Source organism: Prionailurus viverrinus, chromosome B1, assembly GCF_022837055.1.
Source record: "Prionailurus viverrinus isolate Anna chromosome B1, UM_Priviv_1.0, whole genome shotgun sequence".
Lineage (NCBI taxonomy): Eukaryota > Metazoa > Chordata > Mammalia > Carnivora > Felidae > Prionailurus > Prionailurus viverrinus.
Window position 1 is genome coordinate 144,940,152 of NC_062564.1, and position 58,548 is coordinate 144,998,699.

The 58,548-nt window shown below is 38.6% G+C and overlaps 1 protein-coding gene across 2 annotated transcripts; it reads left to right on the forward strand.

Annotated features, from left to right (window-relative positions):
• The first annotated feature begins 14,094 nt into the window (after positions 1–14,094).
• G3BP2 (G3BP stress granule assembly factor 2) lies at positions 14,095–48,889 on the forward strand. Of its 2 annotated transcripts, XM_047856080.1 has the most exons (12): positions 14,095–14,276; positions 31,053–31,171; positions 33,342–33,423; positions 34,476–34,649; positions 35,775–35,865; positions 36,790–36,892; positions 37,446–37,626; positions 38,608–38,706; positions 43,054–43,156; positions 44,361–44,489; positions 45,046–45,164; positions 45,891–48,889. In XM_047856080.1, exons 2-12 carry the CDS (start codon positions 31,077–31,079, stop codon positions 46,161–46,163), a joined length of 1,449 nt encoding a protein of 482 aa, XP_047712036.1. In that variant the 5' UTR covers positions 14,095–14,276; positions 31,053–31,076; the 3' UTR covers positions 46,164–48,889. The 2 variants fall into 2 exon arrangements, with proteins under 2 accessions (XP_047712036.1, XP_047712037.1); XM_047856081.1 differs by lacking the exon at positions 38,608–38,706 and having other exon boundaries at positions 14,097–14,276.
• Positions 48,890–58,548: the final 9,659 nt, after the last annotated feature.

The following is a 58,548-nucleotide window of genomic DNA, read 5'->3' on the forward strand; positions in this document are numbered from 1 at the left end:
TTTTATTTGCTTATGATTTTTCCTCCTACTTAAACTTCTTATTTTTCTCTTTCACATCTAATAATCAGTACTATAGACCAACCTCCTTCTTCACCTAAGAATGTCTCAGTGTAAGACCAAACATCTACTAAGGAGATACCTACAAGTGTTGGAAAGTGCCATATAATTTACTCCTAGCTTCCTTGGCAATTTCTTCTCTCCTTGCACATTCAAAGAAGCTAGTGGAATGCTTGCTAAACATGGCAAAGTACTTTGCACAGAAATTTGTTCTCTGTGGAATTTCTTTTTATGGGCCAACAAGGTTTGCCCTTCACAATAAAAGCACAAGGAAGATCTTTGTGAAGATCAGGCCTTCCCTAATACATTTGAATGTTCAGGTCTCTTGGGGAGTCTCTGAAAGCGGGGAAGGAAAGCTGCAGGTTTTATGCTGTGCTCTCTTCCCCAAAATAAGCCTCAATGAGTAACTAGGATATGAGGTCAGTATCCTGGCTTGAGGCCAATGAGATCAGAAGCATTGATAACAGAGGTTCTGTGGCATTTAAAATACACACAAGAAATGTAATAACCAATAAATAAATGTGCTCACTTCACTAGATACTACTTCCTCGTGCCCCTAAAATAGCAATGATGTTTAGGCCTTAGATCAGAAATCTCCAAAAATGATTTGTTTGAAAAATATATCCCTAAGCAAACTGTCAGGCAGCAATCAATTACTTCTGCAGGTTTCTATGACCTAAGCGTTAACTCCAGCTTCCTTTGTGATTCCCTTAAGCTCCCACATTTTACAAGAAAGGTCATCAGACCCCTGGCAGTCCCCAGGGGGAACAAAAAAAAAAAGACTGCTTTTAAATGCTTAAAAACTGTACAATTTTCTCAGTTTGCAGAGAAAAAGAGGAAATATGGAGTTGGTTCATGGAAATTAAGCCCAGCTTTTCCAAGATGTATGTCTTACTATCTTTGCCCATCACAGAAATACACATCCTGTGCTGAAAGTTTGCACAATTATTTTTTCTAGGATTTATATACAGTGGAAAACCTAAAGGAAAAAAAAATTAAATGCCATTTACCCCCACCCCTTCCCTTCTAAGATGTCTTGCCTGGCCTTGAACTTCATGTTGTAGTTATTTATACCAAACTGTTGTACCTCCTAGGACATGTCCCATCACCTTTGCTGTTGCTGTTTCCTCCCTCCTGGGACAGCTCTTGTCAGCCATTGCACTTTCTTTCGTGACTCTTTCTCACTTGGCCTTCCAGACTCTGCTCAGGTGTCATGTCCTGTAGGAATTCGAACTGCTGGTCTGACTTCATTGCCCCTTTTCTCTGTTCTCACTTCACCCTGTGCAGATCTCTGTCTTAAACCTTACTCTGTTACAGTGACATTAGCATTCTTCTTTGCATGCATCTCTCCCACGCTACATTCCTCGAAGGCAAGTTATTAATAAAAGTGATAAATTGTATGACCTTTCTTCTAGTTTTCTTTCAAAAAATCATAATATTAGCTCATTTCCAAACTTTAGGTTTAGTTAAATAATCCTTATGGGAAACATATGCTGCTTTGTGAAATGCACGTTATCATTATTTTGTCTAGTATTAAATAGAAACCGTTTAGATGAACATTCTGTCTAACTTTAAGGGTGCTTAAATACACTGTTGATGCTAACCAAATATGGACTGGAATACCCATTTTTTAAAAAAATGTCTCATTCCCTGCTTTTTCTGTGTGTGTGTGTGTCCGTCCCTTAACTCCTCTATTAACCCTTTATTCACTGCTACACTAGATTTTCTTCCTTATTTCCAAAGAACAGGTCCTTGTTTACGATGTTCACTGTCACTTTATAGATGTGGGCTTCCAAGACTACCCCTAAAAGAGACAGTTTATTTCCCCTTTCAGAAACACGTCTGAAGGCCATGTACCTGGCACCCAGAGAAGGGCAATGTCTGGGCCATGACCACGTGGCCTAACTGTAACCATGATGGCTTTATGTTCTATGAGATTGGAACGACAATGGTGCTTTTTCACAGAAGAGGAAACAGACTCAGAGGGCTTTATAACTTGCTCAGCATCATACAAGTTTTATTTTATTTTATTTTTATTTTTTTATTTTTATTTTTTTATTTTTTTTAACGTTTATTTATTTTTGAGACAGAGAGAGACAGAGCATGAATGCGGGAGGGTCAGAGAGAGAGGGAGACACAGAATCCGAAACAGGCTCCAGGCTCTGAGCTGTCAGCACAGAGCCCGACGTGGGGCTTGAACTCACGAACCGTGAGATCATGACCTGAGCCGAAGTCGGACGCTTAACCGACTGAGCCACCCAGGCACCCCCATACAAGTTTTAAATGTAGAGCTGAGATAAAAACCAGATACTACCAGACGGCAGAATTTATGCTTTAAAAAATGTTTTTTAATGTTTGTTTATATATTTTTGAGAGAGAGCGTGAGCAGGGGAGGGTCAGAGAGAGAGAGAGAGAGAGGGAGACACAGAATCCCAAGCAGGATCCACGCTGCCAGTGCAGAGCTCCACACAGGGCTCAAACCCACAACCTGTGGAATCATGACCTGAGCCAAAGAAATCAAGAGTCAGAAGCTTAACCAACTCAGCCACCCAGATGCCCCCAAAATAAATAAATATTTTTTTAAAATACAGTACAATACTGGGGCACCTGGGTGGCTCAGTCGGTTAAGCGGCCGACTTCAGCTCAGGTCATGATCTCGAGATCCATGAGTTCGAGCCCCACGTCGGGCTCTGTGCCGCAAGCTCAGAGCCTGGAGCCTGTTTCGGATTCTGTGTCTCCCTCTCTCTGACCCTCCCCCGTTCATGCTCTGTCTCTCTCTGTCTCAAAAATAAATAAACGTTAAAAAAAAAAATCTGAAAAAAAAGAAAAAAGTATTATAAAAAAAATACAGTACAATACCATAAAAGTATTTCCTCTTCTTTATGATTTTTTAATAACATTTTCTTTTCCCTGGTTTAGTTGATTGTAAGAATATAGTATAGAATTCATATGACATATAACATCCATGTTAATCTACTGTGCATATTATTGGTAAGGCTTCCAGTCAACAGTAGGCTATTAGTAGTTAAGTTTTCAGGGAGTCAAAAGTTATATACAGATTTTTTTTTTAATTAAAAAAAATTTTTTTTAACGTTTATTTATTTTTGAGACAGAGAGAGACAGAGCATGAACGGGAGAGGGTCAGAGAGAGAGGGAGACACAGAATCTGAAACAGGCTCCAGGCTCTGAGCTGTCAGCACAGAGCCCGATGCGGTGCTCAAACCCACAGACCATGAGATCATGACCTGAGCTGAGGTCGGCCGCTTAACCGACTGAGCCACCCAGGCGCCCCTATATACAGATTTTTTTTTAATGTTTTTATTTATTTTTGAGAGACAGAGAGAGTGCAAGCAGGGAGGGGCAGAGAGTTGGGGGGGGGGGACTGATCTGATGCAGGCTCCCTGCTGAGAGCACAGAGCCCCATGTGGGGCTCAACTCATGAACCATGAAATTATGCCCTGAGCCAAAACCAAGAGTTGGGCTCTTAACCGACTGTGCCAACCAGGCGCCCCATTTACGCAGATTTTTGACTACACGTGGGTCAGCACCCCAATCCCCATGTTGTTCAAGGGGCAACTCTACACAAATACATACAAAATGTTTATGGTTTCACGAACATCCTCTATCTCCACCCCTGAAAAATGTGCAGAGAACTCAGGGTTAAAAACTGGTTTAAAACATTCAAGGAAATACAGTTACTTAAATAGATCTGGAAACTCTTTTTAAGAATTCTTATGAATGCTTTTGTATCTTTTCCCAGCTCTGCTTATAGAAAAGCCCTCAGGCCCTCTTACAACTCTTTTACTTAAGGACCTGAAAGTTCCTTGGGTTTTCTATAGCCTTGGTTGCTTAGGGAAAAAACCTCTCCTTCCAACATTATTGCCCCTATGAACACACTTTATCTGGGACTGCTTTCTTGTGCACAAAAGGTCTTTGGTCACTAACTTTCAGTTGTCTTTCCCTTTTCAGGTCACCACAAGAACTTGGGTAATTGGGGGCCATGGGTCTGGTGTTAGTGATCAGGCCTGTTCCGCTGCAAGGGCTCACTCAGCGAGTCTGAGTCAACAAGGCATAGGTCGGAGTGGCAATCTGAAAGAAGGAAGGTAGAGATGTTTTTAAAAACCAGGCTTCTGGCCTGACCAGAAGGATAGGACAGATGTTGATTCTGAGGAGGAGTCTTGCCTTAGTCATAAACCTCAGAAGCTGAGGGAAGGTTTAGAGAAGTATTCCACTGCCATAGCCAGAATCCAGAGAATTAGGTGGCCTAAGTGGTTATACCTGGAAACATGTGGGTAGAAAATAAGGGCTGAGACTGATCCTTTGTGTGTTGCACTCGACTGCTCAAGGTAGAAGAAAGCCAAAATGCTTTTACCGTGTATCAGCTGTATAATTTCTTATGACGATCTTTCCCCAGTTGGAAGAAGTTTCGCAACTGCTCTCCTGTCTTTTAAGTTTTCGGTCTGCTGATGAATGCTTGTATTTTTTATACAGTTGGGTTTTTTACTAGCTGGAATAGTTTCTTTTTTTTTTTTTTGTCTTTAGATTTTATTTATTTTGTTTTTAACTAATCTCTAGGAGCATCTGGGTGGCTCAGTCGCTTGAGTGTCTGACTTTGGCTCAGGTCACGATCTCACGGTTTGTGAGTTCAAGCCCCACATCAGGCTGTCTGCTGGTAGAATGGAACCCGCCGCGTCAGTCCTCTGTTCCCTTCTCTGTCTATCCCTTCTCCTCTCGTGCTCTCTTTCTCAAAAATAAATAAACATTTTTAAAATATTTAAAATAAATAAACAAATAAATAAATACATGAAATAATCTCTACACCCAACGTGGGGCTCAGACTTAACAACCCCGAGGTCAAGAGTCACATGCTCCACCGACTGAGCCAGACAGGCACCCCACTACTTGGAATAATTTTATGGCCTGGTTACAAGAAGAGACTTGAGTGTTTTACTAGAGTGAAACAAATTTGCTTTTAAAGGTACCATATGCTTTTCCCGCTCCTGGATTTGACTATTTAAGACAGAGACTCAGGCCATGGTTTCTCTGTACTATCAAACCATACTTGACCCAAGAGGAGAATGGAGAGTGTAAGGATGGAAGGTGGTAGACCTAGGCTAATGTCTATTTATAACTTTATGTAGCATTGTATTTCAGTCCCCAGATACTGAAGGTCTGTCTCCGTTTCGTTAACAGGAATCAGACCTATATACCCTGTATGCCAGAAACTGTGCCAGGCACTGTCACTAACCCTCCCAACAACCCTAAAGTTGGCTGTTGATCCATGAAGAAATTAAAGGTCAAAGAAGTGAACTAACCTGACCAGTGTCAAAAAACTAGTTAGTGAAGGGGCACCTGACTGGCTCAGTCAAAGAAGCATGTGACTCTTGATCTCCGGGTTGTGAGTTCAAGCCCCACACTAGGTGTAAAGATTACTTTAAAAAAAACAAAAACTAATCAGTGAGGAAAATAGGATTTCATCCCTTTTTTCCTACTCCTATGTTTAAGTGGAGAATTGTTCCCCTGCTTTGGCTTCTCCCAGTACGACTTCCCTTCTCTCCCACACAAGGAAGTCTGGCTCAGGGACACTGGTTGACACCAAGTTAATCCATTGGAGACTGATTAACGACCCACCAGAATACTATTTCACAAAGGGAGATATGCCTTTTCAATTAATAGGTTATCTGCTGACCAGGGCCCCTCCTCTGGGTTTAGAGTGCTTGGTGAGCATTCAGTCCAAGAGGAGAGAATTGGATGACCTCAAGGCATCTCATATCCAGACAATAAAGCACACTTTGTAGCCAATTAGTGACAAGAATATTTGTGGCTGCCAAACATAATCTACCCTGAGCAGTAAGAGATCAACACTGGTGAAATTTTGCCCCTTTTGAAAATCATCATTTTCTGGACTCCAGGCAACTCAGGGCAGATGACTCCTCTTTCTATTGACATTATCTTTAGTTGTTGTACTTCCCAGGATTACTGTATCTCTTAGATCACTCAGCCTGAGGTGATTTTAGCTGTCATCGTAACTTCAGAAGCATTGGATAGAGAATCCATTAGAATTTACAAACCATTATTCAGATGGTTTACTTTTGTAATCCCATAAACCTAATTCTTTGGGTTGATTTTTTTTTTAAGGTTATTTATTTATTTTTGGAATCTCTACACCCAATGAGAGGCTCGAACCCACGACCTTGAGATCAAGAGCCCCACTCTTTTTCAACTGAGCTGGCCAGGCACCCCTCTTTGGGTTGATTTTTGATGAGGTTTTTGTCTCTACATTCTGAAGAAGTGACATGCTTCAGGTTTGCAGCCTTTATTCTCCCAATCTCTGGTAGCATTTAGAATCTCCTCTGCTTGAAGACTAATAGATATGATCAAAACCAGTTAGGTAGCTAACACCCACACATATAGCAGGAAGTCATGTCGTTACATTTTATACTTAACAAATGGGCAAGCCACGCAAATGCTTTATGCACTTTTCTGGATATGTGAGGTGTTGTAACACAATGATCAAATGGAGAGGAAGACTATCTCTGTAGACCTTAACCTGTCCCAGGTTTACAAAGATAATGGATGGAAAGATTTCAGGGGAAATTAACATTTGATTCTTTCTTCAGGCCATAATAGCCTTTCTCCTTTTCTGCTCTAAAAGGAATAGATTCATCCTACTCTGGGGAGCAGGTTTCTCTTTGCATCAAAAAGCTTTGCAAGGGAGCCAGCTGCACCAAGAGAACCCTGAAATTCCTGCGTAACATGTTTTCAATCAGGAAGGCTTGCTCCAAGGCTGCGGAGGTTCATAGAAGTAGGATGAGGTATAGTGTCAGGAACCCTGGGGGATTCTGGGGTCTCTTTCTAAATTGGCCACTTTTGCCCTTGTGCAGCTTGCCTACTCTGTGGATTGCTTGTGGAACTGAAATGAATTGTGTTTGAAAGTGTTTTGAAAACTGTAAAATGCTACGCAAATGTAAGTTTTACTTCCAAGCAAATCAACGAGAAGTCGGTGAAGAAAGGATCAGTTGAGAGCAATGGGTGCATATGCTATTTTAAGCACCAAACATTAAGTGCCCATGTTTATTGAGCATTTACCCATGTGCCGGGCACGGCACCCATCTAATTAGCCCATCTAATCTTCACAGTGCTCTAATAAGGTAAATAAATATTATTGTTCCCATTTTACAGATGAGAAACCCTGAAGCACAGAAAAGTGAAGCATCCTGCCTAAAGTAATATACGTAGGTAATACACCTAATAAGTGATGAGGTGAAGTGAGCACACAAATCCAGGCAGCCTGGTTGCAAAGCCCAGACCACGTTGCTGGCAGCATGATCCTTACTGAATTGGTAGCCAGTCCAAGACATTTGGTATGCCAGTCTCAAAAGGTTAAATGTTATGTAAGTGTTGGAAGGCTAAAATCGCGATGAGTAACAATACTTTCCAAGAAAAACAAGTATCCTTTCAGGATTTGGATTTGACCCCTAATGCCTAGTCTTCGTATTTTGGGGTCCTATGTAAACCCTACCTCTGTGGGGATGTGTAGCCTTTAAACATGCATGAAAAGTCATCCCTTACATACCTACTTCATCAGCAAAATGGTGATAATGGGGTTGGTTGGTCTTTTAAGATCCAGTTCGGTTGAAAATGGTCACATAAGAAGGTTCAAAGGAAAAGCACGGTAAATTAAAATGACAGACAAGTATTTTATGCTGAAGTCTGTAATAAAAACAGGAATCAGTTACTCTAATTCTAGTAATTTTACTTTTTTTAGAAATTCACCTGCTAATAATGATTGGATCTGATTCTCTTTCCTTCTTTTTTTTTTAAAGATTATATTTTAAAATAATCTGTGCACCCAACGTGGAGCCCAAATTTGTAATCCTGAGATCAAGAATCTCAGGCTCAACCTACCGCGCCAGCCAGTTGTCCCCCTGCTTTTTTTTTTTTTTTTTTTTTTTTTTTTTTTTTGGATAGGAAAAAATGTATCAGAGTCATCCCATATGTCTGGCAGCATCTTTTCTTCACCAACGTCAATTGATAGATTTTTGTCTGATTTCTTCTTTTTATTTTTTAGAGAGAATGAGAGAGAGCATGAGTGGGGGAGGGGCAGAGGGAGGAAAGAGAGAGAGAGAGAGAGAGATAAAGAATCTCAAGCAGGCCTCATACTCAGTGCAGAGCCTGACACAGGGCTAAATCCCACAACCTTGGGATGATGACCTGAGCCGAAATCAAGAGATGGGAGGCTCAACAGACTTGAGTCACCCAAGTGCCCCTAATTTCTTCTTTATTCATTTCTTTTGTTTTACCATCTACATCTTTTGTTATACCACCTGTATTTCTGGTCAGATGATATAAATTATTTATGGATATGTTATGAGAGGGAAGGGAGAGCTGAGAGGATGAAAAATTAATACCATCCCGTAGGTACTAAGGCAATGCCTTCACTGTTTACTGATGTTTTTTTATTGTGAAATTAACATATGACTATAGAAGAGTAGGAGGTACAGAAAAACATTAAGCTGACCAAAAGCATGCAACATGTTCCTACTTAATAGCAAATTGAGTACCATATTTTTTATTTAAGATTGCATCACAAATGTTTGGCTTAAGATTGAAACATAAATATGTAACATAAAAATACATTTTTGAGTACTGAAACTTACAGTTTAGACATAGATTTGTCAGGAATATGTGAATTATTTAACCATTCACTTCTGGATATTTAAGATGCCTCTTTTTTCTTAATTTATTTTTTAAATTTATTTTTAAGATGCCTCCAGTTTTTAAATGATGAAAACAAATAATATCACAATGATATTTTTCAAGATTTTATTTTTAAGTAATCTCTACCTACACACAGTGTAGGTCTTGAACTCATAACCTCGACATCAAGAGTTGCATGCAACACCAACTGAGCCAGCCAGGTGCCCCCACTATGAACTTCTTGGTGCATATCCTAAGAGGGATAAATACATAGAAATGGAATTATTGGCTTAAAAAGTGCAAACATTTTAAAGGTTTTGATATGTCTTGCCAAATTGCTTTTTTAAAAGGTTGAATTAATATTTACTTGCAACAAAAATATACAAAGGGGCTTGGTTTTGCATATTAGCTGTTTTCACTTACAAATATTTACACTTATTTATGATTTGCCATTGTTTTATTTTAACAGCTCTTTATATGTGCTTAACACTATGTACTTTTTTTCTATAAATTGGACATCCTTTGCATTTTTGTCGATTAGGTTTTCATGTTGATTTCTTACCAAGTTTGTTAGTCCTTTGACTCAAATTTGTGACAGAAGTGTGCAGGTACATAGCTTGTATTTATTTTGGTTATATTCTCATAATTTTCTTTATAATTGATTCTATTGCCTCTAAGCTTAAAAAGTCATTCCTCACCTATGTAATCACTGGAAAACAAAACATGAAGCAGACCCATGTACTAACATAAAAGGATGCCTAAGTTATACTATCAAGATAAAAAGTAGTGTCCTGCAAAACAGTGTTTAATTATGATCCCATTTCTCTCCATCTTTCTCTCCCTCTATTTTTCTTTAAAGATTTTTTTAAGGGGGCACCTGGGTGGCTCAGCTGGTCGAGTGTCCGACTTGGGCTCAGGTCATGATTTCCTGGTTGGTGAGTTCAAGCCCCACATCAGGCTCTCTGCTGTCAGCACAGAGCCTGCCTCTCTTTCTGCCCCTCCCCCGTGCGCGTGTGTGCGCACGCGCTCTCTCAAAAATAAATGAAAACATTTTTTAAAAAGGCAAAAACACCACAAATACTAGGAGTCCAGGAGAAAGACTGTTGTGTCCTCCCTCTGCTCTCAAATGGTCACTTAGTCAATTCATGGAAGCTCTTACGGGGGCACTTTTACTCAGCCGGTGCCAGGTGCTAGATTAGAGAGGCAAACATGAGTTCTTCCCCCATGGAACTTACAGGGTGCATGTATACAAGAGGGGAAATATCAGATATTGAATTATAAATTGAAATATCCAATGTTGTGAAGAAGTGCAAAATGCTGTTCAGTATCCCTGTGCAGTATCACTTAACAGTACCCTCTACTGTCATTTTCTCCCTACTGCCTTTCTGTCTCCCTTTTTTCTGTGTCTCTCTCCCTTTTTCTATTTTTCTTTCCTCTTCTTGTTCTCTGTCTTTTCTTTCCCTCTCTTCTTCTCTTCCTCTCTCCCAGTTCCCTGAAGACACTATGTTTCAATTATTTTTGCCTCATTCTGAGCCTAGTGCTCTGCTTGATACATTGACAATCAACGGTGGCTGCTGAATGAATGAATCCCAGGAGTCTTAAAGGGTGGACTCCTGCAGGACAACCTGTAGATTACCATTGTATTTCTATTTATTAAAAAAAAATAAATCTAGAGAATCTAAGAACTATAGAATATATAAAGTATACAAAATAACGATAGAACACAGCTGAGATAAACTTGTAGACTGTTTAAGCGGGTGTTAGGTTAATTGAAATTCTAAGGATAGTTTGTGTAAGGGAAAATCCTACCTAACTCACCTTTAGGATGCTTAAGTGAGTTATTTCAGTAAGAGTACTTTGGGAGAAATCAGTAGATGCAATTTACTTTGCTTTTTCACAGATGTTTTTTGTTTTTAAGTAGACTTCCCGCCCAGTGCGGAGCCCAACAGAGGGCTTGAACTCATGACCTTGAGATCAAGACCTGAGCTGAGATTAAGAGTCAGATACTTAACCAAGTGAGCCACCCAGGCACCCCTTTCACAAACTTGATAAAGGTTCGAATCCAAGGTCCACCCTGTGACAGGATATATGGCTGATGTGTCAAAGGAAGAGTAGAGTGTGTAAGAGAAAAAGTGGCAAGAAAAGAGGCAGAAGTAACATAAGGACTAAATCAGGTAGACCTTGTAGGCCAGACAGGACGTGAAGTTTTATTGGGTTGCCTTTGGAAGGAAAATTTTGAAAATGTCATCTGATTGACAGCTATAAAGGATCTGGTTGTTGTGCCTGTGAGACTAGACTGTAGTAGGATAAGAATGGAAGCCCCAAGACCAAGTTGGAAGGCTGTTTCAGTAGGCAGTAGTGGCCTGGACTATAATAGCAGTAATAGGGATGAGAAGTGTTTAATCCAGATTAAATATTGAAGGTAGAGGGAATAAGTTTATTGATGATTGGGCTGTGTGGTGTGAGAGAGTCAAGGGTGACAAACATTTTTGGTCGGAGCCACTGAATGAATGCAATTCATACTGGTCTCCCTGCCTTATAGTCTATTCAGGGAGGGGGTGTTTCATGGAGGTTGTATTTAAAGGGCAGGGACATTAGGAGGCTACTGCAGTCATTCTGGAAAGATGAAAGGGGCCTGAACCCGAGCAGAGGCTATAAGTATGGAGAGGCATTCAAAGGGCACAGACTTGAGAGATCCTTAGAAGTTAAAATCACCATTTAGAAAATGGTTTAGGGTTTTTTACCAAAATTAAAGATAGCTGAATATTTACCCTAGAGCAGGGGGTGCCTGGAGCCTGTTTTTGGATAGCCCTAGAGCTCAGCATGTTTCTTACATATTTAAAGGATTAAAAAAGGGGGTGGGGTGGGATATGTAACAGACCATTTTTGGCCCCTAAAACTTAAAATATTTACTATCTGGCCCTTTACAGTATAAGTTTCCCAGCCCATGCTTTAGTTCAGTGGTTTTTATTTTTATTTATTTATTTTTTTTAAGTATACAGTCTATTAGTTTTTTTTTTTTTTAATGTTTATTTATTTTGAGAGACAGAGAATGAGCAGGGGAAGAGCGGAGAGAAAGACACAATCCGAAATAGGCTCCAGGCTCCAAGCTGTCAGCACAGAGCCCGACATGGGGCTCGAACTCCCAAACCGTGAGATCATGACCTGAGCCGAAGCCGGACGCTCAAGCCGACTGAGCCACCCAGGCGTCCCAGTTCAGTGGTTTTTAAAGTGTGGTTACTACACAGCAACAGCATCACCTGGGAGCTTGTTAGAAATGTAAATTCTCGGGGCGCCTGGGTGGCGCAGTCGGTTAAGCGTCCGACTTCAGCCAGGTCACGATCTCGCGGTCCGTGAGTTCGAGCCCCACGTCAGGCTCTGGGCTGATGGCTCGGAGCCTGGAGCCTGTTTCCGATTCTGTGTCTCCCTCTCTCTCTGCCCCTCCCCCGTTCATGCTCTGTCTCTCTCTGTCCCAAAAATAAATAAACGTTGAAAAAAAAAAAAAAAAAATTTAAAAGAAATGTAAATTCTCAGGCCTCAACACAAACTTGTTGAATCAAAAATCCTGGGCTTGGGGGCTCAGCAATCTTTGTTTTAACAAGCTCTCCAGGTGATTCTGATGTATGTTAATTTTTGAGAACCATTCCCCTAGGGAAACCTTTGTACCTGTGCATCAGGATACATTATCTTGAAGAGTAATAGTGGTTATGCATAAGAACCCCAAACTGGAAACAATCGAAATGTCAATCAGCAGTACAGGAGATAAGTGTAAATCATGGCAGTTAATACAGTGAGCGTATTCCATAGCTTGTGATTAAGGGCTTGGAGTGTGATGGCAGACTGTTTGAATCCCAGCTCCAACAGTAGCTGTGTGACCTTAATTTGATCTCTCTAAACTTCAGCTTCCTCATTTGTAAAATGGACATAAAAATAATAACTACTCTATAGGGTTATTGTTACGCCTAAACAATTACAAAAAGGAATTTGAAGAGTGCTTGGTACAGAAGTATTAGATTTAAAGGGTAATCTGCATGTAATATATTATGCTTTAAAGGAACAAAAAAAAAAGTAAAAGTTCATTTCACAAATGTTACAATCTGCTCAAATATTTTTCATGTAACAAAATGATTAGGCAAACTAAGGTAAAAACAATGTAGTTTTTGGAGATTCAGATGTTGGCACTGCCTCCGGAAATCTCAGTTTGCACATGTGGAAAATACTTTAAAATTGCTCTTAAAGGATTAAGAAAACTAATGAAAGTTCTATGCCCGCTTACGTTTGGTACATGGGCGCGTAATAAATGTATTCTTTCCTTTTCTATTTGCCATTTCATTTCTTTTGCCATTTCCTCAGCTCTTCCTTCCAAAATTCTTCTGCTGTCTCCATAGTCTTTGAGAAACATCGCCAGAACCAAGGTGCAAAGTGGCTTCCTTGACTATAAGGAGATTTGGCTTTCCCCATGAATCAAGGTCACTAGAGTCAGTGTCTAGTGTTGTCCCAGCTACACCCTGGGGCCAAGTCTGGGCCTAGATCTAGGACAGGGCTGTAATCCTGCTATCTCCTGAGATTTCAGCCTTTTTAGAGGCCTTAGTATGTAACACCCTTATTATGTATTCAGCAACACCTAAATACATAACAGGCACACAAAGAAATAGATTATTTTCCACTCTGTGCAGGCCACAGCATATTTTTCTATATCCCTGGGCCTAACACCTAGTAGGCCCCAGAACGTATTTTGCTTTGGGTTGTTAGGCTGAATTTGACCTTCTCGGTGAAGTTTTAAATCTCCATTTCCTAGGATGGGTTAATAATGTAGGTGAATTTAGGGTACAAATAGCTGAAACCACTGGCTGCATTTTATGTCTAGAGCAGCAACCTGCAGACACCTAGTTAAAAGAGAAAATTACTAAATCCCTTCTCTTTTAACATTAATAATCAAAAGGGACTAGAAATATCGGTCTCCAAAAAACGGCGCAAAAGACACAGCGCAGCAGCCAACCGGGTTCGTGTTCGGGTGCGATTCAGAAGGGCGGCGAGGCCAGAGCCTTAGGGCAGTAGAAAGGCAGCCTCCTTGTGACGTCAAATCAGCGGACTCTCGCCCCGGCTTCAGGCCGGTTCCGGTTCCCCGGCTTTCTGGGCGCGAGAGTACGTGAGCGCGGCGGCGTTCTGCGCGTGCTCCGCAGAGAAACGCGAGAAGGTTGGGTCCTGCTCGCGAAGGAGATGCGTGATTGGCTGAAGTCGTGCTGGGGGGTTCCCCAGCCCTTTCGGCAGGGGTAAAACAATAAGAGGGGGCGGTGGCAAAGGGGGCGGGACGTCCGTGTTCCTTGTCGCTCGCCGCAGCGCCTGGCGCCCGGGAAGAGGTGGTTGTAAGGGAAGCGAGCTCGCGACTCTCCGGCTTCCGAGGCTTCAGGTTTATCGGAGGGAGGGGGTGGCGAGCGAGAAGAAGCCACTGCAGCCGGTCCTCGGCGACTCTCCTGTTGACCTCCGCGCGACGTACCCGCCGCCGCTGTTGGTTGGAGGTGTGTACGGGGGCCGGGAAGGGAGGTTGGTGTGGTGGTCGGAAGGGGACATTCCCTTCGCTGGCCGCGGCTCGAGGCAACCGTCCTGTGCGTGAGCCCCAGTGTCGGAGGTGGAGAGAGACATTGTTCTTGCAGGCTGCCTACGCTGCCGTGTGTGCGTGGAAGAAGCCGAGCCTTTCCTCGCAGGTGAGGGATAGGAGGCCGCGTGAGAAGGGAGGTGACTGGCGTGCGTTGTGTGGACGGAGGGCTCCGCGGGCACAGGTGGGGCCCGGATTTGTTGGAGATGAGGTGGCGAGCTGGGAAAGGGGACGCAGCAGCTCCCAAAGGCGCGCTGGTGGAGGCTCAATTCGGGACGTGGAGGAGTGGGCTTTCTGGAGAGGATGTTTTAGGGTGGGGAGCCCACCAGCCTTGTCTTCGAGTCGTTTGCGTCTCTTATTCCCGGTTTCAGGGGAACGGGGAGGCCGTCGCCGCCCCGCCCGTGGGGGAGGGGAAAAGAGGCTGTGTCGGCGGAGGCAGAAGCGACGCAGATGCGAAAGTAGCGGCCTGCGGGCACCATTTCTGTGCACCGAAACAGAATCCGGGTTTGAAAGCAGCCGCCGCTTTGCTTACCCAGTATCTAGTGTTCCGCGGTCTTTGACTCTCCCCTCACCCCGCACCTTGGGTTTATCCCCAACGTGTTCAGAAACCCGGTTTGTGTGTGTGTGTGTGTGTGTGTGTGTGTGTGTGTGTGTAACGTGCACCTTCTTCCTACTCTTTTTATGCAGACAATCCTTTATTGATCCAGGAGTAGAAAAGGTGTTTGAGTGCTTTGAGGAATGGGTTTCTTCCTCTTCCCCCACTTTTGGGCGGGGGGCGGGAAGGATAGTCTAGGAGAGAAACATAAGCTTCCCTATATTGTGTTGATTTTTGTTAGTTGAATCTGACTGAATTTTATCTGCGTCTTTAAAAGCGGATTTCTTAAGATGGCTCTGTGCCGATTTGGAGCGAATATAGATTTGCATCTACAGTTTTCCGCATAGATCAATTCCCCCCCCCCCCCCAACGCATACCTAATTTCTTAACAGATTTTTTTTTTTTCCGACGGTAGGTGCTTTTTCTCCCTTTAAAAAAACAACAAAACTCGTGCACGGAAGCTGGAACGATAGTAAAGTTGACCCCCCCAATATAATTGTTATGGTTTCAAATTGGGTTAAAATACTGGTTTTTAGGTTCAAGGCTCCACACACCGTGTTAGTCCTCCAAATGTGAGCATTTCCTGTACCTGGATCTCTGAACCATAAACCGCAATTAGGGAACCCTGTATGTTAGAGGGAAAGAAGATGGGAATTCCTTGTCTAGCTCCATATTTGGCAGTTAATATAGCCTTAGACATGTGAACAAAGTTTCTAAGTAAACATTTAGCCCTTTTAGTATCCAATGTTATTTTGATGTCCAAAATTCTTGGTCTTAAAAGATAGATGGTATGATTAGTTTGAATTTAGAACTGGATTACGTGTAGTTTCTTTGGTGATAGTACCTCCAGTTTTCTTAAATTTTTAGGAGTAGTCATGTGTGTCCCTATGTGATAACAATCTCTAGAGGCTGTTTAATTCTGAAAGGCTATTGGGATTGTAGTGAGGATAAGGACCTCAAATGGATTGCTTATTAAGAACTGTTATGGTTCAGGTTTTTTAATATTTGGGGTTGAAATATTAGTGGTGAAGAAGTGTTAAGAGTGAAGAGAATCAGAATACTTGTGGGGTTCTTAGGGATCAGAAGTAGAAGAAAGAAGAAAATAAGTCTTAATTTGGTAGCCTAAATGAGTGTTCAGTAGTAGCTGAGCAGCCAATTCTTGAGTTTCAGTAATATTGGCACTGTTGGTAGCAGGAAATAATTGCCCATATTTTACTTATGAGAAATCAAAAATGAAAATTTTGATAGCAGTTGTTGAAAATCTGTAAATAACTAATTGTGTGTTTAGATTCTTAACAGTTTCCTTATTGTGAAGAATTATTCCTATTGATTCCCCATTATCAGAATCGAAGATTCCTGGGGCGCCTGAGTGGCCCAGTTGGTTAAACATCCAACTCTTTGATTTCTGCTCAGGTCATGACAACAGGAGCCTGCTTGGGATTCTCTCTCCCTCTCTCCCTGCCTCTCCCCCCTCAAACACACACTCTCTCAAACAAACAAAAAAAGCTTTTAAAAAAATACAAACTTTTTTTAAGGATTGAAAGTTCATTCTTAGGTTTCTTAAAGACTTTTCCCCCACATTTTACACTGAGTTGATATGGAGGCAGGGAATGACCCCCCCCCCTTTATTTTAAATTGTTTTTTAATGCTTATTTGTTTTTGAGAGAGAGACAGACAGACAGAGGATCCAAAACAGGCTCCAGGCTCTGAGCTGTCAGCACAGAGCCCGATGTGGGGCTCGAACTCAGGACTTGTGAGATCATGACCTGAGCCAAAGTCAGATGCTTAACCTACTGAGCCACCCAGGCACCCCACGAGTGATCCTTTCTAAAGGCTGGGTTTGATAGGTACAACTTGAAGGTTGCTTCTGAATTTAAATTCAGTAGAATTTCATCATCAAACATGGCTTGGTTACATTACTCTGTAGTGATGGACACTTGATTAAGAGCTGCTAAGACAAATTGATTCTTCGCCCAGAACTCTGGACTGGCTTCAGAAGGAGTAGAATCAGTTTCTTGATGGCTGTGCCTCAGCTTATTCACATCTTTTAATTTCTAGGTATTTTACCTTATTTTGGTAAAGCATTGTGGATATTTTGGGATGACTCCTGGGTTTTTTGTCTTTTGTTACTGTCTTCTGTTTCTTAGCTCCTTCCAACAGTACCAAATAAGCTAACAGTTTGACTTAAAAAGAATTTTTTTTATATTTTCTCATTTGTAGCTGTTCTTTTTCATTTACCGTTTTTTTTTTTGTTGTTGTTGTTGTTGTTGATGTTTGAGGGGAGAGGTACAGAGAGAATCCCAAGAGGACTCTGCTCTCTGCTCTGTCTGATGCCGGGCTTGATCTCACCAATCCATGAGAATCATGACTGGAGCTGAAACCAAGAGTCAGATGCTTAACCGACTGAGCCACCCAGGCACACCCCCCCCCCCCGCCTTTTTTTTAAATTTGTTTTTAGTGTTTATTATTTTTGAGAGAGAGAGACAATGCGTGAGTGGGGGAGGTGCAGAGACAGCATAATACTTGGTCACTTTCAAGAGTTTCTGAATTTTAGGTTTTGCCTCCTTACTTTTGGGGCCTGAGGACAGGCTGAATCTACAACTACCTTTTATTTATTTCTGCCACTGGTACTTGATCTTGTTTGTGATGCTTTCATTTTATGGTCTGCTACAACAAATTGAAGGTTTCTGCTCTAAAGAGGTGTTCATTGCTGGGGCGACTGACTGGCTCAGTCAGTAGAACTTGCCACTCTTTCAATTTTTTTTTTTTAAGTTTATTTATTTTTGAGAGAGAGAGAGAGAGCATGAGTTGGGGAAGGAGAGAGAAATCCCAAGCAGGCTCCCCACTGTCAGCGCAGAGCCCGGTGCAGGGTTCGAACTCATGAACGGTGAGATCATGAGATCGATCATGACCTGAGCCCAGTCAAGAGTCGGATGCCTAACTGAGCCACCCAGGCGCCCCTAGAACATGCCACTCTTGATTTTAGGGTTGTGAGTTCCAGCCCCCCGTTGGATGTAGAGATTACTTAAAAGTTTTAAAAAAAATCTTTAAAAAAAAGGAGATTCATTGCTGTTTTGGTAAAGTCACCTGGAGTTTCAGAAGTTCCAGTTTTAATATGTGATTAAGTGTTGAGAATGGGAATAGTCCATGGCTCAGTGACAAAGGGGTTAGGCCTGACTACTGGGGAAAGGTAGTTCAGTACCCAGTAGAGATTAGCTATGTTCTAGCATCGACATAGCCTTTGGTAGCATAGTGTCTTTCTGGTAAAGAATTGCATACTGTTACTAGAGATCTTATTACTTTTATAGGAATCAAGATACAGTACATATAACTTTACAGTAGGCTGAAAAAATATTTTTTGTAGGTTAAAAAAATTTTTGTAATTGTCATTTTCTTTGAGTTTCCTGATTATTTTTTAAATAAGATGACATAGCTCAACTTCTTAGCAGTTTTCATTTGCGTTATTTTTTTCTCCAAGCATTGAAATAGCCACCAAATGTGACATGGAATTTCATGTCTGTAATTTGCAGTGAGTGAAATCTCCCCGCCAGAACTTGGGCAGTTACCACTTTTTATAAATTGTGGTCAGGACACTCCGGGCTCCTCAAAGAGTGAAGTTTTGATTGTGTGTTTTGATGTTTATATACTGTGGTGGTTGCTGGCAGGTGTTTGAAGCTAATAGTTATAGTTAGATGTTATGATTATATGTAGATCTATCACCGTGTGGATAATGGAGACGTTGCTTTAATAAGAATGGAGATGCCATTTCAGAGATCCCTGAGATTAAAGAGAACTGTTGGAATACAAAATTATTTTGCTTGGGGCCTTTTTTTTTTTTTTTTTTTAAGTTATGTATTTTAAGAGAGAATTGTGAGTGGGGAAAGAGCAGAAAGAAAGGGAGAGAGAATCCCAAGCGGGGCTCCATCCTAGCCCTATAAACCGTGAGATTGAGACCTGAGGCTAAATCAAGAGTCAGACACTTAAAGGACTGAGCCATACAGTGTCTCCCTTGTCTTTTCTATTGTAATCTGCTCTGATAACTATTTTGCTATAGTAGATCTGAAAAATTAATTTCATTTTCTTGTCCAGGTGCATGCATAGCCTTTACATTGTTGAAATCAGGCCTTGTAAGTTTTGAATTGTGTTCAGTGTGTTTTCTTTGGTGGTTTTATTGTCTTTGAAAGTATTTTAATGACTGCACATGAATCGATGTTTTTTATATTATAGTTGGGGTTCAGTTTATTCTATCAGGTAAGCATAGCAAATGTTTTATAAGTCACCTTTTGGAAACCTTGATGTTAGAGGGTGCTGCTTAGGATCCTAGGCAGTAAGTTCTTTACTAGTCTTTCAGTGTGTAGCTGCTCTATTTTATTTTATTTTATTTTATTTTTTAAGTTTTAATGTTTATTTTTGAGAGAGACAGAACGAGCGGGGAAGGGGACAGAGAGACACAGAATCCAAAGCGGTCTCCAGGCTCCAAATTTACAGCATAGAGCCGGACGCGGGGCTTGAACCCATGAATCCCGGGATCATGACCCGAGCCACCCAGGCATCCCTAGTTGCTCAATTTTAATTCCAACATGGTATTAGTCTGTTTCTTCCATTTCCATCTACTGAAGCCTATCTTCAATTAGTTGGTGATATTTAAGCACACTTAAACTTCATAAATTGTCACTAATGTAGGCATAATGTCAGAGATTGCCTTTTTGTTTTACTAGTAGTGGTAAGTGTATTCACACACTTTTGGCCTTTATTCTAGAGCCGTGTTTTCTTTTTTCTTTCTTTTTTTTCTTAAGCTTATTTTTTTAGTACTCTCTACACCCAGTGTGGGGCTCAAACTTATGACCCCAAGATGAAGATGTTGCTTGCTCTACTGACTGAGCCAGCAAGGCACCCCACGAGTCCTATTTTGTAACCAGTAACATGTATCTGTTAGAAAGTTATCAGAAACTAAGTGAAAATTTTAATGTCTTAATTTAATGTCTTACTAGTGGTGTTAAGAATGGGTATGTAGCTTGCATTCTTTTTCTTGTAGACTCATAACCCATTTGTATGTATGTTTTTATCATTCTTTTTTCCAAAGATGGAGTTTGTAACATTATTCTACAATTTGGTTATTACTTTTGCAGATGGTCTTTCTTGCCCACATTTATACTTTCCTATCCGCCCCTATTTTACTTTTTTTTTTTAAGCTTATTTATTTTTGAGAGAGAGTGGGGAGGGACAGAGAGAGAGGGAGAGACCACCCAGGCATCCCTCTCCTATTTTACTTTAAATCAGTGCATAATTTTGTATTTTATAGCTTTCCATTTAATTGTTTTTTTGTTTTTGAGAGAGAGACAGAGCGTGGGCAGGGCAGGGGCAGAGAGACAGGGAGACGCAGAATCAGAAGCAGCCTCCATCCAGGCTCTGGGCTGTCAGCACAGAGCTCGATGAGGGACTCAAACTCACAAACCATGAGAATGGTCTGGGCTGAAGTCAGATGCTTAACCGAGTGAGCCATTTAGGTGCCTCCATTTACCTCTTGATGGAATTTAGACTGCTTGCTTTATTTATTTATTTATTTATTTATTTATTTATTTTTTAAGTTTAAAAAGTCTTATTTTGAGAGAAAGAAAAAAATGAGAGCGGGGGAGGGGCAGAGAGAGAGGGAGACAGAGAATATCAAACAGGCTCTGCTCTGCCAGTGCAGAGCCAGATGTGAGGTTTGAATTCCTGAACTGCTGCAAGATCATGACCTGAGCTAAAATCCCGATGCTTAACTGACTGAGGCACCCAGGCGCCCCTAGCCTGCTTGATTTTCTTTAGTGGCAATGAACAGCATTAAATATACATCTTTGTTCAGTTGTGTATTTCTTTGTAATGTGTCTTAGAAATGGCATTAGTGGTTATATATGTTCATTTTTAATTGATTAAAACTGCAAAATTACATCTCCTAAAGGTTGTAAAAATGTTTATTTTCACTAACACTGTGTAAGAGCCCATTTTCCCCACACCCCTTAACAGTACTGGATATTACCAATCATTTTCATTTTTGTTAATTTTATAGGTGGAAGATACCAACTTTGAATAAATTGCCCTTTTTTTTGAACTGTGGAATGTTCTCAATTTCAGAATATCGTGGTTCCCCTACATTGTGTTGAGGGATTTTCCGTGAAAGTTCGTGAAATAATTGACATAATGAAGCATAATTGTATTGCCAAATTTAAAATTTGAGGAGTAATTTACCAACAGTAGAGACTATTCTTCATGTGCAGTTTAATGACTTTAGACAGACATATAGTTATGAAACCACTACCATGGTCAAGATCCAAGATATTCCCTTCACCAGAAGTTATCTCCTGTTTCTTTATAGTCCTTTGTATCTTCAGTCTCTGATAGGTTTAACCCTGTAGTTTTGCATTTTGCAGAATGTCCTGTCAATAGAATTCTGTAATACTAACTTGTTTAGCTTTCAATAATGGTTTTTTTTTTTTTTAAGTTATGAGAAATCTGTTTTTTTCTGGATACAAGTCCTTTATCATTTCAGACTGTGGTTTGTCTTTATTTTCTAAGTGATGATTCTAAATGAGAAGTTTTACATTTTGATGGAGGTCCAATTTGTCAGGTTTTTTTAATAATTCTTTTTGTGTCTTACCTACTTTATTTAACCTAAGGTTACAAAAGTTTTCTTTTTAAAAATAGTATATATTTTTATTTTTTTATTTTATTTTTTTAATTTTTTAACGTTTATTTATTTTTGAGACAGAGTATGAATGGGGGAGGGTCAGAGAGAGAGGGAGACACAGAATCTGAAACAGGCTCCAGGCTCTGAGCTGTCAGCACAGAATCTGATGTGGGGCTTGAGCTCACAGACTGCGAGATCATGACCTGAGCCGAAGTCAGACACCTAACTGACTGAGCCACCCAGGCGCCCCAAAAATAGTATATATTTTAAAATGTTTATTATTTTAGAGAGCATGCATGTTTGGGGCGAGTGGAGGGGCAGAGAGGGGGGACAGAGGATCCAAAGCAGGCTCTGTGCTGACAGCAGAGAGCCTGATGCGGGGGCTCGAACTCATGATCTGTGAGATCATGACCTGGGCCAAAGTTGGACACTCAACTGACTGAGCCACCCAGGCACCCCTAAAAGTTTTCTTCTAGAAGCCTAAAGTTTTAGGTTTTACGTTTAGGTCTGTGGTCCATCAAGATGATTTTTTTTTTTTTTTTTCCGACATTTATTTATTTTTGGGACAGAGAGAGACAGAGCATGAATGGGGGAGGGGCAGAGAGAGAGGGAGACACAGAATCGGAAACAGGCTCCAGGCTCTGAGCCATCAGCCCAGAGCCCGACGCGGGGCTCGAACTCACGGACCGCGAGATCGTGACCTGGCTGAAGTTGGACGCTTAACCGACTGCGCCACCCAGGCGCCCCCAAGATGATTTTTATATGCAGGTGAGAAAGTATGAGGCAGACTTCCTTTTGTTCATTTATGTTTTTAAAGTTTATTTATATTGAGAGAGAGCACACGAGCACATGAAAGGGCAGAGAGAGAGGGACAGAGAGAGAATCCCAATTAGGCTCTACACTGTTAGCATGGAGCCCGATAAGGGACTCAGTCTCACAAATTGTGAAATCATGACCATGACCTGAGCTGAAGTCCAACCCTTAACCAACTGAGCCACCAAGTGCCCCCCTTTTGTTTTTAATGTGTGGATGTCAGATTGTCCCCAAATCTTTTTGTTGAAAAGATAAAATTACTTTGGTACCTTTGAAAGGACTATATTGTGTGGGTCTCTTGTAATGCTAATTTTGGGGGGGTAGGATTTCTAAAATTACTTAAAGTTCTAAAATTAGAGTTTTAAGTTCTGATTTTAAAGTTTAAAAGTTCTTAAAAGTATTTGTGCCCAAACTGCTATGCTGTATTTGATTGTTGACCTTTTAATATCAAAACACTCTAACTTCATTATTACAGGAGTAGCATGCGTTCATGTAGGTGACTGTACACCTGTACATTTACGTATAAATACGCACAGGAGCATAGGTGGTTGGTTAACTTTAAAGATAGCTTAAAATTGCATGCTTAATGATTTTGTTTAATCTATTCGCTGACATTTGTCTATAGTTTTATTCATTAGCTATTGAAATATCTTTGTATTTTAGTAGGTTGCTGCTCTTTTTTTAAGAGGTCTTTAGTATCAGAACAGATGCTTTTAAACAGATACTTTAGTATCAGAACAGATACTTTAATAGTATTATGAGCACAGTTATGGTGGATGCTACAAAGATGTCTCTTGAGCATCTCCTGGAAGCATGACACTGCCAGGCTTATGCTTAGCATTAGCACAGAGGACTGTTCCAAATAGGGGGGAGTGCCTATACACATGTACACACATTATTAGGATTAAATGCGTTAATAAGAGCTAAAGAAGAGATACATAATACTAAGGGAAAGAAATGGTTAATCCTGCCTGATGGACCTAGCTCAGAAAGCTAGAGGGAGATTGGAATGAGATCTTGAGCAGGTTTTTGAAGAATGAAAAGGGGAAAGATTCGGTGGTATGAGGTTTCGAGGAGATAGTCATCCCCTAAAAATTGTTTTCTCTTTTAGCTTTGGCTTAGAATATTCACTTCATTTTCTGCATGTCCAATTTCTTCCTGTTCCAGTTTCCAAGTGGTATATTCTTTGTGGTAGGGCTGTAGCATTTATCACATAATTGTGTTTAGGACTTCTGTCTCCCACTGGACTGTAATTTCTTTGGAGCAGCAGATGAAGTCCTTCATGTTCACCATTGTTTTTCCTTGCATAATTTCTGACACATGTAGAGTGGACATTCAATAAACATTGAAAGAATGCGTGTTGTCTCACCTATTCACCCAGCATATGTTGAATGAAGTAAGACAATGGCCTAAAGAATGAAAATTGCAGATTCAGGGAATGATGGGGAGTGGCATAGTGTTCTTCAAACACAGAATTTGTTACAGAGGTGAGAAATGTGATGGGAGATAAATTTGAAAAGTTGGTCAGGACCATGAATTTCAGGCTGGATTTTTGTGTAATGCCTTATGCTTCAAACTGAATGCAGATGTTTGTATTTAAAGTATGCTGCACGTGATAAGCTTGGAAGACTTGAAGATGTAAACAATGTGAATTCAGTGGGAGCAGAAAGGATGAGACAAATTGCAAGACTTTTGAGTCGTTAGGATTTCACCGTTTGAAGCTTAAAGAAGGAAAATCATTTAAGACTGAGCATTTGAGCCAAGAAGATGGTGCCATTAACAGAAATAAAGTTTTTTGTGTATCTGGGGAGGGTTGCATATATTGACTAACCTGTGAAGTCACATGTGAGTATTCAGCAGGGGGTTAAAAATGTAAAATTTGAGTTTATGGTAGAGACCAGCTATCCTTTTAGGTAGATATGAGAGCTAAAGCCCTTAGATTATGAAACTGCCAGGTTAGAAGACAGAACTTTGAGAACTTCTGCATTTTGATGAGAAGGAAAGTTGCCTTATCATAGAAATCTAAAAGCATTAGGAGTAGGCTATCAACAATGGTAATGCAGATAAGAGGAAGACTGAGGAAGGTCATTGGAGTTTTCAGAATTGTGACTTTCTGGAGAATTATATTTAAGGGAGAGCCCAGATTATACTATTTGAGAGTAGAGGAGAGATGAGGAAGACTAATGCACAGTTAGTAATTTAGGGAACAATATGATTAATAAAAAGTACTTTGAGAATCCAGAGGAAAGACAGTTATAGTCTTTTGAATCAGGAAAGGTTTTCAGGGGGACAATACCTGGGCCCAAATAAATGCATGGGGTTTCAGTCATTAAAGATAGGGAGGGATGGAGTGAGTATTGGAGTAGGAATCTTGTTTAGTAGACTTCTAGAATCGTAGTGTTGGAGCAACCTAAATGTTGTTAGACATAGACTGTTTTACTAGATTTCTGCTAAATTGTGCAGAATTGCGTCTCTGAGATAAATACCTACATTGACTGGCTATTTATGAAGTAGCTCTATTCTGGTTATTCTTGGATTATTTGAACCTAACTCTACCTTCCTGTAATGTGCATTTACTCTTTATCCAGTACTTGTACAAAGTAGAATAGAATTGTCAGCTCATTTTAGACATTATATTGTAGCCTGAGATTGTGTGCTTTAGAGGCAGCTCCATTATACCAGTTAGTGATTTACCCAACCTTTAACCAAAAAGTGAGCAAACAAATCTTAAGTACTTAACTAGAAGCTGAAGTATTAATCAAGGAAGGAACCAAAAGGTATCAAAATAGCCAGAGGAACCAGTTCCTTTGATTTTTTTTTTTTTTAACTTACTTGAATTTGAAGTATTGTAAGATGAAGCCCAATGTGACTTTCTTCTCTTGTGTATATGTGTTAATTTTCTTTCCTCCACTCCTCTCTCACTGGTATTAAGAGATTCAGAAAAGATAGTGCCAGTTGATACAGAGCAATTTCCCATGAGAGCTGGAGTAGCTATGCTTCAGGAATTAGTCTAGGCAAATGGAGAAGAAACATTTTAAGAAACAAGAATGAATAAAAGGATGTTGATGAAGATACACGGGGATTAAGTGGGGTAAAGTTGGAAAGTAGAATGATCTCTGAAGTAGTTGAGGCTCTGTAAATTATATCTCGGAGGCCACATATAATCATGTTGGTATTTGGATGAATAGATAGGACTGATTATTTTTAATTGACATGGAAAAGTGAATTTATATGTGCATCCCAGTGTGACACAAATCTCCACATTTTCAAATGTTCATAAGAAAAAGTGGGGTTTAATACATAGAATTTTACTTTATCCAAAAAGATGTTAGATGATAATTGCTCTTAATCTTTGAAGGTGCTAGAGGCTAACAACCACATGAAGATTCCCTTTTACAGAAGAATCCTTTAATCTCGGCTATCTTTGTTGAACTGTATCGTCTTTTAGGTTTGACCAGAGATCACATCTCAATTTATAAATTAGAAAATTGAGATCCGAAAAGCTAACTCTTTCATGGTCTTAGATAGTTAAAATCTTTCTTAGTCCCATGTTCAGAGGTTTCTTTTTGATCATTTAAAAAAAAAAAAAAAAAAATGGAAGGACCCAAATCCCAGAAATTGCTTACCTATGAGTTGAATACTTTGCTGTGAATAATAAGAATTGCACAGTTGTTCTTGTAATCACATTTATTCTGAATGTGTAATTTGGTTCTTTTGTTTTTCCTCTTGACTAGATTGTGATATACATTGGCTGTGCATGAATTATAAATGCAAACTTAAGGGGTGCCTGGGTGGCTCAGTGGGTTAAATTTCTGACTCTTGATTATCAGCTCAGGTCATAATCTCAGTTTGTGAGATTAACTTTACCACAGCCCAAGGAGCCTGCTTGGGACCCTCTTCCCTCTCCCTCCTCCCCGCCTTGCTCACGCATGCACTTGCTCTCTGTTTCTCTCTCTCTCTCAAAATAAACATTAAAAAAGTATATATAATTTTCACATTAATTTTACTAGATAAGTACTTCACACTTATTCAAAATAAAAATACTGTGTAGCTTTAGCTTTGTTACTTTAAATATATAGCAAATGAGAGTTCTTTTATGCATTAGGGTTTGTTAATCCTTATTGGAAGTTTTAGGTTTTGGAGGAAACTAATGGCACCTGAAATGACAGTATCTGATTCTGCTTTGTGAATTTTTTCTTTTTTTTCTCTCTCTCTCTCTCTCTCTTTTTTTTTTTTTTTTATGAGTTGGTTTATTTGTAAGTGGTACAGAATTCAAGGGAGAACAAAAGACTGAAGAACAGACTGGCAGGATTCTAGGTTGGGTTTGCTCTGACCTCAGAGTAAGGTAGAAATAGCTGAGTAACAAGAAATAAAGAGATGAGCCCCCACTGTATGTTGTTTCTTTTTTTCTTTTTTTTTCCAAAGTTTATTCTTGAATGTACGGAAGGCTCCAACACAACACTTCTTTCTACCTATTGGTGGCAACAGATTTTATGGCAGAGAATGCAGATGTTTTAAACAGCAGTAAGGATCACCATCTCCTGATGGAGACAGAAGGAACTGCTTACTTTTTGCTAGATTTCTCCATTCCTCCTGTGGCCATCCCCCATGGCCTTCACTTCCCCCATGGCCTTCACTTTACCTCTTCTAGCTGCTTCAGGGGCTTCTTCTTGCCACTGCCCTATCCCTAGACCCTGCCACTGGAAGCAGTGAATTAACTTTTTTTCCTTTTTTTGGATTCACTATTTTTGAAAGCAAGTAAGATGCTATTTAAAAATTTAAACAGATTTGTTGTTTACTATTTCAAGACAGTTGTAAAAGGAGAGAGCATAGGGGCGCCTGGGTGGTGCAGTCGGTTAAGCGTCCGACTTCAGCCAGGTCACGATCTCGCGGTCCGTGAGTTCGAGCCCCGCGTCGGGCTCTGGGCTGATGGCTCAGAGCCTGGAGCCTGTTTCCGATTCTGTGTCTCCCTCTCTCTCTGCCCCTCCCCCATTCATGCTCTGCCTCTCTCTGTCCCAAAAATAAATAAACGTTGAAAAAAAAATTTTTTTTTTAAAAAAAGGAGAGAGCATTATGTGAAAACTGAATTGGGAGTCATTGGAATTATATAATTTTTTCATTTTTGAGAGAGACACAGCACAAGTGGGGGGTGGGGTGGGCAGAGAGAGAGGGAGACACAGAATCTGAAGCAGGCTCCAGTCTCTGAGCTGTCAGTACAGAACTTGACGCAGGGCTCGAACCCACAAACTGCTAGATCATGACCTGAGCCAAAGTCAGACACTTAACCGACCGAGCCACACAGGAGCTACAAAGCTACAGTCTTCCTATAGGCTCTGCTATGGTTGATAACCTGATTTTTATTTAAAAACATTATCACAGTTGTAATGATTATGGCAGCTTATTTTTGGCTGTAAAATTTTTTGTTTAAAGGAAACCTACATTGAGATTTATTTGTTAAGCAGGAATTTAAACTCATCCCAGTTGCCCTGTAGGTACACATAGATACTGTGAATTTTTTCCAGTACTTTTAAGTGTAGTAGGAAAGGATGTTTAATTATAAATATATATTTAAACAAGTAATATTTAACTTTTTACTTTTTTTCTCTTTTCTGATTCTTAATGTTATAATTTTGACTGTCCTGGGGGCTATAATCATGTAAGTAATTTTTTTTTTTAAGTTTCATGTATTTTGAGAGAGAGAAGGGGAGGGGAAAGGAGGGAAGGGCAGAGAGAGAGAGGGAGCGAGAGAATCTCAAGCAGTCTCCACACTCATCGCAGAGCCCTACTGGGAGTTCAATCTCAAGACTGCAACATCATGACCTGAACTGGTTCAAGAGTCAAATGCTCAACTGACTGAACCACCCAGGCACCTTGTAAGGCATTTACTTTAAGTGATTGTATTTCTGGGCACCTGGGTGTTTCAGTCAGTTAAGTGTTCAACCTTGGCTCAACCCGGGTCACCATCTAATGGTTTGTGAGTTTGAGTCCTACCTTGGGCTCTGTGCTCTCAGCACAGAGCCTGCTTCAGATCCTCTGTCTCCCTTTCTCTCTCCCTCTCTCTCTTTCTCTCTGTCAGAAATAAACATGAAAAAAGTAAATGATTGTGTTTCTATTTTTATTTTCTATTTGTTTTCTTTTTAATTTTTTAAGCCCCCTCCCTCCCTTGTCTTGATTGTGTTTGTTTTTCTTGATCTGGCCTTTGAGATTTGAGCTTAACAGTACTTTATCATAGTGCCTAACCATTCTGTTCCCTATGTCCTTGTTTATATTCCACGACAGATTATAAACTTTACATTATTACGTTAATTTCAGGTGTATGATATACTGATTCAGTGCTTCTGTACATCACCCTGTACCTGTCCCCCCACCCCTTTCCCATCTGGTAGTCATCAGTTCTCTATAATTAAGAGTCTGTTTGTTTGTTTTCTTTCCCCTTCCTCCCCGCCCCTCATTTATTTATTTATTTACTTATTAAAGTAGGCTCCATGTCTGATGTGCGGCTCAAACTCATAACCCTGAGATCAAGAGTCTCCAGCTCTACCAACCGGCACTCCCAAGAGTCTGTTTCTTGATTTGTCTCTCTTATTTTTTTCCCTTTGCTTCTTTGTTTTGTTTCATAAATTTCACGATTGTAAACTTTTTTTTTCATTTTTAAAATTTTTATTTATTTTTTTAATTTACATCCAAATTAGCATATAGTGCAACAGTGATTTCAGGAGTAGATTCCTTAGTGCCCCTTACCCATTTAGCCCATCCCCCCTCCAGCAACCCTCTGTTTGTTCTCCATATTTAAGAGTCTCGTATGTTTTGTCCCCTTCCCTGTTCTTATATTATTTTTGCTTCCCTTCCCTTCCCTTATGTTAATCTGTTCTGTGTCTTAAGGTCCTCATATGAAAGAAGTCATATGATATTTGTCTTTCTCTGACTTATTTGGCTTAGCATAATACTGTCTAGTTCTATCCACATAGTTCCAAATGGCAAGATTTCATTCTTTTTGATTGCCACGTAATTCTCCATTGTATATATATACACCACATCTTTATCCAGTCATCCATCGATGGACATTTGGGCTCTTTCCATACTTAGGCTATTGTTGATAGTGCTGCTGTAAACATTGGGGTGCATGTGCCCCTTCAAAACAGCACACCTGTATCCCATGGATAAATTCCTAGTAGTGCAGTTGCTGGGTCGTAGTGTAGTTCTATTTTTTAATTTTTTGAGGAACCTCCATACTGTCTTCCAGAGTGGCTGCACCAGTTTGCATTCCCACCAGCAATGCAAAAGAGACCCTCTTTCTCCAAATCCTCACCAACATCTGTTGTTGCCTGAGTTGTTAATGTTAGCTGTTCTGAGGGGTATGAGGTGGTATCTCATTGTGGTTTTGGTTTGTATTTCCCTGATGATGAGTGATGTTGAGCATTTTTCTGTGTTTCGGTTGGCCATCTGGATGTCTTTCTCGGAGAAGTGTCTATTCATGTCTTTTTCCTGTTTCTGGATTATTTGGTTTTTGGGTAGATTATAAACTTCTTTAGCCCTATCTTAATCTTGTTCATCAGGTATCCCCTTTATTAATAGCACCTGGCAATGTAGTAAATGCTTACTTAGTTAATGGAAAGAAATAACTGGACATAGGCCAAATGTAAAACATATTATTGTCTGCTGATTTTTAAAAAAAATTTTAAATATATTTATTTATTTTTGGGAGAGCATTAGTGGGATAGGGGTGGGGGAGGGACAGGACAGAGGATCCAAAGTGGGCTCTGCACTGACAGGCTGACAGTAGGAGGCCCGATCTGGGGTTCAAACTCCCGAATTGTGAGATCATGACCTGAGCCAAAGTTGGACAGCCCAACCGACTGAGCCACCCAGGTGCCCCAGGTTATTGCTTATTTTTTATGGTAATCATTATCATTTTGAAGGCAGTGAAATAATTCCAAGGAGAGAGAATACAAAGAAGATACAAGTCTATAGTTTCCCATGATAAGTGTAATCTCCTGGTCCTAACTGGTGCCTTTGTCTGATTTTTAAATTTTTTTTTTCAACATTTATTTATTTTTGGGACAGAGAGAGACAGAGCATGAACGGGGGAGGGGCAGAGAGAGAGGGAGACACAGAATCGGAAACAGACTCCAGGCTCCGAGCCATCAGCCCAGAGCCCGACGCGGGGCTCGAACTCACGGACCGCGAGATCGTGACCTGGCTGAAGTCGGACGCTTAACCGACTGCGCCACCCAGGCGCCCCATTTGTCTGATTTTTAAAAATAAACCATTGGAATCCAAGGACATAGATTATAGTCCCCAAAAGGAGAAAGGTACTGTGGACAGAAAGACTTGGTTATGGTGTTCATTGTGTGAGGCAGCATAGTACTCTCTTGGGAATAAGAAAAAGAACTGTGTGACACTCCCCACCCCCACCCTCCCTGGAGGAATAGAGACGAAGGAACTGTGAATGTTGGAATTTACCAGTAGTTGTTGGGAAGTTATGATTTTGTTGTTATAAATTGCTTTTAAACAAATGCATTAATTTTCTTTATTCCTATTTGTATGGCTAAGAAAATTTCCTTCCTGAAAGTTTATGAACATGACTTTTTAATAGTTAATCATTTTTGTGTTTGCTCCCTTAGCATTTGACATTGTGCAGCAAAGAAATGGTTATGGAGAAGCCCAGTCCGCTGCTTGTAGGGCGGGAGTTTGTGAGGCAATATTATACTTTGCTGAATAAAGCTCCAGAATATTTACACAGGTAAATTCTGAATGGATTATTTGGTATTTTTATTTAGATTATTTTCTTGAGTAGAACTACATATATTTCATCTTTCCTGTCTCATGTTCTGGTTGTTTCTTTGCAAACCATATCCAATATTTCAACTGCCTGATGGCTAAAACCGATTTTTTTAAAAATGAAATATGCAGTAAGAAAAACGCTTCACATCATACACACATACACAATTATATTCTTGAGTATTTTGTATAAAATACAACATTTATATAATTTGTATAAAATGTACATGTGTATAATGTGGAGTGTTTTTCTTGGGCTTGACCAACTGATGGATTCTAATCTGCAGTTTGAAATTATGGATGTAAGTTGTCTTTTTAAGTTTCTTATAGCAGTGTTAGAAAATGAATCATTTAAGTGACTGGTGAAAATTTCTTCTGATCTGCAAAATACTGTTCCTTGGTAAAACAACAACAGTAGCCTTGTTTACTATTTTGGCAAGAGTTGGACATCTGTAAGCTTATTTTTTCTAGAATTTTTCTAGAATTTGAAATGAAATTGATTTATATTGTAAGTAGTATTTATAATTTTTGTTCTTCCTGTGTATTTTAGCAGGTGGATTAGGCTTTGCAAGTATTTGTTGTACCAGCCACATGAGTTAAAGGATAAATCATTGCCACTTCATGTGGGAAAAGCTATTAAAAGGACTTGGATTCTTTTAGCTAGGTCCTCTTCTAAGGACATTCTAAAGTTAGATTTTGAAATATGCCTTGCATTATTCAAGACCTGTTTCTATAACTAATGTCCTTCCTCAAAAAAAAAATCCAAAAATAAATACCTGTACATTTTTCTAATTATAGAAATAAAAGACATTTTTGTTGACAGTGTGTATAAAGGAGTTTAGAGTGGGGAGGGGAGAATGGATTTAATAGGGCCTTTCCTTGTCTGAAATTTAGTGTTTATATAACGTAGATATTAAACAGGGAACTTTTTTTGTAGCGACATTAAGGCTTTCTATCATTTCAAATAAAAGTATTTATAATTTTTTTACTTTTTAACAGACTTTGGTGAGTATCCTTACACGTGTATCTTTGTGCACCTTTCTAGTTACTAAGATAAGTTCCTACACGTAGAATTGTTAAAGGTATGATCATTTCTAAGACATTTCTTACATACACTCTACAGCCAAATTGTGCTCCAGAAAAATGATAGAAGTTCACATGTTTGCAAGAAAGTTTGCCAGAAGTTACATATTTGCAAGAAAATAGTGTAAACTTGAAAATACAGATAGTAGTTAAAAGCATAGACTATAGAGCGGGACTGGGACTGTCTGGGTTCATTTCATGTCTTAGCTACTACCCCACTTGTGTAGTCTTCGGAGAGTTAATTTAACCTCTTGTGAACCTCAGTTTGCTCATTTACAAAAGAGCACTTATTTCATGAGGTTGTGAGGGCAATCAGAGAACTTTGTTTGGCATAGAGGAAGTCTTACACGTTTCATTAACAATAGGAGCTGAGTTCTCTTTATGAAAGAATTAACATTGTGTGTTTGATAATCTTAATTTAGAAGGATATTCTAATTGCTTTAGGTAATGCCATAGAAACACTAGTTTATCGTACTTAAGAGCAGTATAAAATATTAATGATATAATAGATAATGAAATGTAAATTTTCTTATTTGGTCTCTGAATTGTTTGAATTATTATAAATCTAACTAAACTGTTTTAATCTAAGCCTTTGGAATTAGTAATCATTTGGAACTTTGAGTAGAATGTTAAACAGCGTCTGATTCCCAAACAAATCTAGATAACTGAGTTACTGTATTTGAAGGGAAAACTGGGTCAGTTACTTACTACAGCATCAGTATTTAGAATGTATTTTGAATATCTCATTCTTTCATTTAAGAAGATTGGATAGGAATTAGATGAGAATAGCAAATGATTGCATGTATATTCAGAGTGCCAGGAACACTAAAAATTCTGTCATTAATCACTTAATCCTTACAACAGCCTTATGGAGTAGTTACTGTTGTTTTTGATGACCAAGGAAACTGAACTTAAGGACCGTAAGTAATTTCATCAAGATTATACAACTAATGAGGGATGGAGCCAGACATACAAGCTATGTCTCTTTTATACCAGAACTTTGCTGCCTCTTAGATTTGAATGCTGATCAATTATCACTGGCCTTATAGGTTTTATGGAAGGAATTCTTCCTATGTTCATGGTGGAGTAGATGCTAGTGGAAAGCCCCAGGAAGCTGTTTATGGCCAAAATGTAAGTATCAATTTCATACACATTTTAGATTTTTTGTGCCCATGGATTTCTTCTTGAAAGTGATCATTAGTTGTAACTAGAATGTATGTTACAATAGTTTTTTTTTTCAACTTTTTTTAAATTTATTTTTGGGACAGAGAGAGACAGAGCATGAACGGGGGAGGGGCAAAGAGAGAGGGAGACACAGAATTGGAAACAGGCTCCAGGCTCTGAACCATCAGACCAGAGCCCGACGCGGGGCTCGAACTCATGGACCGCGAGATCGTGACCTGGCTGAAGTCGGACGCTTAACCGACTGCGCCACCCAGGCGCCCCTGTTACAATAGTTTTTAAATGTGCTTTCAGTTCTTATAAATATCCATTTTGTTTGAAACAAGATAGTACACTGGGTTGGGTACCAAGGAGAAGATAGGTTATTACCTATCCTTGATGTATTTTATACATGAAACAGTTGAGAACAATGTATTAAGTTTATAAAAATATGGGCTAAGCCTTCTATTACAGGGATGCACAGAACCAAATGTACCTTATGACCTGGTAGATGATGTGGGACTTTAGCTAGACTCTGAATTACATACAGAATTTGGCCTTACCAGACAACAGGAAATTGAAAGTAGAAGAAATGGCACCAGAAAACACACACTAAAGTAAAACCAGTTTTGAAGTCAAGGAATAGTTAACATAGTTTGTGTGCATGACTAAAGACTTAATACAGAACAGTGGGAGACAGCTATATAAAACTTGTAATACTGCTTAATAGGAGGCAGCCATAAGGATCTCTTCTAGAGAGCTGTGACATGTTGAAAATGGTGGTTTAGGAGCATCAGTCTGGCAGTAATGCGTGTCATGGTGGAATGGATTCAAATGAGGCAGAAGGATTAAGTAGTTAATATTCTAGAGTTCTGAGGAAATCAGTGAATGTCTGCAGTATTAAGTATGAGGCAGAAAGATTAAGTAGTTAATATTCTAGAGTTGTGAAGAAATCAGTGAAAGTCTGTGGTATTAAGTAATGCAGTATCATAAGAGTTTGTATGTCTTTTCTCCTATTAAAGGATATACACCACAAAGTATTATCTCTGAACTTCAGTGAATGTCATACTAAAATTCGTCATGTGGATGCTCATGCAACTTTGAGTGATGGAGTAGTTGTCCAGGTCATGGGTTTGCTATCTAACAGTGGACAGCCAGAGCGGAAGTTCATGCAGACCTTTGTTCTGGCTCCTGAAGTAAGTTTTCATTTCACTTAATTTTCATTTGTATGATTTTGATAGTTATTAGTTGCTTGAAGTGTTCCGAGTTTCTTCTTACAGATTTAGATAGGCATGTAGCTAAATTGGAGAGCCTGGTATTGGACCCATTGATAAACATGGGCAATGCCAGGGTTAGGGGCACCAACCTTTCATGCAGCTGAAAATCGACACATAACTTTTGACTTTTCAAAAACTCTACTAATAGCCTGTCATTGACCAGAAGCCTTACTGATAGTATAAACAGTTGATTAACATATATTTTGTATGTTATATGTATTCTATACTGTAGTCGTATAATAAAGTACGCTAGAGAAAAGAAAATGGTATTACATGAGAGAAAATACATTTACAGTACATTACTGTGTTTATCAAAAAGTCATGTGTAAGTTGGAGTGCAGTTCAAACTTGTGTTGTTTAGGGTTAGCTATAATTTGAGCTTTGTGGGTGTGTATACACTTGGCTATTTATTTTTTGATTGTTTTCACTTTGCCTATTTAGAAGTAAAAGTCATGCTGACACAAATGTATAAATAGATTACTAAGATTATATACATAATACAAAAAGTATCTTGTTTTAAGAAGTTACATTAAAATGGAAAAGTTTCATTTGTTAATTAGTCCTAGTTCTCTTCTATTGAGTAGCCATTTCTTGAGTTCCAATATTTGAATGGTCTTTTATAAGTGTACTTTATATTAATACAGCATGTTCAATTTTGGAAAATCACATTGAGTCTATATTATATTTCTATAGTTTTTTTTAAATTATGTAGTGTTAAAATAGATAACGCATATGCCACGTAATTTTTATTTAAAATTTTTTTTTTTAGTGTTTATTCACTTTTTGAGAGACAGAGACAGAGTGTGAGCAGGGCAGGGGGCAGAGAGAGAGGGAGACACAGAATTGGAAGCAGGCTCCAGGCTCTGAGCTGTCAGCACACAGCCTGATGTGGGGCTCGAACTCACGAACTGTGAGATCGTGACCTGAGCTGAAGTTGGACGCTTAACTGACTGAGCCACCCAGGCACCCCTGCAATTTGTCCTTTTTATGCAGTGCCAAATATATTGGTATTTAATGGAATATTTGAATTTTGTTTTCCTGTAGGGATCTGTTCCAAATAAGTTTTATGTTCACAATGATATGTTTCGTTATGAAGATGAAGTATTTGGTGATTCTGAACCAGAGCTCGATGAAGGTGAGGTTACTTTCAAGATAGAAAGATTCTATCAGTGCTCTTTAAGGACATGAAAAGTGCAGAACTTACAGAAGTTTGCCTCTATTGTAACTGAGTCAAAACCCCCCCTTTCTCCTTTTTGTTAAAAAGAAATAGATGTTCATTATATAAAAATGAGACATAGAAAGGGAAAAAAATTTCAGTCTTATTCTCTATAAACAAGAGTTTGGTGCCTGTTACAGAATTTTGCTGGATCCTATCCTTAGCAATACTTTTTTTTTTTTTAATGCAGTTACGATGGTTCAAAGGTTGCTTTTTTCCACTTAGTGTGTCTTTGTTGGCTGTCAGTTTTTTGGCTATCCCAATTCTTTTTTTGATCCTTCATTTATATGTATCGGTTTGTTTCCTTTTCTTATTATTGTACTATTGATTAGCTGTGACAAAGGAAACAAACAGTTAAGGCTTAAATGTCATTTATTTCTACCTTTCGTTTTCTTACTAATTTTTTAAAATTAATTTTATTTTTTTAATGTTTATTTATTTTGAGAGAGAGAGAGAGTGAGCATGGGGGTGGGGTGGGGCAGAGAGAGAGGGAGAGAGAGAATCCCAAGTAGGCTTCACACTGTCATCGCAGAGCCCAATGCGGAGCTAGATCTCAGAAGCCGTGAGATCACAACCTGAGCTGAAATCAGGAGTCAGACACTTAACTGATTGAGCCACCCAGGTGCCTGCCCCTAGATCTTTTTTTAAAATAGAATGTATACCAAATTTCATCTTGCTTGCTTTTCGGTTTTTAAGAGAACAGGGAATACTGCAATTGAATGCCTTAGTAAGGAATAGGCCAATTTTTGAAACCATTGTATCACTTCCTTAAACACTAAAAATATGTATATAAAATTGTTTGTTGAGCCTCTTAAAAAAGAGATGTGTATTATATATTGTCAGAATCAGAAGATGAGGTAGAAGAGGAACAAGAAGAAAGGCAACCATCCCCAGAACCTGTGCAAGAAAATGCTGATAGTGGTTACTATGAAGCTCATCCTGTGGCGTAAGAATAGTGTTTGCATGGCCAAATTTGGTCTCAATTATGATGTAGTTGTAATGTGGTTTTTGTTCTAGACTTAACTGTTAGAAGTAAATTCTTGATAAAGCTACCTGTCAAGCCAGGATTTTAGTACCATATATATATAGTATATAGTATATATATATGCAAGAAGTTTGGAAAAAGTTGTTTTATTTATATAGAAAATTGAACATGGTTTTGCCCAAAGCAGTGATTACTTACTGATGATGTAGAATACTTGGGACAACACAGAGAGCATTTTATTTTTATAAATATGGGGTTTATTTATAGTTAGTATTGAAGTAAACATTTTTAGTAATTAAGTATTCCCATTTGAAAATAGCGGGATCAAAGAAATGCTGTGCAAGACTGTCATTCTCTTCTGCCTTCCCTTCCACCTTCTAGTTCTTACTGGATTTTTGCTTCAAAACAGTTTATTACTAGTTATGCACATTAGATTAGAGAAATACTACATCTTATTTTAATCAAACTGATTGTTTCCTTCATACTGAAAAATGAATAAACTATTTGATTATAGTAATGGCATAGAGGAACCTTTGGAAGAGTCCTCTCATGAACCTGAACCTGAGCCAGAATCGGAAACAAAGACTGAAGAACTAAAGCCACAAGTGGAGGAGAAGAACTTAGAAGAATTAGAGGAGAAGTCTACTTCTCCTCCTCCTGCTGAACCTGTTTCTCTGCCACAGGAACCACCAAAGGTTAGATCAAAGAAGCTCTTTAGGCCTGTGACATCACACTTTTATATTTGGTGACATTAATGAAGCATGACCTTTGTTCTGTTATGTTAAATTGTTTAATATAGTAAACCATGCTTTTTTTTATGTATATGAAAGCTGTGGGGTTTTTTGTAATCCTGAGGAAATTTCTTTGTATTCCACCCCCCCCCCTTCAAAATATCCCTAAGAGCGAAACTTACAATTAATCCTTGTCTGTGTGCAGTGTTTAGTCTCTTACATGAGATTATTTGAATCCATGTATATAACTGAGAGTTGCTCTTCATTCTGTAGAAATCCTCTATGCACGAATGCAACTGGAGTCATGCAATTTCCCAACTTAAACAAGTTGGCCTATTAAAAGAAGAGGTACCTGTTATTTCCGGTTTAAATGGGAGCAATTTCCTTACACCACCAATTTAAATGATCTTGGAAAGATGAGTGACACCCATAGTGTATCATTTAAGCCTACCTAAAACATCTTTTATCTTTCTGTAAAGTAGAAGGTTAAAGTATATTTGGGTAGTGAGAGGAGGAGATTCCTTGTTCAATTTGTGAATGTCTGTTAAAGTTTCTAGTGAGTACTCTCTTCTTTCCTATCCTTCCCCTCAACACCATCACACCTTATCTTCCCCCAAAAGGGGAAGGAATTGGTTCTATTAGGTTCTTATTTTTCTAGTATGTGTAGTTAGTGGTTTTGTTTGCCATTGCTCATCTCCTTAGAGCATATAGGAACGTGCTTGTGGATTTATGTAGTAGTTCAGACAAAACAGATAATCTTGCATAATGAGATTTTGAAAGCTGGCACATAGACTGGCATGTGTGTGTGTGCCTTTCTTTTGAGGAGTCCTCCAATATAGAACAATAGTTTAGAAATGAAAAGAAAGTATATATTTGGAAGTTTCCCTATAGGAATGTTGGTGGTTTTCCATGATTAGTAGTCTAGGTTTGTTGCATTTCCTGCAGGCTTTCTCCTGGGCTTCAGTGACCAGTAAAAACCTGCCTCCTAGTGGTACTGTTTCTTCCTCTGGAATTCCACCCCATGTTAAAGCACCAGTCTCACAGGTAACCGATCTGTGAACACATTGGATTGTATCCTTGTTACATTGCCAATTGCTTATCTCTTTTATACTTCTTTAAATGAGTCGATCAGAAATTATGGATTAAATATACAAAAATACTGTATTAAATGTCAGTGCACCCACTTTAAACAAATGCCAAATCTCCATTCATCATCTGCATAGGTAGTATCTGGGGTTTGGGTGTGAAATACACACTAAGTTGGTTTTACCAATATAGATAGATAGATAGATAGATAGATAGATAGATAGATAGATAGAGTCATTTAAAAGGCTTCTTAAAATAACAAAAATGTTCCTTTTAAAGTTTTAAATCTTATTTAGTGAAAATGTTTTAGGGAAGAAATCTGGAAAGGCACAAAGTAGTATGGCATTACAAAAAAAATCACTGTTTTAAAAAAATAGAAAACTTCAAAAACTACGCTGCCTAAACTCTCAGTCTGTAAGTGGTTCACTCCATTTAATTGAAGCCTGTACCAACTTATGACTGTAGTGTTCACTTAACTGATCATTCCAGTATTCTGCTTTTCATCTGTTTGTCATCTTACCCATTTCAGAGCTTTCAGAACACTGAAAATAAGACACTGGCTACCTGGTGTGTTTATTAGGTATAGTTTAAACTAAATTAGAATTTAGTTAATTCTATAGTACAGATAATGGGTATTCTATTCTTTTTCCTACATTTTGCGTCAGACTTCATTCCACTAGAAAATTACATTTAAAATGGTTAGTGTACATTAACCTCTTATTTGCTGTAAACAGTGAAACTTTGAGGTTTGAAAAAAGTAGTTACTAATCCTACGACAGCCTTTATGGTGTTGGTACACACAGTCAGCTACATAATAGAGCACATGGCTTCAAGGTACCTGTTTTTTTTTTTCCAGTTAACGTATTCAGGAAATGTTGGATAATGTTGGATAATGGCAAATTACAAACCAGAATTGTGTCTTACTGAAGAAAACTAATTTGTCAGGTGTTGGTTGTGCTTTTCAACCCATCTGAAGACTTGATGAGTGACTTCTGAATTTTCTTTTGAAATTCTTGATTTCTTATCAGATTTGCATTTGAAATCCTTTGGATAGTTACTTCATCTTCTGAGTGTTGGCTACATTTATTTTAAACTTCCAGTTAAGAAATAAAATAGCTAATGCTTATTATGTCTTCAGTTTGTGCCAGGCATTGTGCAAAGCACTTTATATTCATTCTCATCTAATCCTCAGTCACCCTGTAAGGGTGCTTACTGTTACTATTCCTGTTTCACAGATGAGTACATTGAGGCCCAGAGTACCTCAGCCTAAGGTCAGACAGCTGTATAAATAGCATAGGGCTGGACTTCGAATTTATGTAGTTAGACACCAGAGTCCCTTTGTGACTCATGTAAACCTATAGGTTTCTTTAGCCCATTGGAGGGGAATGTATCTCCATTTTCATCAAAGAAGAGTACTGTATTTAAGGCATGTCTGAATTACATTACATGAGATCCTAGCTTTTTGGCCAGGGGGAAAAAATTTTTTTTTTTTAGTTGTAGGAGACTAGATGGTATTTTCCAACCCATCCCCTTATTAACACATTTTTAAACAGGTACAATTTAAACTTCTATTTAAAATAATTTTCTGCTCTTTTTAGGCTATATTTAGAATGGATTCATGATTTTTCCACTAGATTTAATAAATCCTTCAATTTTATTTTATTACTTTGGTGTAGTATCCATTTCCTTATCACTTTTAGCACAGTTTAATAAAAAGAATTAAATCTAATTTTAGGGTATTGGTAGGAATTAATTTAGAAGTAGGTAAGTTAATTTCATGGTAAAAAGGTTTTGTCTAGAAATGCACTAGTTTATCTAACTAGCTTATGTTCAGTTGAAGGACTTAGTAGTGGTTTTACCTGCTGTTGTTGATTTGATGGTTCCATTTTTATTTCATATTCTGTTTGACTTTCATTTGTGAGATTTGTCACCTGAGCACACATTCTGGTTATATGGAATTAATTTTAAGGCTCTAAAGTATAGTATGTGGTATGTTAGCCATTTTATCTCATTCAGAGTAAATCGTTTTAATCATGAAATTGAGCCTGAATAATTATGAATTCACAGCTGGCTTAGTTGACATATGTGAATTGTTGAAAGGAATACTGGTCTACATATTTTTTCACACTGGCATCATCAAATATCTACTGACACGTTGCTGAGTCACTATGAATTATTGAAAAGATGTAAATTATTTAAATTTGTTTTTAATTTTAAATCCTTAAAGGATAATGAAGAACTTGTCTATTTTGGTATGTGTAGTTATTTTTGTTTTTGGTAATTAATTTGGAAAAGAATGTAAATCAGGTCAGTGAGGGCACCTCTTAAGTTCTTTGATAACATTTGCATTCAGTGAGTCAGGTTTTTCTGAGAATTTTAAATTGAAAGGTACATTTGCTATTTTTATTAATTTCCCAAGGATACTAGCTTCATCAAACTTTGTTCGAGTTTGTCTTTTCTTTAATTGTTGGCACTTTTAGGCCCCCTTTAGTGAAACTTTACATAACTGCCTTTTTCAGGCATCACATTTTGGGTCAAATTACCATATAGTGTTAAACTGCAAATACAGATCACAGTGGTTTCAGGGCTATAACATAGGTCCCCTTGTCAGACATAGAACATTCTCCTACATGCTGAAAAACTAAAAATGTAATTTAATTCTAAATGAACCAATAGTTGTTGAACATCTGTGCCTAACATCACTGTGCTTGGTTTTGGGTGATGTAGAAATGAATTAGGATACAGTCCTTATAGGAATAAATACATGTAAATAATTGAGAAAACTGAAGAGAGTTGGAATTATTTTTAAAATAGCAAAATCCTAGAACATGGGAAGCAACTTCATCTTTTTTTTTTTTTTTTTTAATTAACGTTATTATTTTTGAGAAAGGGAGTACAAGCCTGGGAAGGGCAGAGAGAGAGGGAGACAGATAATTCTCAAGCAGCACAGAGCCCAGCATGGGGTTTGAACTCACAAACCATGCTGTGACCTGAGCCAAAATCAAGTCGGATGCTTAACCAACTGAACCACCTAGGTGCCCTGGGGAGAGCAACTCATCTTGAGGGAAATGGGAAATCTTCATGGAAAAAAAGTTTGGGAAGAGATACACATCTGTTAAAAACTACTGTTGTACCTTTTGATTACAGAGGGTGAAGTCATTTACAGTAAATCGTCACTTTTGAAAGAAGCGTAACTCTTTATAACTTTCTGTATTAGAATTTGACCTTGCAAGTTATAATAATAATAATCAGTTATATAAGTGATGAAAGAATTTGAGACACTGGCTGGACTGGGGTCCTCAGAGATGATCAGTCATAAAGACATGACTGAAATCACTAGTTTTCTGACTTGGAGGACATTTTCTTCATATCCTGCTGAGTGTTTTCGGCACTCTTTGAAGGTGCATATGTTTTATCTCTTCCTTGGACCATAAATATTTGGGCAGTGGATGGCCTGAAGAGTTTGGGAATACTGAAAATACCACTGTATTAAGGAAAAGGTAATAGCAGATGTTCCTTTGTTTTAAAATAGTTATTTTAATTATATGTGTGTAATTTTTGGCAGTTGGCAGAAATTTTTGGAAGGCATCTTAAAAAGTTCTGTTACTCCCTGCCTGAGCCTCCCCTCCCACGGGTGCAGTTAAAGAAAATTGTTGGGGTCTTGCATTCCTTTCCTATATGGAAGAACAGTAGGGTGGTGAAGGACTCCTTGATTCTGAGGTGCTTTACACATGTTTCTGTCTTGTTTATTTAATTTTAACTTACAGGTAGTATTTTTAGTTGCTTAGAATAAGCTAAACTGTATAATTTGAACTATCTAAATACTTTTAAGGTTTGTGGGTGGAGTTTAGAACATTGGCTGAGCACTGGTAACATTTGAGGGGCAGCAAACTAGATAATTAGACAGTTGTGTGTCATAATTTTGTCTAGAATAAAGTTGATTTTTTATTTTGCATATGCATTTACATGGAGTGGCTCATCTTGCATTTTTGTGATTTTTTGTAGCAGTACCTTTAATGCTGTCTCAATGTGGATGTAAAGTTATTGAAAAACACGTGGTTGTAAAAGCAGCTTATTTTGAGTTCTGTATCCTTGAATGGGAAAACAAACCTACCCTACAGTCCTAGATTGGTACAGAATATCTTTGTAAAATTTATTCCTCACATACATAGGACACTGTGTTAAAACTATTCTGAGCTTAAAATGACCATTATGTCTGCTGATGACTTGCTGGTAGTTGCTTTAGTTGTTTTATCCCCTGTGGAATGAGTTTATTTATAATGTATTTTTTTCCTTGTATTTTAGCCAAGAGTTGAAGCTAAACCAGAAGTTCAGTCTCAGCCACCTCGGGTGCGTGAACAACGACCTCGAGAACGACCCGGTTTCCCTCCTAGAGGACCAAGACCAGGTGAGTCAGCCCCTCTGTGGCCTTCAGCATTTAGCAGTTGGAAAGTTGGAAAAGACTGAACTTAAAGAACTATAATGTGTTTTATATGCAGTTCCTTTTAATACCAAATTTCTCAAAAGATTTAACTTGCTAAAGGTACAGGCTGGGGTAGAACAACTGACTTTCAGGGGAGGAGTAGTTGACATGTGATGGAGACATGTATTTTGAAAGTGTAAAAATTTTGAGACAGATTTTATTTGGTTATTGTCACTGGTTCTAAGAATTCAAAACCGAGCTGCCAATAACCTACTCTCTTACTTAGCACTCTTATCTCTTCACAGATAAACAATAAGCACACCCCGATTCTTCTTATTTTGATTGTCTTAGGTATTAAGTAAGTTGCCATGATTTTTGACTTGTTTCCATTGTTAGCTAATATACGTAGCACCTCTATTTGAATTCTTTAAGTATGTTTAGATTGCTTTTGGGAGGAGGTGGGAGATCGTATCCGTCAATAGCCTATGTAATTTTTCCCACAAAAGTAAAATAAAGTGATCCGTTAATAAACCAGAAGTCATGGGAACTGGGGTTTGTCCTAGTTTTGCTATTGCTTGAGCTTATGATCTTGGGTGAGAGCCTTAAATTATGAGCTTCTCTTATGCCATTTAGTTACTACACAAATTTTTCTTGTGTGATGCCTTTTTTATATGCCTCATTGTGTATTGTGTTATTGAGAGGATCAAATAAAAATTTTTTGTATAAATTTGAGCACGTTAAAATGTATATAGCCTATTTAAATGATATATTGTTAGTATTAAATTTACTGATTTGGCTATAATTTCATACAACCAAAGATTAATTTGTAAATCTCAAAATGCTAAACAAATACTTAGAACAAATATATCTCACTCTCTGAACTTTGTTTGGTTCTTGGATGATGGCAAGAATTTGGTTAAGGAGGAATACTTGTACTAATGTTGGACTTTCATATAATCAGACCAGTAGATCTAGAAGAAGGAATTTTAGCAATCTAGTCAATACCCTCACTTTATACTTAGTGTCATGTTGTTTTCTAACTAACCTACTAATAATAGGCACTTCCACCTCTGTTCAAGGAGCTCACTATCTTATTAAACTAAAACAGGAATATCTTTTATACATTCATTGCTTTGAACTGGTTGTTATATATTATAAACTTTAATGTCTGTCCTATTCCTTTTCTCAGGCAGAGGAGATATTGAACAGAATGAATCTGACAACCGTAGAATAATTCGCTATCCAGACAGTCATCAACTTTTTGTTGGTAACTTGCCACATGATATTGATGAAAATGAACTGAAAGAGTTCTTCATGAGTGAGTAGTTTATTTGCTTTATTGTAAAATTGAGCAGGGGGGAATAGAGCTTTTTTCATAATATAATTAGAACTTTAAAAAAAAAAAAAAACTTGTTATCTCTCTGTATACTGTGTGTATCTCTAGGTACCAATCACTTTAATTGGTCAGAAGTGAGTAGAAGGTTATATTAGATGTTTCCCTGTGACTACTGAGTGTTGACTGGCCTAGTGATAGAGGTTAGAAGAAAGAGCTGATTCAGCTGTTAAATTTGGGGATAGGGTTCTTTTGGCAAATATAAGTCAGAAATAGAAAATGTCCTTGTCTTTGTGAAGCTATGCAGGTAACTTTCCTTTTGAAAGGACCAATTCAGAAGGGTAATGTAACAAGCGGTCAGACTAGTTGTTAGCATCTTTATGTGTATGAGTGAATGTACTTTAGTTGTCACTGGGTGTAGCAGCTTGCACCTTATTTGAAATGGTTCAAGTAGATTAAGGTTATTTCTCCTCAACACTTAAAGCTACAAAGTATTCTATTAAAATGCTTAATCCCCTTGGTGTAATATATATTTTCACAGGTTTTGGAAACGTTGTGGAACTTCGCATCAATACCAAGGGTGTTGGGGGAAAGCTTCCAAACTTTGGTTTTGTGGTTTTTGATGACTCTGAACCAGTTCAGAGAATCTTAATTGCAAAAGTAAGTGAAAGGACGTACATAGTTCAAAACTTTATTATTCCTATTGTATGTAACATTAACTTGGTGCATTTTAAAACCATAGAACATCTTTTCTTAATGATAAAGCTAAAAGTAGTTTATTAGAAATGGTTTTAATGTAAAGAATAAAGATTTGTTAGTGGCTTTAAAGTCTGAGATGTGGATCATTTAATTTATTTTTTGAAGTTAATTTTTTTTTTTTTTTTTTTTTTTTTTTCAACGTTTATTTATTTTTGGGACAGAGAGAGACAGAGCATGAATGGGGGAGGGTCAGAGAGAGAGGGAGACACAGAATCGGAAACAGGCTCCAGGCTCTGAGCCATCAGCCCAGAGCCTGATGCGGGGCTCGAACTCACTGACCGCGAGATCGTGACCTGGCTGAAGTCGGACGCTTAACCGACTGTGCCACCCAGGCGCCCCTGAAGTTAATTTTGAGAGAGAGTGCATATGCGTGTGAGCAGGGGAGGGGCAAAAAGAGTGAGGGAGACAGAGAATCCCAAGCAGGCTCAGCGCTATCAGCGCAGAGCCCGATGCGGTGCTCGAACTCCTGGATAGTGAGATCATGACCTGATCCAGGATCAAAAGTCAGAGGCTTAACCGACTGGACCACCCAGGTGCCCCTAGGTTTTTTTTACTTCTGTAAGTAAGGGAATACATTTGTATTGGTGTCTGACCTGCCCATGTAAATGATTTTCTCTCCTTTTAAAGCCAATTATGTTTCGAGGGGAAGTACGTTTAAATGTGGAAGAGAAAAAAACAAGAGCTGCAAGAGAGCGAGAAACCAGAGGTGGTGGTGATGATCGCAGGGATATTAGGCGCAATGATCGAGGTCCTGGTGGTCCACGTGGAATAGTGGGCGGTGGAATGATGCGTGACCGGGATGGAAGAGGACCTCCTCCAAGAGGTGGCATGGCACAGAAACTTGGCTCTGGAAGAGGAACTGGGCAAATGGAAGGCCGCTTCACAGGACAGCGTCGCTGAAGCTCCACTGTTGGCAAAGTCTTGGCAGTGGTACATTATTCATCGTGTTTGCATTCTTGTTAATTTTTTTTTTGGCTTTGGAATGTGACACAGCCTTTTTGATCATTTCTTTGATGTGAAAAGCATCTTTTGGTTATCAGTTAAATTGAGGTGGACATTATTTCCCCAATTTCACAACAGGATTCACATTGTTAATTTATAAATCTAGACTTGGAGAATTAAGGACTGAGAAATGACCGTATCTTAAACTATCTACAACAAAATGAACTTATAAGGACATGCCCAACTGAATTCAGGTCCTTTGAGTCAAAAAAAAAAAAAAAAATCCTCTGCTGCACATTTTGTTTAAGTGTTACTGTTTCTGCCTGTTAATGTTGGAAACACAAATAGTGCAATTTGTGCAATTGGAGAATCTTGCCTTTTTTCTTGGCTCCCCCCCAAAAATACAACCCAACAGAAACTTGTTATGCACTCATCAAAATGCACTAATGGGTACTCTGAACTCATTAACATTGACATCTGCAACAGGAGGCAACAGGGGAAAAAACCTTTCATCTCTTTTTCCAGTAGAGAATAGTTTGTGAAATGATGAGGGCATTTTATCTGCTTGCTGTGACCAGCGTGTGTACACATAAACCTTAACAAGACTACAAGTATATTCCAGAAGGAAATCATTTAGTTATGAACTAAATAACAGAAATCAGAACTTTAAATGCTATGGTCTTGAATATTAGACCAGATTTAGTAGCTCCATATCTAAGATTTTTCTACCTGCCCCTCTTCAGTACAGGGATGGCTGGCTGCTGAACACACTCCTCCTCCTCCTCCCCTTTCTCCTTTCTTTAAGCTGTGTACAGTGAAAATTGTCTTTACTGTATTTTCGTTCTCTGGTAATGTAATAAGCATGATGGTGCCTTCTATTAATACATCATTCCAGTCTTGCTGGTAATTTTGTACAGTATAGTGTATGAATTGCTGTGCTGCAAAGCCAAACAGCTGCAAAATGTTGAAAAATCATTGAAGTGTATAAAAATTGCAGTATCTTTAAAATCAGTAAAATTGACTAGCATATTATTTACCTTGTTCTTCAGTTAACAACTTTGTGTTCTCTGTGGGAGGGAGTCTTGTGTGTGTTTGGGAGGGAGAGGGAAGGAGGAAGTCAGTCATTTGAGTAAGTCTCTTGTTGACTTTTCTCTTAGCATGAATGTGAACGTTGAAGCGTATCACTCGAGAGATGCTTGGAAAAGTCAACCAATTTGATGTACATTTTTTATGACATTTTAAAAGCAGTCAGATTCCATAAACGGCAAGTAAACCTGAAGTGAGGATACTGCAATTTTCAGAGAAGAGAACAGCAGCTCCTAAGTGTTTGCATTTTCTATTTGGGGGGCAGGGAACTGTCATTCATTTTGCACAATTCTTGAACTGATGTCAGCACCCGAGTGGCTCTGAATTTAAGTCTGGGACGACATCTTTTATTTTTACATGAATCTCTAAACAATTCTGTGAGCAAAGTTTGTAGCTGCTGGATTATTGTCTGTCTTTATAGCAAGTTCCAGTAAACCGCAAGTTATGGCAAAGGATATCCAATTTTATGCTTGGAGCATTTGGTACATTACAGTTCCTGATGTTTCAGGCTAGGAGTGAGGTAAATTAAGTGTGACCACTTAAAGCTGCTTGTTAGCATGGAAGACTTCTCCATTCTTAGTAAAAACAAACAAAAAATGCACTTGACATAGTAGCAAACTGGTTCTGGATTATGGAACTGTTTGCTATTTAGTAAACTAGCAAATGATGCACATATTTTGTTTTTCATGTACTGGGCAATATAAGTGAAATCTCTCCATTTTTCCCCCTTGAAAGAGGTCTTCCATGTTTGGGGAAAAGTCTTGCACTATTGCATATATTTGGGGGACACAGATTTCTCATAGTTTCCATTGGGGGGGGTGCTTAAAGATTTTTTTCCTGTTTGAACACTTTTACACTTTCTGATGTATAGTACTTGAAGTTCTTATCAGAAAATTACTTTTGAGTTTTGAAGCCTTTATTCAAACTACTTTTAAGTAGGTGGTTTATTGTCAGTGTTTTGGTTTTTTTTTTTTTTTAATAGCATATTTCCCCTCTATTCTTTTATTTCTTTTTCCTTCCCTTTTTAAATATGTATGTAATTTCCAATCTAGGATATTGCCCTGCCACCCATGAAAACTGTTTTCTGGCACCAAAAGCAATGACAAATGTTAAGTGTAATAGAAAATTAGAGTAAAGAGCCATTCAGCTTCAGTCTTTACATACCATGAAAAAAAAAAAAACATTAAAACATCACATGGAGAAGTTTACATGGTGATTGTTCACCTGCAGTACTGTGGACTTTTAACATTTTGTCCCCTTTTCAGTGAACCAGAGTAAAAATATTCATTGACCATTACTGTTATTTGCTGGTTTTTGTTTTTGATTTATTTTTGTTGGTTTTGTTTTTGTTTTGTTTTTGGTTTTTTTTTGATGGTAATATTCTATCCTTATGACACTATTGCAACCAAATTGGCTTTACCATCTTGGCTTTAGTAGGTATAGAAGACAATGGATTACCATCTTTATTGCTGTAATGTGTTAAGCATTATATGCTAGTAGAATCTAGTTTAATTGTTTCAGGTGGAAAAGTATTCTTTGAGTTTCCATTTTGAATGTGTTTGGACTAAACAAACAATAAACTACTGATGTCTGCAGCATTTATCTATGTCCCTAATTTAATCTGTAGATTTGTGTTCCAAAGTATTTTCTCCCTATTGCATTTCAAACAGCCAAGGAATTGTTCTAAAACCAACTGCTGCTTGTTTGTGAAATTTGATGCATAAAAAAGTAAAACATTTCAGTGTAAGACTTGAACATGGTTAGAGATCTGTCCCATTTCTCTTAGCTAACTGGTGTACAATTAAAGAATATTAAATTATTAGTTTAAGTTAAATTCAGTGAAGGTGAGAACGATCTAAAGCAGACTACTTACTAAACATTTATATAAAGAAAAACCAAAACTTGAGTTTTCCAAAGGATTGCTACCTCCTATTTCAGAAGGAAAGGAAAAGAGGGATGGGAAGATTGAGGTTATCTGAAGTTAGGGACAGACCCAAGTCAGAAATTGGAACAAATTTGTCAAGCTCTAGAAGAATATTAAAGGGAAAGTAATTATTTTAGTCACATTTACAAGTATACATTTCAAATGAAAAATGAGGTCCTAATGCATATGTAATTTTAGAACTTGAGACTTTTCTTTTGTTAAAAGGGATGGTTATAAATGAATTTTTCCTGATACTGTTTATGAAGATTCCTTCAGTCAGTCTTCACAAGTTTGTACTGGAGCGAAGTCATTATTTCAGTACTCTCAAGGAAGTAAGACTTAAGATTTTATAAATTTTAATTATAATGTAATAACTTATCTAACTTTATAGCTGGGGAAAAACATTTTTTAGAAGGGATAAAAATATATGCCACACTGTATTGAAAACAACCACATTTCAGGCAAAAAATTATCATTTGGTCCAGAAGATTTATTGGAAGAAAATATTTGAACATTTTAGCCACACAAGATGCTTCATTTCATTTATGATACGATGATATAGTCTGTGGCAAGTGAAAGAAAACTTAGTGGATGGATGTTCATATTTTTCCTTTAAATTAGGACAACTGACTTGTTATATTTTAACTAGAAGAATGAAGACCCTTTTTTTTTTCTCTCTGTGTTCCATAAGACTTTCTATTTTTTAGTAGTAGACCCTTGGTTAATTTGATGCCAGAGTTCTAAATTATTTTAAAATTACTGGATAAATGAATAGTATTACATCATGAAAGAAATTTCCCTTTGTGATAAGATTTCAGTAGGTTCATACAGAGAGTAATTTTTTAAAATAATTTATGTCATTAAACCAAATAATTCCTAACAAAGTTTCTGGGTATTTTTGACAAATAGAGACTAAAATCTTCAAATCTGTTTATGTATGTATACATATGTTTAATATGCTTCAGAATTAATAGGAAAGTTTTTAGCATTAGCAAATACCTGGCAAAATACTATAAATGTAGATTCAGAATTAAACGTTCACAGGAAGATTACTATGCCTCTATTGCCAAATTAATCTCTTTGCCCTTGATCTCAGATTTTTTTTCCTTCTAATAGTTTTGATAAAGTTGGCTGCCTATTTCAAATGCTTTCACTTTTTTTTTTTTTTTAAGTTTATTTTTGAGAGAGAGACAGAAAGCAAGAGGTGGTGGGGCCAAGAGAGAGGAAAACACAGAATCCGAAGTAGGCTCTAGGCTCTGAGCTGTCAGCACAAAGCCCAACATGAGGCTTGAACTCATGAACTGTGAGATCATGACCTGAGCTAAAGTCGGACGTTCAACCAGCTGAGCCATCTGGGCACCCAAAATGTTTTCACTTTTGTGACAATAATATTCCTTTAACTGCTCTTGTTTCCTGTGCTTTATCTTACCACCTCACAACCCCTCTGAATCCCTTGTGCACTTACTCTCTTTCCTGGAACACTTCGGGTGGTTTCCCTTAGGCCAGGCACAACTTCAGCTTCAGTTGATTATCCATTTAGTAGCTACTATATAGTGAAGTAAGAGGAGAGCTTTGGAGACAGCTGGGCTTTGGGAATTCCACTGTTCTGTGCTGCTTTGTAGGGTGGGTGATTCTGAGGATTCTCAGTGAGGTAATCTTTAAAGTATCTAAAACAGTGTAATGGGTCCTCTGCAAGTATTCGTTGTTACTTGTTTATTTTTGAGAGGGCACGGGAGGGGCAGAGAGAGCGAATCCCAAGTAGGCTCTGCACTGATGCAGGGCTTGGTCTCACAAAACATGATATTGTGACCTGAAGCCGAAATGAAGAGTTGGACACTTAACTGATTGAGCCACCCAGGTGCCCCACAATTACTACTTTTGACTTCATTGCATTTCTGCAGTCAACCTATTCTGTGTTCCAAGCACACTTTTTTCTTTTTCTTTTTTTTTTTTTTTTTTTTACATCTTTCAGAGAGAGACCGTGTAAGCGGGGGGGAGGGGCAGAGAGAGAGGGAGACAGAATCTGAAGCAGGCTCCAGTCTGAGCTGTCAGCACAGAGCCCGATGCAGGGCTCAAACTCACATTTGAACCGTAAGATCATGACCTGAGCCAAAGTCAGACACTTCACCAACTGAGCCACCCAGGCACGCCCCCAGACATATTTTTTAAATCGTTTTTTGCCACGTACCTCATTGAAGTCCTAGGAAATTTCAAAATTCCAAAATCCAAAACAATGTGTTTTCTCTAAATGATTGATGCATACCTGGCTCTCTAATAACGAACATCTCATTTTTTTGACCTGTTTACCATAGAAATATTTGAAGTCTCATATGTTCTCAAAACTTTCCCTGTCTCCCTTCTATCAGTTTTTCAGGCTGTGATAAGTGTGTGGGTGCATATTTAAGAAGGTGGCGGGGGGGGGGGGGGGACCATAAAGGGCCTTGGTTGGTCTTAATGCTAAGAGCAATGAGAAGTTGAAGATTTTAACAAGTAGGGGCAGATAATTTTATTTTGAAAGATCTCTAGCTACATAGGAAACAAACTGAAGGAGTTCTGTGGCAAATTGATTAAATCAGGTAATGGATACTGCCAGTATTTCAGTCAAAAGATACGATAATAGACTGGTAGTACTAGCTCGTACTAAGGTGTACTCAAGTACTGTGTTAGAAATCTAAAGAATTTGAAAGACTTGAGGGTAAAATGGCCAGGTTTTGGTGAGGGAAAGGGTAGTATCCAAGAAGAATTCTAAGTTTCTCGCATAACGAGAAATAAAATGGTGTGTGGAACACAAGTGAAAAACAGGCTTTCTGGGTAAGGAGGCAGGAGTGCTAGTGAAACCTTAGATTTGGAAAGATGAGGCTATCTAGAATTGTGTAAAATTTTGGCTTGTGTCTTTTTATTTCAAAAGTTCTAAATGGCCAATTTTATGTATATTTACCGCAATATAAAAAAACAAACGTGCACATTATACAAAATACATGTAATCCAAAGGAATGAACTCTCACAGTCTAATCCATAGAGGGTCCTTGTAAATACTTTGACGTTTCCTTTATACTATTTTCCTTTATACTATCTATTATACCATATTTTTGTGTGCTTTCTGTTTGATGTTTACTTTTATCTTTGAGGGGTGCAGGGGAGAAAATCCCAAGCGGGTTCCACACTCGGCACAGAGCCTGACAGGCTCAATCTCATGACCATGATATCATGACCTGAACTGAAATCAAGAGTGGAACGCTTAACCGACTGAGCCACCCAGGTGCCCCATTATACTATTGTTTTAATGACAAACCATTTAACATTTGATGAAGTGTTGACTGAGCAGCTCTGTGTACCAGGCCCTGTTCTTTTTTTTTTTTTTTTAATTTTTTAATTTATTTTTTTAATACTTGTCTTTGAGAGAGAGAGCATGAGAGGGGTCAGGGCAGAGAGCAGGAACCAGAGAATCTGAAACAGGCTCCAGGCTCTGAGCTGTTAGCACAGAGCCCGATGCGGGGCTCAAACTCAAAAACCGCAAGATCGTGACCTGAGTCACCCAGGCACCCCCAGGCCCTGTTCTTGATGTTGAAGTTACATGAGTCAATAAGTCCATTGGTCTCCCTGAGCTTATTTACTTGATAATGGCGAAGACATAGTTGTAAATACTTGGCAAAGCATGAAGATAAGGTAATACATTAGCAAGTGGATGTCAGCTTTAGGATGGTGTTCCTCAATCACCCATTCCAGCACTCCAGCCAGAGGATCAGCTAATGCAAAGCCTGTAAAATTGGAAAAGCATGGAAGGAGAAAGTGCCTGGAGTAGGTGAAGTAGGGTCGAGAGGTGGCAGAATGGTAAGAGGTCGGGTAGGAGAGAGACGGACTAGATCACCTAAACCGGGGTAAGGAGTTTGATTTTTTTTTTTTTTTTAATTACTACAGCAAGCCATTAAGGAAAATTAAGTATGGGAGTGATAGAATAATGACAGGTGAAGAACTGGTGGAGGACAAGAATGGAAGAAGGAAAACTGATGTGCTGTTGTAGTTCAAGACTTCTATCTGAGGAGGGGAAATAGATTTAGCTTATTTTTTGGCAGCTGAATTTAGGTATTTTGATGAATTGAGAATGACTTGAGTTCTGGATAGGATGAAGATATTAATGAAAAACAAGACACTTAACGCTTTAAAATAGTGCAACTGGTAAAATATCTTTACACCCATTTTTATTTCTAAAACGAGTTTTCTGTAATATTTGAAGATATACTATGAACCACGTTTCTGATTTAATATTTAGGCAGGTTAAATGTCGTTAACTATTTTACAGCCGAGGAGACTGAAGCTCAGGATATTGCAGTCATGCTAGTATGAAATGATTTGAAACACTGCATTAGCCACAAGCATCAATCTGCTTTAAAGGATAAGTTATTTAATTTTAGAAAATGGGTTTTTAAATACCAGAAATTTAAACTTTGAATGCAATGCATTTTTATCCTGGTTTTATTTTAGCAAATTGTAAAATCACAGCCTCCAGCATTAGTTGGATCCTAAAATTAAGGATCCCTTAATCAGGAACTCCATTCAGGAAGCACAGCAGTAAGTAATGAGGCAGAGTAGAAAATTGGAACAGAAGTCAAACATCTGCAGGGGCACCTCGCTGGTTCAGTCGGTAGAGCATGTGACTTGATCTCTGGATCTTGAGTTTGAGCCCCGTGTCGGGGGTGGGGGTAGAGTTTACTTAATAAAAAGTCATTGGGAAGTCAAATCATTAAATACTATGAGTCTCTGAGCTGAGAAAAAGGAATACTTTTTGAGGGCCTATGATTTTACATATATTTTAAAATCTGATAACCCTATGACGTTTGGTTTTTTTTTAATGTTTTTAAAGAGATGAACTATAAAGCTTGTAGAGGTAAAAAAAATTCTCACATACTGGTGATAAGGATAGCGACTTAGAGAACAGATGTGAGTGACATTTCAAAGCATGATGACTTAACAGAAATGACTTAGAGTGATGTTTCAAAGCAGTAACAAATGTGTGACAGAAGTGAGAAGGATTTACACAGAAGTCAGTGAATATCAGAATCTTAGTATGTGCCAGAAATCTTCCTAGGTGCTGGTTAGTAATCCAGCCGGGTACAGCCTACCCTCTGGAAACTTGTATTTTTTGAGGGAGGGCAGCAACAAACATAGAAATAAGTAATTTCAGGGGTGCCTAGGTGGCTCAGTCAGTTAAGTGTCTGACTTGACTTTGGCTCAGGTCATGATCTCGCAGTTTGTGAGTTGGAGCCCCACATTGGGCTCTGTGATGACAGCTCAGAGCCTGGAGCTTTCTTGCTTCAGATTCTATGTCTCCCTCTCTCTCTGCCCTTCTCCCTGCTTGTGCATTCGCATGCGCTCTCTCTCAAAGATAAATAAACATTAGAAAGAAAGGAAAGAAAGAAAGAAGGAAGGAAGTAACTTCATTCCTGATAAGTTCTGGGCACAATACAACTCCTTTTGTCCCAGCAGTAATCCTGCGAGAAGGAGTACTGTTTATTTTACACAAGAGTTCATTCAGGCACTGGGGGTTAGCTATTTTTCCAAGATCACATGGCTAACAGAGGGTAGAACTAGTGGAGAATGCCATAGTGACAGGAGATGGGCTGTTCCTTAATCATTACTGAGGGTGGTGATGAAAGGCCTCTCTGAAGAGGTACATTTGAGGCCCCAAATGAAGGAAGACAACATTGGTAAGATCTGGTAGGAGACATTCCAAATAGAAGGAAGAACACATGCACAGGCCCTGTGTTTGGAAGGAGCTTGGTGTGTTCAGGGGCAATAAGGCCAGTGTGTACATAACAGCAGATATCAAGAGATAAGAGTTAAATTGTGGGTGGCCTTTGTAGTTCGGATTTTACTCTTGTACTGGGATTGTAGGGACCTGAACCGGGAAGGATGTGATCTGAATTAGTGTGTAGCCTGTCAGGAAGGGATGTCAGGTGATGGTGATGGTGGTTTGGATGAGGGCTGCAGTTGTGAAGATGGTGATAAATTATCAGCTAATAAGATGTATTGTGGAGATAGAACCTACAAGACTTAATTGTGGATTGGATTCTGAATGTGAGGGAAAAATGATGTTCAAGGATGATCCCTGGGATTTTGGTGGAACTTGAGTGGAGAGAGGTATTCTACTGAGATATGGAAGGAACAGGAGTAGATTGTGGAGGGAAAAATCAACAGTTCTCTCAGCCATGTTAGGTTTCCTATGTCAATTGGATATCCAGGAAGAAATGCCAGGTGGTTTGATTTTGGAATTCTGAGGAGAGCTCAGTGCTGTGAGTGGTCAATATAGGTCTTTGCAGGTATTGGATAAGATGAGATCATCTAGCAAGAGAGTGTACAAAAGAGGCTGAGGACTGAGCCCTCAGATACTCTCAACATTTAGGGTTCTAGTACAAAAGAAGCCTGCAAAGGAAACTGAGGGAGACAAAATATGGCAAGAGCTGGTGTCATGGAAAGCTATGTTTCAAGAGTTTATCTCAGAAGGAAAGAATAGGCAGTTGTAGCAAATGCTGCTGACAGGTCAATAAAGGTAGTGAATTAATTAAACTGGTCTATCTGCTCTAATAAATAGACCCCCAAAATGTCTAATGGCACAAACACAATAGCTTTTTTGCCCCTCATATAAAAAATAGAGTGGTGGTGAAGAGGCCACTGGTCTGGCTCTCCACCACAGAGTCATTTAGGAACACAGGTGAATGAAGGCTCTACTAGCTTTAATGTGTGGCTTCAAGATCACACTGTAGTCATCTTTGTTATAGCCAGCTGAAAGAGAACAGGAATATGGAGGATCTTGAGTGGAGATTTTTATGGACCAAGACTGTGAATGGTAGATATCCCCTATTCCATTGGCTTGAATTAAGTCACATGACCCCAACCTCAATGGAGATGGCAGAAAATAAGTAAGCCATAATACATACAGGAAAAGGAACAAGCTTATTGTGAATAGTAATCTCTGCCACAGATGGTCTTGGCAGGATGTAGGCCATAGTGACTTTCAGGAAAACCTATTTCAGTGAAATGATAAGGATGAAAGCCCGAGAGACAACTAGAGGTAAGAAGCAAATAGACTGGAGCGCCTGAGTGGCTCAGTCGGTTAAGCGGCTGACTTCCGCTCAGGTCATGATCTCGCGGTCCGTGGGTTCGAGCCCCGCATCGGGCTCTGTGCTGACAGCTCAGAGCCTGGAGCCTGTTTCAGATTCTGTGTCTCCCTCTCTCTGACCCTCCCCCGTTCATGCTCTGTCTCTCTCTGTCTCAAAAATAAATAAACGTTAAAAAAAAAAAAAAAAAAAAGAAGCAAATAGACTCAGGGTGCCTGGGTGGCGCAGTTGGTTAAGAGTTGGACCCTTGATCTCAGCTCAGGTCTTTATCTCAGGCCCCAAGTGGGGCTCCACGCTGGGTGAGAAGCCCACTTAAAAATAAAAAACAAGAAAGAGAGAAACAAATAGACTTTTTCTGTAGTTTTGCTATAAAGATTAAAGAGGGAGGAATGGGGTAGAGGCTAGAGGGAGATGGAACATCAAGGGAGAGTTTTTGTAAGAGGCATGTTGCCAATGCAAACAATGTATATTTTTCACATTGGAGGAATGAATTTCCAGGTTCACACTGCTGTAATATACATGTATGTTGAATTTGGCAAAGTAAGTGGTAATTGTACTTTAGGTTTTCAAACCTGATCATCATCTTAATCACTTTTATATGCAGTAGTGAGGTCATTGAATCAACTACTAGGTTGAGAACAGAATTTTCTCTTCTATGGCAAGTGTCCTTCCATCAAAGAACCAGAACTTCAAAATAAGTCAGTCCATTTTCTTCATAGAATGGTGGGATGTATTCACAAGTGCACACTCTATAATAATAATGGAAATAAAGAGTGCTTTTTGTAGTCTGAGGTTTTATGGCCCTTCTGTTCACTTGGTGACTCATTCGAAGGGATGCCAAAAACCTATGATAAATCAGTATTTCATGGGACCTAAGTGAAAGGTATTTTGTTTGTTTTGGCAAGAAACTGACTAAAGCACATTGTTTTGGGATGTCCAGATATATAGAGAACGACTGTCGCCAAGTGTCATTTAATAGGGATGATCACTAATGTGAGGAAGAGTTGGGCTACTGTAAGATAAAATACATAAATTTATAGAAAAAGATATCTTAGAAGGCCATGTATTTCTTGTCCTGTAGTCTATTTTTGTATTGAGACATAACTCACATACATAAAATCCATGCTTTTAAAGTGTACAGATCAATGGTTTTTAGTGTATTCACAAGGTTGTATATCCATGACCACTATATAATTCCACTATCTCATCACCCTAAAAGGAAACCCATACCCACTAGTAATCACTCCTCATTCCCATCCCCCCCCCCCCCCCACGGTACCTGGTAACTACTAATCTACTTTCTGTTTCTATGGATTTTCCTATGCTGGACACTACATAAATGGAATCAACACATGGCTTTTCATGCCATGCTTCTTTGACTTAGCATAATGTTTTCAAGATTTATCCAAGTTGTAGCATGTGTCAGTACTTCATCCCTTTTATGGCTGAATAATATTCTATTGTATGGATATACCATGGTTTATCCACTCATCAGTTGATGGACATTTGAGTTTCATTTTTTGGCTATTATGAATATCAATGCTGCTATAAACATTTGTGTAAAAGTTTTCGTGTGAACATATGTTTTCATTTTTCTTGGGTATATACCTAGGAATGGAATTGCTGGATCATATGGTCCTTCGTCTCTTTTAACCTTTGTTTCTTTGCCGTATCTCAAGCTCTCCTCTCTCATTGACAATCTCATGCACTCCCACACTCTTTTCTTTAGTTCTTTTAGAGTATTTTCACTCTCTTCAGTGATTAAAATGTCCTTCTCAAACTCTTCTAGTGTCTCACCTGAGTAGTTCATGTTATGATTTTTCATAAAAAGTTCATCATTTTTCATACTGTGACCTCATGGAATTGAACTCAATTCCAATGACATTTTTCATTAATCTTCAGCTACCCCAAGGAACAGCCAACATCCCACCCTTTAGAACTGATTGTCATCATCTTGTGCCATTTCCAAGGTCTTAAATTCACAAATTGCTTTAATAATCACTTTTTCTCCTGTTTTACTCCCATTACACTTCATGCCTATGTGACCGCCACTCCTAGGGTGCCTTTGTATTATCAGTTTATTAGCTAAATTCTGTCATAATATGTCTCCCTATCTAGCTGGGACCCATGGCAAGCCATTTCAGTGGTTCTTTCTCCATCGTACTTGATTTTTAAAAAAACAAACAACATTTTTAAGTAAGCTTTGCACTCAACATGG

Bases quoted from the DNA above. Each gene is read 5' to 3' on its own strand.
- G3BP2 (XM_047856080.1), top strand. From the start codon at position 31,077: ATGGTTATGGAGAAGCCCAGTCCGCTGCTTGTAGGGCGGGAGTTTGTG. The intron at 35,866-36,789 runs GTGAGGTTACTT...ATATATTGTCAG, and splicing joins TGAACCAGAGCTCGATGAAG to AATCAGAAGATGAGGTAGAA. The intron at 38,707-43,053 runs GTAACCGATCTG...CTTGTATTTTAG, and splicing joins TTAAAGCACCAGTCTCACAG to CCAAGAGTTGAAGCTAAACC.